Source organism: Macadamia integrifolia, chromosome 9, assembly GCF_013358625.1.
Source record: "Macadamia integrifolia cultivar HAES 741 chromosome 9, SCU_Mint_v3, whole genome shotgun sequence".
Classification (NCBI taxonomy): Eukaryota; Viridiplantae; Streptophyta; class Magnoliopsida; order Proteales; family Proteaceae; genus Macadamia; species Macadamia integrifolia.
Window position 1 is genome coordinate 12,036,848 of NC_056565.1, and position 61,409 is coordinate 12,098,256.

Consider the following 61,409-nt stretch of genomic DNA (forward strand, 5'->3'; position numbering starts at 1 on the left):
CGAGAATGCCTCTTGGGAAGCTGGCGAAGTCCTACTTCTGGCCTTTGCCCTGTTTGTAGGTATCTCCAATATCCACCTCTCTTGCCATCCCACTGCCTTTCATACTATTTTTCCCTTGTAATTCTTATCAAGTGTGGTGTGATATTGTTCATGTCTCCTTATATAATAGAGATTGACCCTTTCCTTTTGCCCTTTTTTTGGTCTTATAGGAAATAAGAAAGAAACAAATTGAGTTTATAATATCAGAACCTTTTTTCCTATGTTTACAGGAAAACCATCAACAGACAAGAACTTATTACTGCCCCTACTGATAGTCGATTCCAGATTAATGTTGAGGAAAATTGGGTGGAATCATCCAAAGTTACTGTTCTTCTGCAGGAGTTGGAAAATCTTCGCTCATCTGGATCCAAAAGCATTGTTTTTAGTCAGTGGACTGCATTTCTGGACCTTCTTCAGATTCCTCTATCTCGGTAACATTTTTTTTACATAAAAATTGAAGGAAGTTATACTCGCATGTGTATTAAACTACTATACTAGTTCTTCATTTTTGTATTATCTAGTGGAGATAGAATGGAAGGTAGATCATTATTTCTATGGAAGGCACTGCAGGGAATGTGGTGCACCTGCATGGTGTTTGATGCAACGTTTTTAGAGGCCCTATCTGGAATTTCCTTTTTACAAGCTTAATTTAATTTTTTAATCCTGTTTCTAACTGATGCAACCCGGGTTATGGAACCCCAAATTTGGTCCTTAACTCCTTATGGACCCTCAAAAATGATGATTAGATTAAATTAAATTGAATGATCAATGACAATTCCGTAAATATCAAGAACAGTTTATTTCCCATTTGATAGAGGTAAATATAATCTGGGTGGGATGTATTACTAGTTGAATTTAAAGAGAGGAAAAACTGGAAGCGAATTTCAGATTGGGGATAGAACATAAACAATTTTGAATAGGGGGATTTCGTGTAATAACAGAAAATATAGGGACTTATTTGTAAATTCAGAAGTTTTCCTTCTTCCTTCACGTTAGGAACAGAAGAACCAACGGTAATTAACCTTGAGTACAATTCAAGGGAAATTTTAGGATTAAACTCCTAACTCCTAATTCTATCAGATGCAAGTAAATATTGATATAAATGAATATTTTATTCTGCAACCAGTTCCTCGGAAGAGCAAAAACCAGAATTGAGTTTCAGTTCAAAACTTTTAACTCAAAACAGTATTTTGGAAGGGGACCTTGCATGAGGAGTCGCCCAGGGGTGAAGATTGGTCTCCCAAAATTTCAGATCAAACGGATTTACAACCAGTGAGTTCTATCAATTTCTATGGGGCTTCCAAAACCACCTCGAAGACAGGGCAGCAGTAAATAATGTGTAATTATCAAACAGGAAAAGAGGAATAAAAAGGAAGAAGAGGATAAAATAAACAAGAGCATGAAGGAACTTAACCATGAAAAGAAGAACCAAGGAGAGAGAGATTGAATGCAAGAGGAGAATAGCATCAATCAAACCAACCCTTGGTTGCAACAAAGAGGAAACAATGATAACCATAAAATGACAAAAAATAACCCCTAAACAATTAAACAAACCTCTATATATCCCTACTGGACCAAAAGCCAGGTTTGGATCTGGTTCTTCTCGGTCTGGGTTTCTAGACTGGATCAGGTTGGTCCAGCCTTGCAACTGCATCACTAACCATCTATGCACTGATTATTTTTCCCTGGATTGATATTTTCCCCTGACTTAAAATGAATGCAATGTATTGGTGCTTAGGAGCTGTGGCAATTTATATTTCATGTTGGAGTCTTTTATTTAGGACACATAAAAGGTGGTACTCAAGTACTCAACTCTGTTTTGCTTAAGCTCTTTCCCCAGTGACTCTGGGTTGGCTTCATTGCTGCAAAGTACTCTTCTGAATTTCCACTTTGTCTGGAGCCATATCTTGTGCTCTCAACGTCTTGCTTAAATGCTTCAAACTATCAGTCCTTCCCTCTGTCTTAAAACATTTTTAATTGCACCATATCTAACGCAGCTCTGTAGAACAAGAAAGCCAGCAGCGAACCATGTCATTGGACTGGACGAACATGTTTAAGTTTGAGTTTCCAATGGATTAAATGGGAATGGGCTTAGCCTACTTTCTATTTTGTTTGCACTTGCTGCTTTATGCTGTTTCTAACTTTAAGTTTCTAAATTTTAGCCACTTTCTATTTTCATTACTCCTTGAATATCACTCCCCACTGCTGCAAACATTGGTCTTTGTTTCACATTTTGGATCTGTTTTCCCTCATCTGGTGGAGTAATGGTGCTACCTGCATGTCATGTAAATCCATATATCTTCGGGTTCATATTTTCTGTTCTTGCCACTTTTCTATCTGAACACATTGAAGTGTTGATTTTTTATATTTGTCAACCCCACCCCCGTTTTTTGGTTCCATGTATATTGCCTGATTGCCTTGGCTGACAACTATCTTCTGTTTATTGTGGTTGGAATTACTCTGACACAATGTTAATGACTCTTAAATATCTTATGTTTTAGTAAACACAGCTTTCTTCTGAAAATTTCTGGTGGCCGCAACCCCCAGCCCTCCAAAAACAAAAACAAAAACAAAAACAAAAACTCATGCAACTTGGTCACATACAATTACAATGTTCTCACTGTTTGCTTCCACAATATCTTGCCAGAAATAAATTCCCTTTTCTTCGTTTGGATGGGACTCTAAATCAACAGCAACGGGATAACGTAATAAAGCAATTTTCAGAGGACAGGAGCATCCTGGTTTGTCATGGTTTGGTTTATTTTATTTGTAATATGCTAAACAGTATGGATTTAACCTTTTGAACATGGTTTCTGTTACCACAGGTGTTGTTGATGTCGTTAAAGGCTGGTGGAGTTGGAATAAACCTAACAGCAGCCTCCAGTGCTTTTGTTATGGTAATTAGAAGATTTTAGCCTTCTTTTTTGTGGTAATTTAGAGAACATGGCTGCTGTTATCACAGGTGTTATTTGAAATTTTTTTGCAGCAGAGAACTGGTACTCGTTAGAGATATGCTCGAGTCTGATGGACACAATCATAAAGGGTCTAGATAAATTAAAAATTAAATCAAGCCATGATGGATCGTACCTATACTTTTGAAATTTTTTATAACCTAGTATAATAGACCTTAAGATAATTAAAATTACAAAAAAAAACAAATCAGTTAAGGCTAAAAGATACATTGAAGTAGTCAGGCAGTTCAGTATCCTTGGTATATCTATTTCTCATTGGTATGGTTAATAACCTTATGGGAAAGGTTACATTGTCACCCTTACCCGGCAGGGCCCCTATTTTTCTTGTAGGTGGACTTATATTTGCACTCTGACCATTTGATAAATAGGGAATTTCATGATTAGGCCACAACTTTTGTTTCCTATTTTCACCATTATGGCCCTTCGTGTATGGGGGTGCCGGCCTTGGTTTTTCAAGTTCCCTGTTGCATAGTTGTCAAGGCGTTGCCTAGCCTTGGCGTCCATGCGGTTTTCCAGGGTCCTAGGCGACTGTCGCCTTATTGCATTGCATGTCGCCTCGTCACCTTATTGCACTGCGTCTCGCCTTATATTTTTTTAATTTATTTATGCTAAATATCATTTAAGTAATTATTTAATTTATTTAAGATATTATTCATGAATAAGCAAAAAACCCCTATTTGAATCCAATAAAAATAATTTAAAAATCAAATTCCAAAACGATAAAAAGTCAATCCCCAATCCAAGCAAAAAACTGGATTTTTGGTTTTAGGGGCAATTTTCAACTTTCAAATGCTGGGGTTTTTTTTCAATTCTGAAAATTTAATAAATCTTATCATGGTAAAACATTGCTAAACACCAAAAGTTGGGCAAAATATTTATTTATTTATTTATTATTATTTTTTAATGTCTTTAAAATTATTTTCATTCAGATGATTTTAACAGCATTTGTTCACTTTAAAATAAGTTTAACCGGAACATAACTTTGTCATTACAACTCAGATTTAAGTAATATTAGACATGTTGGAAAACTGGTTTTGTGTTATACCCAATACAGAAAGTCTCATGTAAAAATAAAATCATTTGTCTAGTAAAACTTATTATAGAACAATTACATTTCTCTAAATGTTGATTTTTTATGACTTAATGTGACTTAATTGTTGATCTTTGATGATTTGATGTGGCTTAATATTGATTTTTGATGACTTGATGTGGTTTAGTGTTGGTTTTTTATGATATAAGATATATGTAGCATACTAAATAATGTTAGAAAAGAGTGAAAATAAAAAATAACACTTGGTCACCTTATTTGCCTTAAGGCTTGTCTCCTAAGCTCTTAGACAACCCTCCAGCGCCTTGGCTCACCTTGGCGCCGTGACAACTATGACGTAGATGAAAATGTGAACAACATATCCATCAAGTGTGGGCAGTAACTGAATTGCTATGTGGCAGTTATGCTGGAATGGCATAAACCCACCAGAAACTTGTCCTGTAATTTTATGAGGTAAATATATTGAGGCAGAAAATAAGTTAAAAAATGAAAGAAAATGTTGATGTATACATTGATGCTGTCCTTTCTCGAGCTCTTTAGGTGCAATGGTAGCAAGCATAGTATTAGAGCAAGGACATCAAGTGTTCGATTCCTGGGAAGTGCATCGGAAGAGTTTTCCTGACATTTCTTCTCCCTCAGTGCCACGTGAAGGAAATGCCGTGTGAGGTCCACATGCAAGGATTAGGGATATTGGCTTGCACGTGTAGGGGAGTTTTGATATGTACATTGACGCTGTCCTTCCCTAATAGTTTGAGCTTTTAAGTGAAACGATAGCAAACACAAAATATCATAAATAAATGCTTTTTGTATCGGCTTATGGAACTAGCGGGTTCTTTGACTCTCTCTCTCTCTCTCTCTCCCTCCCTTTGAAATGACCCCTTGCCCCTCGTGTATGATGCCCCATCTTGCGCCCCCATTGGTGCCGCCTGCTGGCGTGCGCCATGCAGGAGGCGTGCCTATCCCTCTCCCGTACATATATATAGAAAGCTACCCGTTTGTGTATGTCTATGCATAGGCACAAGTGGGCTCGCAAAGTCTGCACTGCCCCCTCACCCCATGAACTGAAGATGTCTCGACTCTACGCATCCTCCCATTGGTCTGCGTGCTGGTGCAGTGGCCAAGCAATTGGGTAGTGTTCTCTTGCCTTATATATATATATCAAGATGCTTTTTTGTAGTTGTTATGTGTCTGCCTCATGCCATTGCATCTACTCTTCCTTCTGCTCCATGCTTGTCAGTTAGGTTTTGAAATATTGTTGTCATTCACGAAGTGTCAGTCTTAACTCTTCCAGTGATTAGAGGGAGGTGGTGGCCACTTGTGTATGAGATGAGTATATCCAATCATGGATTTCCATCTATCTTTGTATATGCCCCCACGCAAACCAACCCCTCCTAAGGGTTGGGGGGTAGGGAGGGAAATGCTGAGCTTAGTTTTTCTTTCTATCTTTTGATTAATTTCCTCTTAGCAGGAGATAAGCTCAGTCATGATATTATTTGTCTCTTGTAGGATCCATGGTGGAACCCAGCTGTTGAGGAACAAGCAGTCATGCGTATTCATCGTATTGGTCAAACTAAAAGGGTAATGATCAGACGATTCATTGTGAAGGTACAGTTTCTTCTAAATTTTAGTCAAATGCGGTGGTTCAAATATTTTTATTCCTTTCTAAGATGAGAGAATGGTGTTTGAGAGTTGAACTGTCCTGCTTGAGTAGGTTGAATGTCTGAAACATTAATACAGCATGAACCTGATTCTTCTCAGGTTTTTTTTTTGGTGGATGGGGAGGGATTACTGATTGTTCTCAGCTTGATATAGACAGTTGATTGTTGCCCACTTTCCTTCTGTACATGGATTGATAAATTATCTAAAGCTGCATTTATCACTGGTTATTGGAGCTGCTTGTTATCTGGTGCTTAAAACATGCACCCCCTCCCAACAGGATCTGTCTGTCTTGTTTTGTTTTTAGGGCCATATGGTAATGTAAGTGCTTGTTGCTTTATGGATTCTTTTTATGCTGAACTCATGGATAAGGAATTAGGTATGTTTTATTGCTTTTGTATAAAGCTAAAATTTTTAAGTGTGTAAATTTTCTCTCAAGTAAATCTTTCTAAATGTTGGAGCTTGGAACTGAAACTCAAATGGTTCATTAGATATTTTGACCAAATTACCCCTATTTAACGTTCCTGGGTTATTTTCTGTGCATGAATTGCCAATCCACTTGCTAATCCTTTTTCTTTTGTGTGTGTGTGTGTGTGTGTTGGGGGGTTGTTTAAGCTATCCAAATGATAATCCATGAGTACCATTTTGGACAAGTGGTTTAGTACTTGACCAAAATCTATAAGCTGGTGGGTTAGGCAATACCCAAGGCCTGACAAATTGGATCCTGGACTTTTGGTGCCCCGAACCTCCTTGACAGGGTGGACTTAGCAGGGTTTGGAGGTGTTCGATAGCTGATGAACATGTCCTGGTGGCAGGGAACAGTCGAAGAAAGAATGGAGGCAGTGCAGTCCCGGAAGCAACAGATGATCTCTGGTGCTCTTACTGATCAGGAAGTTCGTACTGCACGCATGGAGGAATTGAAAATGCTCTTCACATAGATCAGCATTGCTCATCATGTTCCTGGTGTGATCTGGTCTGGAGTCATGTGTGGTACTAACCTCTGCTTGCTAGCTTTGTCAAGAAGAAAGTCATGTTTGAATGCAGGAACAAACCCAAGATGTCTGACACCATGCGACTAGATTTTCACTAGTGGATTGATCTCATCGCTTTTATAAGCTGATCAATCCCATTCTGGTATTCTTACCTCAAGTGGTGAAATGAGTGGTGGGTGTACTGTCATGTCGTGCTGCTATTCTATTTAGCAAACTGGGAATGCAGTGTGAGTGCTAGCCTTCTATGCCGTGATGACAGGAAAAGAAAATTACTGCATCCGGTTTCTTTTCGACATTCTTTCAACATTGGGGGCAATTTCTGCTGCAGCAATTGTGTCTTATGTTGTCACTGAACGAGCGGCAAAAGGAACCTTGTGACATTGTTATAAAGCTATGTATTTTCTGAGATATTGTAAGAAACATTATATATCCTCATGTAAAATCCTAAGATGTCAGCATATGGGATTGCAATTAAATTTCAAGATAAATATTTTGTTTTCCATATTCTTTATATTGTTTTAGTGGATGTTACTGTCACTGGTATCCTCATTACTTGAGGAGCATGCCATGAGTGGACAAGCTCTTTCTCCATTCACATGGAGAGGCTGTTTCCAGAGGTTTGATGGATATTGAAATGATTAAATAAACCATATGCTACACTTTTATAGTTAATTTATTTTTTTCATAATCAAAATTGGATTCAGATCAGCTCCCTTAAAAATGATGGGACCTTCTAGTTGTCTCTTCATTGGTTACAAGTTAGACTGTAACCATAGCCCTTCATTCTGCTACATAGCAACTTAGATGGGGCCTGAAAATTTTCGAGTTAGTTCTAATGAACACCCAGGGTAATAAAATGATCAGGCTCGACTTGGTTCCAAGAGAATAAAGGGAAGGATTATTGATAAATCAATACAGAAGTGAAATTTGCTTAAATTTTCCTTCACTTCGCAGTAAAATTTTGTTTTGTTTTTTTTTTTTAGTTTTAGTTTTAGTTTTAGTTTTTTTTTATTTCTTTTGAAAATTAAAATAAATTATTTACTAAATATGATAAGAATTTTAGGTAGATTGTACAGTTATAAGTACAAAATTTTCCTTTTTTATCTATTCATGTAATGATTTCACTTCGCTTTGCTTGCCACCAAACAGAGCATCAGTACTTTGTACTACACCATATGAAATTAGTTGGTAGGTTATAGTTTTGGGGAAGCATTTGTTGGTGAATGGTTACACAATGGTGGTCCTTGTGAACTGATTGTTCTGCACTTCTTGCTTAGCTTTAGGGCAAAACCAAGAATCAAATTTAGTCCTGGTGGACAATGCTATTGATTTAATTTCCATTCAGATACATTTGATCAGTAATGGTATGGTTACATTTCCTTACTGCCCCTTCTGTTTGAGTTTTGGGTTTTCTCCACTGCTCTTCTGCCTCTTCTGTTTGAGCTTGGTTTTCTCCATTGCTACCCTTGCTCACACTGCTAGAACGACTCAATTACATGAGTGATTAAGAACATTCACGTTGAGTGATTAAAGAGTTTATAAAACCCCTTTGTGGATATAGACAGAAATCGTCCTCTGTATCCCAATCAAATGCATTCACAGAACTTTAAAATATTATTAATACAATTAATTAGGTGTTCATTAAGAGAGCAACCCGCACAAGGCTCCTGCTACTGCAGGGTCTGGGAGGGGCAAGTGTACGCAGCCTTACACCCTCTTTCGCAGAAGAGGTTGTTTTCAAGTTTTGAACATGTGACATTGTCCGGATCGAGTGTCTTGTTATACTAGTCACAGATGAGATGGGTCTGAAATCAGCAAAGGAATTTATGGTCTACCTTCTCTTCTCTGCAACCAGAATGATTTGAGTGGCATTTACCTCCCCAAGAAACCGGCAATTCTCGAAAGAAAATCTAAAATACCCATTGTTACATTTCCAACAATTCATACCAAGCTTTCTGGAATTGATAAACATTGAAACCATCTGAGCCTGGGGCTTGTTCACCATCCATATAAAAAACAACCCTCCTTCTCTCTTCACAAGTTACAGGCATGGTGAGGCATTCCATGTCCTATGGGTTTGAGCTCAAGGGGAACAGGAATCTTTAATGGGGCACTTGTGTTGTGGCCTTGAACCAAGGGTATCTGTGAAATACGAGATCGCCTTCCTCTTGGATCTCTCTCTCTCTCTCTCTCATCCCAGATAGACAATACCCTGGAGCAAGAGGGCTTGTGGACTTCAGACCCTCCCATTGGTTGTCTGAGCTCCTTCTGTATCTGAAGTTGAATTTTACAATGGATGAACTGCCCATTCCTTTGAAATACAATGGCATAGGCTGTGGAAGGACAACTCCACAAGACCCAAATCTTGCCTAAGGTAGAGGATGACTCCACTCGTACTCTGTTTCTACCAAAGCTTTTCTTGCCCTGCGTTGTGGAGCTCAAGCCCTCCACCTCGATATGGAGATCTGCCGCTAGTATGGTAACACCAGCTGCCACCATTGAAGGAAGCAGACGGGGAAAAAAGCAGCGTTGCAGAGCTAGGGCTTCTCACAGAAATAGGTTACCTCACTCCTAAGTCCATCCCCTCAACTTGAAGCTATTTCATATATGGGATACATGTTCATAGCCTATTCAACCCTGTAACATTTTTTTTTTTTTTTTTGCCTGTGTGAAGTGACCTCCGAGAATGTTGGATCACTGTTGGATTGTTTCTTACTTTTGACCCTTTTTTTTTTTTTTTTTTTTTTTTTTTTTTTTAAATCAAGATCTTTTCATGTTCATAGCCTATTCTCCTAAGCTGTTTGATGATTTATGCTCATATTTAAGGGATAATTGATCTGCTTTCTGGAACATAGGCTTTAGATATTACATTTAGTTCCTTTATCTCAGTGGAAGGGCCTAGACAAAAGGCAATGCAACTTGTGCAGGAGAACTGCTAGAAGTATTAAATTTGACTTCAATGTAAGAAGGGCACTTCAGTTTTGGAAATTCTGCCTTGTCTCATCCATATTAAGATATCAGGGACAAGCATGAAGTCTATTTTATCAGGTGACAATTTTTGGAGCTGGTGGGTTAGTTGAAAAAGATGCTTCAAAATCCAGGTTTTATGGAAATGAACACCCCCAATTAAGGAATTGTATCAACTTAATGAGTTGGCATGGCGTGTTATGAAAATGTTTGGTTTTGGCACTGTGTAAGCTCTTTACTATTTATTATCTTCTGTTTTAAGGGGGCTGAATAACCCAGTAGGCAAGTAGACAAATCTAATCTTTGACATCTCTTTGCATAAATTTCATAGTTTCAAATACCATTGTGCATTTGTCTTAACCATATATATCAGGAGCTAGTATGTTTAGTTGTGGTGGATTGGCTTTCAATGAGTCTCTAGTAATGGAGGATAGTAGCAATATCATTTTGATATAATTCAAAATGGGTTCATTGTATTACCGTCGCATCAATATTACTGTAGTGTTAAGTTGAAGGATTGCCATTTTTAATTTCTTTTTGAACTTAAAAAGTTACAAAGTATGGGTAAGATCACAGTATTTGAAAGGTTGAATTGCTGGCAAGGTAACTAAAAAGTATAATATGGCTTTTGCAGATACAGGTTCTATGTTTACTGTTCTAAAAATTTAATTATTTTTGGGGAGTAGAAGTAACTATTGCTGCTAGCTGCACTGCAGATTCATTATTAAGTACATCATGCTCCTGTCTTTACAGAAAATGACATTAGTAATTCTCTTATCTCTAGTTGATTGGAAGAGAAGAACAACTGGTGCTTATTATCTATCTTTTTCACTCCTTTCTTTAGTAAATCTCAACAGATGCTCTACATGTATGTACTTAATCCAAACTGTCAATGGACTTTTTGGAGAAAAATAGCCAACCAGAAGTAGTTGAATAAGGCATGGTGAGCTTATTTAAGATTCTTGATGATGATGACTTACACTATGTGGTTAAGGTAACTGTTAGCAAACTCTCACAATAGTTCCCTCAGAAAGCTCCCATTTTTATGTTCATTCTATTGTTAAATCACCCTAATCATAGGACCTGCATCAAGGTTTTGTGGCCGCAATAAACCATGTCTCGTTTTCAATGAAGGGGAACCTACCACTGGATAGATAGACACCACCTAATGGGTTTAACTATTAACTACTATTTGGGAAAATCTATGAACAGCTTTCAGTAGATATTTTGATGAGGGGACATTGCTATATTTCTGCTTCACACACTTCCTCTTTAACTCTAATTGTGTTTCTCTTATCCTTAATTAGTGTTTTTTTATACATGATTATTATGTCTTGACAGTACAACTTTGGGTTTAGAAAATCTGGAAGCTCGTGAGGCGACGAAATCTCACATTTGGATCATTGAAAAGAGCTGTTTTTGGCCATGTAAAATGACAGAGAATTGGAAAAACTCTGTTTCCTTTGGAGATGCAGATCATGGTAGTTTCAGTTTTGCCTAATGTACTTCAACTGAGACAGGGTACATTCCAATATGTTAAATATCAGAATAGGACCAGCAATTGCTGAAACCTATCCAGATTAACTTTATTTATTAATATCTTTTCATAAAGTTCCAAGTAAATGTGATTGGTGGATTAAATTAAAATTATTTAACACAGGAATAATTCTCAAATGCTTGAGGTTGAGGGAAAGTTTTAACAAGAAAAATCACCCACATGGAGGTGATCCAAAAAAGAGTTTTTGATTCTGATATCACTCACTTTAATTATCACTTTGCAGCTTTAGTTCTTGTTTCCTTTTGTGTTTTTCTTTTTTCTCCTTGTTCTTTAGTACTAACTTCAAAGAATTGATGTTAAAATCAGTAAGAGTGATGGAGGATAAACAAAACTAAAGTAGGCATGTGTGCAATTTTCTACTCAAAAATTACTTTTCCTTCAGAACTGATTACATTTATTTCTTGTGTTTATTGGAAATCACAATTTTCTATTTTTTTTACTTCTTATATTTAATGATGCCTATGAAAACAACTTAGATCTCACATGCTCATCACTTGGGAATCTCACTTTTCAAAACCCTTATTTATTTATTAATTTTAACCTTATTTTGGAAGAATGGAATGGAGACTATGGAGTAGCCTAATTACATTATTTTATGTACTACAATTATAACCAACCACTGGGAGAAAAAGAAAGGCAGTTGTATTTGAGCTGTTATAGGACCCATTTTGATTCTTAAATCCTTCAACTTGCTGGTTTGAAGTGGGCCCAACTTCTTATTTATGTGCTCTATTAGGGGCTGATATGGGTTATAGCCAAGTGTGTTATAGGTACCTTAATCTGCTCCCTTATGTGGCAAAGTCGGGCCCACATTGCCACGATGCTGTCGCATTCTGAACCGTCAGATCCTGATTCAAATTCTGCTAATGCCCCCCTTCCCCCCACCCCCTGATCCTGATCTGAAGAATGTAGTGGTTGATAAAGGTTGCCCCACATTCTAACACATTGTAGCGTGTGGGCTACAATGTGTCAAATTCCAGACCAAACCGGTTGGATAGATTGAAATCGATTAAAAAAAACCAATCGAACCATTATCGGCTTGGTTATGATTTCACGAAATTAATAGAAAATCGAATTGCCCTAAAAATTGAATTGGTTTGTAGCCGAGTAATGGATCAATAAGAAATTGTTTTTAAGTCAAAAGGTCGAACCAAAACTCGACTTTGTCTTAATGATTTGGTTTTGGTTAGGGCTAAATCAGATTGAAACCGGTCAACCCGACCGAAACCATAACACGCATAGCTATAATACGGGAATCACTTATAAGATTCTCCATATGGAATCTGCGTTCTGCTGACCAAGGGCAAAGTCAGCTTTAATGGTTACTGAGATGAGACTTATCAAGGCACTAGACCCGGGGATTTAAAACAAGGAATCAGAATCTGAATTGGATCCAATCAATTCTGATTCTATCCCAATGAAATGATTGGGAATCAACTTGATTCTGCTTGAACTCTATAAACCTTGTATGGATTGCCTCCAGAATAAATAACAACGATCAGGTTGGGGTTTAGATGATTAGATTCTATCTTCAATCATCCTTCAAGTGACCCTATCTTGGGGCATACAGTCTCATGCATGCTTGTATTTAGTTGGAGGTTTGGTTATTGGAGAAGATCTAGATCTTAGATGATTCCGATTTTATATTTGTGATTAGACCATACTGAATTTCCGTTGAATTGGAATCTACCAAAATGATACATTCCAATCAGACACTATTGGAACATGATATATAATATCCACCCACTATGACTGCGTTTGGTAGTCATTCTATTCCAGAAACGATGTTTCGAGTCAAAACCAGAATTTTCCGTTTGTGTAAAAATTCTACTTTGAAACAAAACTCAAATGTTGGAATATGGTTACCATGTCCCAAAATTTATCGTTTCTGATGTTTTCCTTACCTGATTCGTTTAAAAAAAAAAAAAATTGAAAAACAAACAGTGGATAACAAATGGAAGATTCCGTTTTCTTATTCTTGTAAAACGAAAAAACGTCAGAAACATTTTTTCGATGACTACCTAACATAGTCTTCGTGTGCGTGTGTATATATATATATAAGGCAGAGGTTGGGCACACAATTAGTTTATTTGGAGCTAATTTTTAACCAACGAAGACTCAAATAAGAAGGGCATGAAGGTCATTTCAAAAGAGAAAATGGAGAGAAGGTGACACATAAGCAATTATTGTCTGCAATGAGTGCGGTGATGTAATGAACATCAAATGACCGAGAGTATCTAAGCACATGGACCAAAGTTATCTCGACCATTCGATGCTTATCACATCACTGTACTCAATGCAGAAGATGTTTTAGCGTGACACATGCATCTAGGGCAGTGGTCACCCAAGCAGCATGCCCAACTTTTTTCTCATATATTATACTTGAGGCATCCCCATACACGAAATAGCCAAATAGCCAATCCGTAACTTTTAAACTCTGCGGTTTCTGATTGAGAAGAGACAGAAAAAGAGAGAGAGAGAGAGGTCCGGGCCGTCAACGGTCTTCCCGACAGCTTTTTAAACTACTGTTTGCTTTGGCAGATAGAAGCGTTTTTTCCCTTCCATTCCTTTATTATTATTTAAATTTTCTTTTCTTTTTCTTTTCTTACACTTAATATATTTCTTTTTTTGTTTTATAATAAAAAAAGGAAAAAGATAAAACCCACAAAAAAAAAAAAACCCGGATTTTACAAAATTTAGGCTTTGGGATTTGAACTTTTGGGTTAATATTCTAAGAAATATTTTAAGTGGGTTTTTAGCTTTTACAGCTGAGCAATAGTTGACTGTATTATATTTTCCAAACCTCCAAACTTTGATTTTCAAGGCTCTTCTTAAAAACTGCCTATCGCTTATGCTCACTTTTGTCTTGGTGTGTTATCGGGTCGGGTCAGAGTATCCAAAAAAAAAAAAACTATGTTAGGTTTCCAATTATGCCCTTGATATCAGTGTTCGTTTCCAATATAATCCCTAGAGAGGTTGAAAGGTTTCTTAATTTCAAGAAAACTAATTCACTTCTTTTGGGTAGGGGTTTCAACTTTGAAAATGGATTTAACATAGAAGTAAACATTTTCTCAATTGAGAATTTCATTTCCTAAATTAACTAGAATATCAACTTTATCATCCATTGAGTGGAAATGTATCAATGTTTATTTAGTAAAAATAATAAGAAAGAGGAAAATATACTCAAAAAGTAATAAAATAAAATTTTATATTCAACACATTTGAGAAGGAAAAAAATGTGAAAATAAACTATGAAGTCTTGGGTTGAGCCAATTAAAAAAAAGGAAAAAATGTTATAATGTTATTTTCAAAGAATTAATTTTAATTTTACAAATAAATGGTAATTTTTATTATTTTACTTTAATTAATTATTTAAAGAAAAATTTAACTACCATTACGAATAAGATTTTCCTTTATATTTATTTATAATTACTTATTTAATGACATACAAGATACATTGACATAGAGGAACCTAAAATTCTTCTCTCTGTATTCTATCATCAAGCCTCTCCAAATCACTTAAAAGGAGTCACTCCTCCTTTGGGCTACCCGTGCTATGCACAGTGACACTAGAGGTCCAATGAAAGAAACGAGAGAAGAGCCTAGGAACTCTCTCCCTCTCTTTTCTTCCATATGGCCTATCCAAATCACTAAATAGGAGCTATTTTCTTTGGGTTACCCATGCTATGCATTATGTTGTCACGAGTATTATGTGGCAAAAATTATTATAACAATTGGGATCCACTATCTAGCGAGTCCACCAATGAATTAATGTGGGGCCTACCATTTACTCGATATCCTAGCCGTTTCGAGAAAGAAATGAGAGTTAGACTCTCTCATCTAGCCTCTCCAAACCCCAAAAGAGGAACCGCTCCCTTCAGGCTACCCACACTATGCATTATACTGTCACGAGTCTTATGTAGCAGAAGTTATTATAACAGCTGGGATCCATTATCAAGCGAGTCTACTGATGAGTTAATGTGGGGCCTACCCTTTAGTCGGTATTTTAGCCATTTCGAGAAAGAAATGAGAGTCAGACTCTCTCTCATCTAGCCACTCCAAATCCCAAAAAAGGAACCGCTCCCTTCAGGCTACTCACACTATGCATTATGCTATCACGAGTCTTATGTGACAGAAGTTATGGTAACATTTGGGATTCACTATTTACCGAGTCCACCATTGAATTAATGTGAGGCCTACCGTTTGGTAGATATCGTAGCCGTTTCGAGAAAAAAATGAAAGTCAGACTCTCTCTCTCTCCTAGCCTCTCCAAATCCCAAAAGAGGAACTGCTCTCTTTAGGTTATCCACACTATGTATTATGTTGTCACGACGAGTCTTATGTGGCAGAAGTTATTGTAACAGCTGGGATTCACTATCTAGCAAGTCCACCGATGAATTACTGTGAGACCTATCGTTTAATCGATATCCTAGCCATTTCGAGGAAGAAATGAGAGTCAGACTCTCTCATCTAGCCTCTCCAAATCCAAAAAGAGGAACCGCTCCCTTCAGGCTACTCACACTATGCATTATGCTAGCATGAGTCTTATGTGACAGAAGTTATTATAACAATTGGGACCCACTATCTAGCGAGTCCACCGTTGAATTAATGTGGGGCCTACTGTTTGATCGATATTTTGGTCATTTCGAGAAAGAAATGAGAGTTAGACTCTCTCATTTGGCTTCCCCAAATCACGAAAGAGGAAACACTCCCATCAGGCTACCACACTATCATTATGCTGTGACGAGTCTTATGTGGCATAAGTTATTTTAACAACTGGGAATCATTATCTAGTGAGTACACCGATGAATTAATATGGGGCCAACCATTTAGTTGATATCCTTGCCGTTCCGAGAAAGACATGAGAGTCAGACTCTCTCTTATCTGGCCTCTCCAAGCCACAAAAGAGGAACCACTCCCTTCAGGCTATCCACACTATGCATTATGTTGTCACGAGTCTTATGTGGCAGAAGTTATGGTAACAGTTGGGATCCACTATCCAACGAGTCCACCATTGAATTAATGTGGGGCCTACCATTTAGTTGATATCCTAGCTGTTTCAAGAAAGAAACGAGAGTCAGACTCTCTCATCTGGCCTCTCCAAATCATAAAAGAGGAACCACTCCCTTCAAGCTACCTACACTAAGCATTATATTGTCACAAGTCTTATGTGGAAGAAGTTATTATAACAGCTGGGATCCACTATCTAGCGAGTCCACCGATGAATTAATGTGGGGCCTACTGTTTAGTTGATATCCTATCTGTTTCGAGAAAGAAACGAGAGTCAGACTCTCTCTCATCTAGCCTCTCCAAATCACAAAAAGAGGAGTCACTCCCTTTAGGCTACCCACAACTATGCATTATATTGCCACGAGTCTTATGTGGCAGAAGTTATCGTAACAGAAGGGATCCACTATGTGTTAAAAGTTTGAAATACCTTTAATTATTTCCACCCTTAATTATTACCACCCATATGTGTTAAAAGTTTGAAATACCCTTAATTATTCCAGATACTTATCCAAGCGCAATGGTGATCATTAGTGAAGGAATTCTCCCTTCACCATGGCTTCATGAAAACTCAGTCCAATAATTCTTTTTGATAGAAAAAGGAAGCGAGTATTATTAGTGGACCAATAAGGAAATCAACACAAAATAAGGAAAAGTGAAAAAATGGAATGGTATTATTCGTATTAAAAGGGGCATTTTAGACATAGAAAAATTGTATATTTACCATATATTTTCCTTTCTCACTCATTATAAACGAATCGCAGTTTTTTTTTTTCTTGTCACAACTGAAAACATTTTACTTTGTGGCGCGAGTTGCAGAGAAACGTCCGGATTTCAAAAAAAGAAAAAAATGCTGTTCCCTTTCATCTCCTCTGAGTTCTGATTTCTTCACAGAAACTGAAACTTCATCGCTCAATTTTTTTTTTTCTTTCTTTTTCTGCTCTGTTCTCTATTTCTTCCTTTGAAGCTTTTGTTACAAGAAAGTGTATGCATGGAGGGGAGGGGAAGCACTATCTCTGGTTCTACCGCTAACACGGAGAGTGATTCTCCAGTTAGCGGACCATTACCGAGCGGGGGAATGGATCCTCAGGTGATGAACATGGCTATCAACATGGGCATGCAGAGGAGCCTCAGAGCAGCGGAAGTAGGTGGGGTAGATATGATGTCGGGTAAGAAGAAAAGAGGGCGACCCAGAAAATATGGTTCAGATGGGAGTATAGCATTAGTTATCTCACAGGGCTTTTCTTCAACTCAACCTGACTTCACTCAAAAGCGGGGTAGAGGGCGGCCACCTGGTTCTGGTAATCGGCAGATACTTGCTTCTTTAGGTGAGTTCAAACATCGGAAATGGTAAAATGGAACATGCAAACTTGAATTAAGTTAGAGATATATCTGATCTAGTTGGGTTCCATATGAGAATTCTCCTCATAACTTTAGAGATGGTGTCTAATTTCTGTGGTTGATTAAAGTTTAAACTTTTAAGAAATTAAAATTGATGTGTATTGATAAATGCTCTGTTTGGTGGGTTTGAGATTTTCGTTTTGAATTTTAATTCATGACAGTAAATGAGATATGCTGGATTTGGGTTTTCCTTTTTTTTTCTTTGCCATGACAAAGATTGATTGATGTCTAATTTTTCTATATTTTTTCCCTGACAAATTGAAGTCGTTTGTGGTTTTAGTTTGTAAGGGGAAAGGTTAGTAATGATGGAATGCGCTAAAGTGGAAATTGTAAACTGGAAAGTGACTCTCACCTTATTATTGTGCTTCCGAACAAATCTGCTCCTCTATATACTCTCAGAATTTCACAACTAGATTGTTCTAGGCTTGTATGTTGGAATATGGTTCACTAGCTTTAATGTACAGAGGGAAAGAGTTCAGTGGATTTCTTGCCACAATTGCAGCCTTGAGTGGACAGAGTATCTTTTGGTTGTGTCAACCTTCTCCTTGTTAATGTAGTGTTGTAGTGTTTTCTTTTGAAGATATAACAGGGAGAAGAGTCCTTGATCTAAAGCAATTCTTGTACTTAATTTTAGTTTGTTAATTATATTATTCTCGTAAGTCAACCGAAAAATAAAAAATGGAAACGAGTTTAATAATTATTTATTGCCTGGTTGAAAATGTTTAAAACCTTATGTGAATGAGCATCTAGTTGATTTACAGTGATGCTTCCAATTTAAAAAAGAGGGGCTGTATTTAAATCGAATTGAGATGTCTTGAACAGGGTGACTTAGTTCAATTTTACTGCTAATACTTTTTTTTTTGGTTTTGTTTCAAGGTGACTTTGTTTCAAACTCAGCTGGAGGAAACTTCATGCCCCATGTAGTTACTATACACACTGGGGAGGTAATACATTGACTATGCAAGTTGGCTTAATTGACCTCTTGAATTTGAAATTTATCATTCTTTACTTGTGAGTTTAGGAACTGCAATAGATCCATGGACTTTTGATTTCTGGTTGGCTCCACAATGACAGTGGTATATTTGTTATTTTTAGGATGTTGCAGCAAAAATATATTCATTTGCTCGGAAGGGTCCTCGAGCTATTTGTATTCTTTCGGCCAACGGATCTGTTTCCAATGTGACCATTCATCAGCCTGGCTCTTCTGGTGGTCTTTTGACTTATGAGGCATGAACTTGAACTTTACGTTTTCCCATTTTCTTTTTTCCTTGGTCTAAGATTGTTGACAATATCATCTAATTGTTTGTGTTTCAATTGTTTCTCTTCTCTTTCCCTTATGAACTTTGGAATTGACATTCAATCTCTATGCTCAAATATTGCATGTTCTATTCTCCACTTAAGAAGTGCTGAAATGTCTCATTATGCAACCAATCATGTCTGTATAAGCTCATATTACCTTAGAACCTAAGGGTGTAATGGAATGATGTGAACCAAAATAGGGAGAAGAATGTTAGTGGAGAAAGCCATTGAGACTGTTTTGCAGGTGCACAAACTATAAACCATTGAGGATGCGGCCATAGTTTAATAGTGTCTTGTGCCTCGAGATTCATCTACACTTCTCTTGATGTTATTATTTACATTGTAGATGCTAAAATGCCTGAATTCCTCCCCACTTTCCAAACCTTTTCTGAGCCAACTTCATGTGAACCTCATAAGTATCTCTTATACATTATGAAGTTCTATTCTATATTCATTGTAGTGAATTAAATGAAGTGTCGTTCTATTCTATATTCAAAAACACTGGAGATAAAACAAATTATTTTATTCACAGCTAACACGTGGCTAAGATGAATTGGTTGATGTAGATAACATTATCAATAAGGATAAAATTTGATTTTCTATTTTCTTTCTTTATTCTCCCTCAAAGCCATAAGTATTAGAAGCTGCAGTACTGGGTACAAAGGTGTCACATGTTTTGTATTTTCTAGTCAATTTCACCATATAAAATGTTTTGATAGAGTACAGACATGGTGAAATTAGCATTTTTTACCATGTTAAGCCAATGAACAAGTGAATACAGCAATTACAAGACACTTTGTGAAGGATGGCTACCTTGATTTACTGAACAAATAGAAAATCCAAAAGTTAACTAGATCATTCTCATCACCATATCCCAACCGAGGCTTGCCATTCTAATCTTTTTTCCTATTTGTTCTTATTTAAGTTCATATCTTTGTTAGGGTATTCAAACCCCTTATCTCTCTGTCAAGCCATGTTCTTTTAAAGCCTTCAACCATCACTAATTTACCCATTTCCACTAGCCTTCTCATTGATCTATGCAGCACATAGCCAAACCATTTGAGTTGACTTTCCAAATGTTTAGGCTATTGATTGCCTAACATTCTGTTCGTTAGGCCAGGTTTTATGGATATAAATTTTTTTCTTCGTTTGATTGTCATGCATCATTTTCATGTCACTCAAATTCCATGGGGAATATGCTCTTCAATCTCTCCTCCTGTATAATTGAGTTCAGACAACTAAAATGGTTGCCTTGGGATATCTCTCGGCAATCAATCTTTACCACTATATTGGTTTTCCCTATGTTTTTGCTGAAGTTTCATTCGACATTCCAAATTATTTTAAGCCATCATATTCTTTGTATCTCTCTACAACTTTATTTTGCATTCATCCTCCTTAGTCTTGTCGATCAGAGAGAGGTTATAAAAAGAAAAGACCCCTGAAGCTTCATCTTGTTTATGAAAATTCAATTCATAATTAATTTAAAACCATAAGGGCTCCAGTGCTCCACATTTGCCCTCTTCTAGAAATTCACTTTTTCTCTGCTGTTGCTCTCATTCTAGTGAACACTGTGTTGTATATTCCTTAATAATGTTAATGTATCTTTGAAACTTCTGTTTTGATAACTCCTCATGAAACTTTTTTTGTGCTTCTTCCATTTCAGATTCTCCAAAAGTACCTATGATCTAATGGATCCTTACTCATGCCTCCTAAGCCTGTGCTTATAGTGTTGCTTTGTTTAGTTAATTCAAGTTCCTCTGATGTCTCTTGATCTCTTTGTCCTGTCTGAACTCCTCCTTTGTCACCGACCTTCATTGCCTCAGCTTATGCTTTGACATGGCTTTCACCAATTCAACCCAGGTCATATTTTGCCTCTTTCTTGTCCCTCTACCACCTCTAATTTTCACCGAATCCCACCATCTCACTCAGTTGTCAAGGTGTCGCCTAGGTGTCACTTAGGTGCCTTTTTGGGCTCGCCTTGATTTTTTGCCCTCCTCCAATGCCTAGGATCACCTAGACATCGTGACAACTATGATCTCACTGGTGCATTTAATGGTTTATAATGCACATGCTTGGACAATCTCAAATCACCTTTTATTAATTTGTTGAGTATTGATAGTACTCCTAGTTTTTTTTTTTAGTTGTATTCATTTTTTATAATATCTTTGTCCTAGTCATGCCACTTATCCATCTCAATGCCATCATGTTTGTTAAACTCAAGTTTTGTATTTGTTGGTTCTTTATTACTAGCATTCAGCTCCATACAACATTTCTGGTCCATTGGTATATCATAGTATTTTCCTTTCTAATGTGTTACATCAACCACACAACACTTCAAATGCTCTTCTTGATCATTAACCTTACTTCAATCACCTTTCATTGAGGTACATCTTTATAATATAATATAATAAAAAAGAAGAAGAAGAAGAAGAAGAAGAAAAAGTGAAGCAAGTTTCAAACCTTAGACACTATATTTCTAAAATGTAAAATCCCTTATGGATGCATAACACATGTTACCATCTATGGGCCTTGCATTTGGTCCTCTTCTCATAGGCCTTGATTTCTTGGTGTTGGGATACTTTCTGGCAAATTTTTTTTTTTTTTGGGGGGGGGGTGTGTTTGTGTAAAGCACTAGTAAACCCGTGACATACCCATCTTGAGACCCAACTAGCTGCCCCATTTTGGGTCCAGCATTGGACTAAAAGGGGCTGAGTAATATATGCTGTTTCGGAGCTATCTTCAGGCTTAGCTCTTTTGTTAGATAGCCGAGTTGAGGATGTGATAAATACCATATAAGATTAAACCTATGTTTGGTCTCTGCTAACTTGATAGATACAGTCCCTAACACTATGGAAGCAACATAATGAAATCTTCCTAGAACTTTATGCTCCCCCTAAATCTCATTTTAGATGTTTAGATGGATGTTGGCTACAGGTTGCATAGAATTAGAACAGGAAGGGTGAAGCGGACAGAGGTGCTTCTGAATTGTTATGAGATAGACATCCCATTAAAACTTCGAGGAAAATTCTATGAAACAGTCAGAAGACTGAGCTGACTGTTGGGAGAAAAAGAAACAATAAACATACAAAATAAGTGTAGCTGAGATGAGAATGTTGAGATGGGTGAGTGGTAAAACTAGTAAAGATAACAAAAGGAATCAAAATTCGGGGTCATCTAGGGCCAAGAAGTGGTCCAGTTAGAAGATAAAGTTGAAGGAGCATTGTTTACTGTGCTATGGACATTTGAAGGGACTTTTGAGTGCATCTGTAAGAAAGAGTGAATGACACAAATTAGAGGTATTAAAAGATCAAGAGATAGACTAAAAGTGACTTGGGAAGAAGATGTGAGGACAGACACGAATAGCCTAGGCTTGATAATTAATATGACCTTAAAAAGAGTTGAATGACCAAGCAAAAATTCATGAATCTGACCTTATTTAGTTGGGAAAAGTTTGTGTTGAGTTGTTTAGTTGCTGGTTACAGGTTGCATATGAGCCCACAATGTGAATTTAATGTTTAGTTGCTACCACAAATGTAGGAGCCAGGTTCCTTTATTAATAGACCTTTTCACATAAAAAATGCTTTTGAGAAATAGAAGTAGCAAATTATTCCACTGGACCTTTTTGGATCCTTGAGGTTCCATGAAGTCTTCTTCTAAAATTGTGTTATGAGTATAGTAGCTCACTGTGGAGCTCACTGTGGTTCCATTATATGCTTACCGTGATAGACTGTTGTTGTTTGCTGTATAACATGTCATGCATTTTTCTGATTAGCTTCATCATTCTACTTGCCACTACTATCTTGCTGGTCAATTGCGTTATCATGCATTTTTCAATGCCTGTCTCCATGTTGTCAGAGAGAACTGTCATTCAGTATCTTAAAAATGTAAGATCAAGGCAAGCTTTTGCTTCTCACCTGATTATAACTTGTGAACTCTGAATCAAGAAATATATATGTTTACTCCCTTTTTAAAGATCTGTCCAGTCATAATTCATGGATTTCTGTTCAATATTTATTTCATTTTTTAATGGATTTAGTTCATTTCAAAGTGAATCTATTCTTCTGAGTTGATGGATAGCCCATCAAAGGGAATGTGGTGTTTATTATATTTGGTCTGTACAGGGCCGTTTTGAGATATTGTCTTTATCTGGGTCCTTTGCAATTACTGAAACTGCCGGTGTACGTGATAGAACTGGTGGGCTAAGTGTTTCATTGGCTGGCCCTGACGGTCGCGTGATTGGCGGTGGGGTAGCAGGTTTATTAATGGCAGCTAGTCCAATCCAAGTAAGGTCTTAGCTTTTCTATTTCTATGTGACTGAAGCTACTAAAATAACTGTTTTCTCGAAAGTGTTTAAAATTGTCTGCATATCATGTGGGACACATTATTTTTCTTGCTCCATCTGACCTCCTATATGCATGCTGGACCACTAAACCTTTATCGATGTCACCTAGCAAATGTTACTCTCAAATAACTATGACACTACCTTTTTATTTGGTATTTTTATAAGCTTAAAAGTGTGTTTTCCATTCGTTGTCTCAATATAGGAAAGTGGCTTTGACAGAGTCACAACCCATCACCAGCCTCAATCAAAGAGTATAAATTACTCTGATCAAATTGCCTAATCACGTAGATCAAAGTGCAAACATTGTTTAGCTGAACTTATGGCATACTGAGCACAAAACACAATTAGCAATACATGTGACAATGTCATAGTGATTTTGATGTATTGGAGGTAGAAGCTACCAACTGAAGCATATAACATAATTACTATCGAAAGGTTAGAAAAGAACATTGAGTAGATAAGTGCTGATCCATCAATTTACTTTCAAATTTTTATGGTCTGTCATGAATGGTTTGAGTCCCTCGCAAACCCCAATAGGAATTTCTGCCTCTAAAAATGAGACTTAATTCTGGCTTGGCCATGTTTCTAAATTTCTAGTCTCAGATTATAATGAGTGGCTCAACAGAGAGTAGTAGCACTCAAAGAATAAAATATTGTCAGTACTATAGTATGTTTGTTGTATAATTCATCTGGGCTTCTGCTTGGTTTGTCAGGTTGTGGTCGGAAGTTTCATGTCAAATTACAAGCCTCACAAAAAGAAGTACCAATATGGATTTCCAATGGCTTCAGTAATCCCTGTTGTCCAAGGTGCCCCAAATGTAGTGACAGCAGCAAGGCCGATATCTCAAGCTAAACCTGATGATGACAACTGCGTCACCCCAACATCTGCGTTACCAGGACAGAGCCATGGTGAAGAAGATAACTGTGCAAGCAGTAATCCGAACCCAAACTCTGGTTTCAAAAGTGCTGATTGGAATGCTTCAGAGTCTGAACAGGAACAGAAGCCATCTCCTGACATTAATGAGTGCGTTCCTGTTGAATAATATAGAAGCCTAGAAGGTGCATTTCTAGTTTTCTTTCTTCACCTTATTGCTTTCTTTTCCTTCTGTTTGTCTTTCACTTCTAGTATTAACACTAATTATAATTTTTCTGTAGGTGTTAGAATAGCTGCTTATAAAGGCTGGAACGATGGAGGGATGTGGCTTACTTAAATGCTTTATTATTGTTAGAATATTTCTAGCTTAGACTTTTGAGAAATTTCATGGGTTTTGTTGTTGTTATTACTGTTCTGTTGTTTTTAATTGTGGGATTATAGGTGGGTTGCCCACAGAGCTTCTCATGACTTTTAAGGGTTATATGTAGTTGGAAAATTTATACTTAGCAGTAATCAAAACCTGAAAATTACAAACATTTGACGAGAATTTTTGTGATTTATATTCCAATTTGTCTCTGTATGCTCTAAAATTCTACCCTTTAAAAAGGCAAGGATCAAGCTAACATGAAATAGATCTTCTTCTGTGAATCGGCCATGATTGATCCTGAGTCTTTCTAAGGTTTTGGTAAACGGATCAGCAGGCTAATTGATTGAGAATCAGCTGGATTCTGGATGAACCTACATACCCAGTGTAGACCAACCTCTCCGGAATGGCAGAGTTGAGATCAGGTTTGTTGATTCTGATTCAAATCGACTGTTGATCCTGTTTGGATATTTAAAACAGTGGAGGACAAGGAGAGTGATGCCCATTAATTCATTAAAGTTTAACAAATGGAAGCAATTCCATTTTATGTTTGAAATTCTTCCCACCAAGTGGGTTTAAACATTTTACACCATTGAGGTTTTGGGTATAGCCTTCAATTTCAAAGGAATAGCTTTTCTCAGTGTTATCCCCATCCTTTCACTCACGTCCAAATCCTCTGGTGTAGTACCCTTCTCCAAAACCCAATCATAGGAATGGATCAGTGTAGCCACCACAAAGTTAACGCGGTATGGTTCACCCGATCGACCGCGACCCGATGGGTCGAACCGCTATTTGGAGTATATATATATAATGTACTGTTGCTTGTTGAGAGTCATTGTATTGTGGCATATCCGTCGCCCTGCTCCGAATGGAATATACTGAAAATTTCTTGGTGTTTGTTCTAACAGCCGGGCATATCCGTCGCCCTGCTCCGAATGAAATATACTGAAAATGTATGAAAGCCCAAGAACCTCTCTGGCTTAAACAATGAAGGTTCATCCCAAGCTTCAGGGTCTCTGCCCAATGCCCAAACATTCACCCACACCTGGGTGTTCTTCGGTATCCAAAACCACATGAACTCAGTGTCCACTGCCCTGCGTGGTAGTAACAATGGAACATATGGGTGTATCCTTAAGAGTTTCCTTCACCACTGCTTGTAGATAGTGTAGATAGTGTAGATGCTCAATGTCACTCTCTTCAATCTTTCTGTCCCAACCCACAGCTCGATCAAGCTCGGCCTTTACTTCCTGCATCAATCCTGGGTTTCGCAGGAGCTCTGTCATCATCCATTCCATGGTAGTGTTACTTGTATCTATGGCCGCCATAAATAATTCCTGCTTACAGAGGAGGTTATCTTGATTAAGAAAACAAATTGTGAAGAACCAATGAAAAATATCTGAATTAAAGATCAAAAAGTGATCTCACGAATATCAATTTGTTGATATCTGGGTCCAAGCTCTGTTCCCGAATTCTGTCCTTCACAAAGCCAGTAGAGATCTCCAAAGCCCGACTCTGTTTCTGCTCCATCGCCCTTCTTAAACCTTGTGGGTCAAGCCTAGGGAAAGAAATCGGCGATGTTGTGTTTCCCTGCAAGTTCCACAAGTGCCTCATTCAAGTGAAAGAACTCATCGCCTTGGACTAATTTGGAACCCAACAAGTCCTTAGATAGGGTTAAATTGCCGATCATGTTGAAGCTTATACGGAATAGAAATGGGGCAAGCTCAATTGCACCACCAGTTTTCTTTTCTTCCTCTGATATCCACCAGATCAGGTAGTCGACGCATTTCCCGCGGATAGATGCATTATCGTTGATGTGTTTATGGGAGAAGAGTTCTGTAGAATAGAGGCTCTTTAGGAAGCGCCAGTAAGGGCCATATTGACCAAGGGAGACGGAGGATTGGTAAAAGTTGCAGGCTTTCATGGCCTCAGTGATCATTCAGTCACAGAAGGAGATATCGTGGTTCTTGAACATTTCCATGGCCGCATCAGGAGAGGAGACAACAAGAGTACTGATGGAACCAAGACGTAGCCAGATGAGAGGTCCGTATTTGGGTTTGAGGGCGGTCAGGGTGTGGTGTGGCAATGGACCCAGATAAAAAATGTTGCCAAACACAGGCCAACCTGGAGGCCCTGGAGGTCGACGGCGGTTGGGTTTCGCCGGCGACGTCCAAGGAAGAGAAGTAATGCTGCAAAACAGATGGCCGACCAGACTAGCAGAGGCCAAGAAGCCGATTCCATTGCTGATTTTTTTCACAACTCACACAAGTGAACTCACAAATCACAGTATCACATTCGAGAGAGAGAGAGAGAGAGAGAGAGAGAGAGAGAGATGAAGTCAATGCCTTTGGGTTTAGTAGTGGGGAGATTCAAAATTCCAAATCCATAGGCTCATGGAGAAGTAAAGTCCACCATGGCTCCAGGACTGTCACCTTTGGTTGACTCGCTGTACATCGTGGGGCTTCAAGGATCGGCCGATCCGGATCAGTATCGGCACCCCATATCCGATACCTCAAACTATGGTTGCAATTTCGAATATTAAAGTCAATAGTCAACATAACTGATTTGAGAAATCGAAAAAGGCATGTGCTTATCCCTTCCTTTGTTTTAATTTCTATTTTAGTTGTTATATTTAGTTTAATTTTTGACCAAGTAAATAGGAAAATTAGTTTAATCAAGTGGATCAATGTGCCTAGGGGTGTCAATCGGTCGGGCCGGGCTGATCTTGGAAGGGCCTAGCCGAGCTTGGCGGGCTATGTCCTCGGACCATGATCTACCTATTTAAGGAATGAGCTAGCCTTGGTCGATGTCGTGTCAGGCTCAGTCAGGTTTCGGGCAATAATCAGACTTCTCCTAATCGGATTATAATCAGGTCTTAAATGAGATAATATACCAATAAAGCTTTAAACGGGTCTTAGACGGTCTTTACTTTTCTTAGATTTAATATATTTTAATTTATTTTGTTAAATTATCAACAATATTGAAAAGATGTTATTCATAATTACGGTCAATAATTGATAAAAATTTCAATATATTCCCTATTCTATCCTAAAAAAAAATCAAAATACCAATATAAACGATCGGGCTAAATGTGTCGATATGAGTTAGTCTGTGTTGGTCTGAGTCAGACTTGTTATACGGAATATTTCTAGGAAGAAATTGAAGCTCATGAATGTAATCTGCATTAGCCACACTTCAGATTTCAAAACAATACACTAGATGGGAGTGAATGCCAAGGGAGCAATAAAGAAAAGGTTATTTACTATTGATTCACCAAATTTATTAGCACACGAGCTCCAGAGTCAAGTGGAATTTCATAACAAAATTGAATCATTACACTCTTATGCGATTGTCTGTTATTCTAAATTTCTTTTTCCAAAATAAATGAGAGAAAGACCATTTATTTTGCAACGTAACAAAATACATATTTCTTCATTGGTGATGTGATCACAAGAGTAAACTCTTGGGACAACATGGGTCAATATATATTTGATTGGAATGATATCGGCTATAATGATCCTTGATCTTAATCTTTTGATCCTGTTTCATAATATAGTCTGAGGGTAAAATAGTAAAAAAAATCTGATTTAAAAAAAAAAGAAGAAGAAGAAGAATAGATCAGATAGATATGGTATAATCCACGGAATGATTTGGGACTTGCTACAATGATAAAAACCATAAAAAGAAAATGAAAAAGAAAAGAAAAGGATATGTGTAGGAATCTGAATGAAGGGAAAAAATTCACTGTTAAAAAACATTTTGTGTGTGAGATTATGATAATATAGTTTTATCATTGCAAAAATTTAGAAAATTTTATTTTTATTTATGGATACATCTTGTTATTATCAAAATGGTGAAGTGAGAAGTTGCAATATTTTTTTCACGTTATTCTATTTTTAAAAATTATTTAATATATACCTCTTGTTGTAGGAGAGAGAGAGGGAGACTATGGGAGTGCTAGCTAGGGGTGTCAATCGGTCGGTCTGGCTCGGTTTCGGTGTGGAAAATTTGAAATCGAAACCGAACCAATAAGGAAATTCCGATTTCGGTTTGGTTTCGGTTTCGGTGCGGTTTGGTTTCGGTTTGTCTTCGGTTTCTTAAATCGATTTGTAACCGGGTTGGTTTTGGTTTTTGGTCCAGTTTGGATTCGAATTTCCATACAAATGTTTACAAAACAACCCAAATATAGAGGAGTTCATATTTATAAATACAAGAAGGACTAGCTAGCAGCTTATATATCTCTACATATAACTTAATATGATTGCAACATAACTTATCTATGGGAGAGACTTCCCATAGTGAACCATGCACCACTCAGAGATTGCTCAATAAGCTCAAACCCTTGAGACACTATGTGGCACCACCGTCTCCACTGTAAGACCTGGTGCAAACCCTAACAACACACCCCAATCAAACCCTTCGCCAGTTGAAGCTTTACCATCCTCCATAGACATCCTCCTCATCTCATCCATAATAAACAACACAGTAGGACTTGACATATTACCATATTCACTCAAAACTTTCCTTGATGCCTTCAATTTCACCTTCTTCAATCCCAATGTTGCTTCAATCCGGTCTAGACTAGCCGGTCCACCAGGATGAGCCACCCAAAAGATGGAGTTCCAGTCACTTACACCAATCTTGGAGAAAACTTCCACCAAACATTTCTCAATGTTCCCAGAAATAGTTTTGGCTACATCTTTGGATAATCTAATTAAAAGACCTGTTTGATGCAAGTGACCTGCAATCATTTCATCTGAGTCAGGTAGAATCCAAGATCCAGCTAAGAAGATCTGGAATAATGGCCGTTCAATTGAGATATCAGGATCTGCACCAACTATCAAAGCTGCTGCGCCATCAACAAAGATTGCCTGTCCTAATAAAGAGTGGAAATTAGTCTTGGAAGGTCCTTTGAATCCACTCAAAGAGTTTTTCTCTGAACAAACAAGAAGGATACGTGAACCTTTGTTGTTCTCAGCTAGGTCCTTGGCAACATGAAGAACAGAGCCACCACCATAGCAACCTAGATGATACATCATAACACGTTGGACTGTAGGAGAAAGATTGAGAAGCTTGATGAGCTGAAAGTCATAGCCAGGTGCATCAACACCTGAAATGTTAGTGAATACAAGATGGGTTATCTTTGATTTTCTCATGGATTGCTTTTGATGCAGCTTCCATGGCTAACTTGGGTACCTCAACTATCATTATATCTTGACGTGTGTCAAGTGTTGGAGCTATTGGGTTGTAGAGGTCAGGGTTGTCATTGATAATTTCCTCTGTCAGAGCATGGCGTTTCTTGATTGTTGATCTATCACCTGTTTTAAGAACTCCAAAATAAAATCTTATCAATTTCATGCGAAAAAAGTATAGGGGTTCACGCGAAAGGAGCAAGTTAAAATCCTACATCAGATTTTATTAGTTGACGTAGATTTAAAGGTACTTAGACACCCTCTTCTTAATCGCTAATTTTTAAGAATACCAAGTCTTAAAAGCTGGTAGTACTTTCAAATTCGCTTGAACTTCTCCTTCAACTCGATCATGTCCTCACTCTTTGTGGATCTGAAGTAGAAATCCAGGAAGTCAGTTTGGTATGTAAAGTTTGATGGGTTTGCAGTGCCAATGGCTAGTACTGTGGCTGGACCTTGGGCATGGTTTGAATCAAAGATTTCTCCTACAGCTCCCATTACTGGTTAGTGTTAGAACAGAAGTAGAAGAAACAAAGAAGGAAAGCTAATTATAGCAAGTGATGATTGATGAAATAGAAGAGTTGATTGCAGAGGTATTTATAGTAGAGGAAGGTTGAATAGGTCCATTACTAGGTGATGCAATACTAGGTGATGCAATCTTGACTTGATAGCTAGAGATGATGTAATAGCAAGCAAAGCTGATTGTGATCCAGTGGGTGAAGCAATCATGTGTAGAAATCTTGATTTAAAGACTTGTAAGTCTACCAAAGCTGGTCTTGTCTTCTCTTTGTGTATAGGATGTGGTGGCTTAGAGTGTTCATCGTGACTTGTTCTCATGTGAAACCATGAATTAAGGTGGGTGTAGTTTCCACAATCCTGCAAAAGCTTAATAAAAAAGTAATCCATGAAAATGGTTGATGAGGCTTGAGGATCTTTTGATAGTTCTAAATGCAACTGTGATAATTCAACAGAGATTAATCCAATAAGTCAAGTTTGATAGGTGAAGAGGAAAATGATCATATCATCAATCCCAAGACCTAGGGAAAAGATTAATTAGAAGATATGAAGTAATTTTTAAGGAGCCATTGTTGTAAGTAATCCATATAAAGGCAATTGTGAAAATTTCATGTACATAGACTAAACGGAATCAAATTTGATTGGTGAAGACTCGTACAGGTCATCAACCCAAACCTTGAAAAAGAAGAGTTGATGCTCATGAGTGTAATCTATATTGGCCCTTTTAAGTTTCTAAACAAAACTGAAACATTAACTCCCATGTAGGGGTGCAAGTTTGACTCTCTTGGCCTGAGTCCACTTTAGGTCTGAATAAGACTTGGCTGAATAAGATTGGGGTTGAGATACCTTAGCCTTGAGGCTGGGTTAGGATTGAGAAATTTTTGTCCAGAGTAAGGGCTGGGCCGAGATGAGCCAAGGTCGAGGCCTTGGGTTGGATACAGCCTAGACTGACCTTGTATTTTCCTTCTTCTTGTTACAGGCTAGGGGTGCACATGGGTCAGGTTGGGCTAGGTTTTTGAAAATCTAACCCAACCCTACATCCCCTTAATTGGACCTGGACTCAGACCTGGCCCAGCCCTATCAGATGCAAAAAAAAGAATATGGCAATGGGTATAAGACTTTGACAAATTTAGAATAAAATAATATTAAATAGTGAAGGAGATTACCACTTATTGGATAAAATAGAGATGCAGAAATGTAAAAAGAAGACCTCCAATATGTGTAGAGTTGAGTCGTATTGGTATACTCTTATTAAAGTATTTGAACGCCTTGAATTTGCGTCCAATTGGGTTGACTATACGTCCTCACCTCCAAGATAAACAACTCACCAACCACTTAATGTGCAACTCCAATAAGTGATTATAATACGAAAATGTGAAGATAATACTCAGTATTGTACTATATAAGAACGGAGAGTATTTTAGGCAAAACATAACTGTTTAGTCTGCAGAACACTAAGGCACCATTTGACAACGTTCCGTTTCTGCTGTTTCTGCGTTTTCTTGTTCATAGAAACGGAGAAATAATAGATAAAGTTGTTCCGTTTCACCCATTTCTAGAAACATAAATAAAAATTTATACCTATTTACAATTTTAGAAACGACTTTGACGAAACAAGTCGGACTTGTTTCTTCGTTTTTAGAAACGAATTTGAGAAAAAAAAAAGGGTTGTTTTGCCCAATAAATCTCTCAACTATTTAAACCTAAAAAGAGGCAATCGAACCCTCTCTCTCTTTTGGGCATCCGATGATATTATTGGGTTTTTTAGTGGTATTATGTCTGTAAAAAACATTTCAAGAAACATGTTTATCAAACACCAAAAAATCCGTTTTCGTTTTTAGAAACGTGAAAATCCGTTTCTGTAATTTCTAGACACTTAAACAGTAGAAACGTTATTATATTGTGCCTTCTTCTTTTTGGTCAGGAACAATTAGCCTGATCATGAGGACGGGTCAGGATTAAAATTTTCAAAGTCAGGGCTCGATTAGACCTGGACCCAATTAAAGGGACCTAGGATTCAATTAGGATTTTCGAAATCCCAACCCAAGCCGATCCTGTTGCATGACATTTAGTTATTAAACAAAGACTCTAAAGTCAAGTGGTATATTTTCATGAAGAAATTGATGCTCATGAGTGTGGTATGTATTTTCCACTTCTAAATTTTCCACTTTCGTTCTCAATTCTTTGATTTCAGGTAGAATTGATGTTTTTTCTTTTAAATTGGGGTTATGTCATTAGATGGACTGCAAGCAAGTCCATGAGTGATCGGACCAGGACTCTGGACTCTGGAGTCAATAAGTGGAATATATTCACGAATAATTGAAATTATCCTCACTATTGTGTGAATAACCTCTCAACGTCATTCAGAGGCCTCGTTCTCCATTAACCGTGCATGGTTGAAAGAAAAATTCGGTCTTTTATTTTAGGAGATTTTTTTTTTTTTCATTTTGCGTGAAGGTTCACCACACTATCTTAGGATTCATAAACCTTTATAGAGTTTTAGTATGTTCTTCAAAATATTCTCTAGGTATCCTTCTGGATGCATCTAAAGCCTTGCAGGTCAAGTAAAATTTCACCTTCACCATGGCTTAAGGAAATTTTAGTCCATTATTTATTGCGTTAAAATGTGACTTGACCTACCAATCCCTTGAATTACCTAAGAATGTAAGGGCATTTTGTTAAGCTGATTTTGTGTATTTTTCTTTGGCTCACTTTTTCTTCTCACTTTGAAAAGGATACTATTGATAACATCTTTTCCATATTTTGACTTGACAAGATGAAATGGTCAAGTAAGTGACCTTTCTTTTTTCAAAGTAAATGAGAGGATGACTGAGTTTTCCTCTACCTTTTATTTTTTCGATAGGTAGACCCCAAGGAGAGTGAAGCTCATCATCTCTTAATTTTAAGGTTTTGGTATTTGCCAACTGAACATCCCCAGGGCAAGTTTTCCTCCACTTTGTTAAGGAGATAAATATTTTTCTTCATTGCTGATGTGATCACATGACAATACCCTTGGGTCATCCTACTTTACACTCTCATTTTCAATTTATAAAGTAAAAAATACCCCTCAAAGATACAATGCAATGTTACCTATGTACACATCCATGGTCTAGATAAACTTGTTCCAATAGAAAAACTATAGAAAGAAAATGAAAAGAAAAGAAAAGGGTATGTATGTCAGTAGACGTCTCTAGCTTGAGTCTCCCTTTGACTGATCTGCTACATGGTTAGGTGTAGCTGCGTGTAACTGGGGTTTACTCTTAGGCATAAACCGTAAAACGAGGTAGGTTCAAGGGGTTATTAGCAAAAAAAAAAAAAAAAAAAAAAATGATATGTATAGGAATTTGAACGGATGACTAATCTGTGATAAAAAAACATTTTGTGTGTATGAAAATATAGTCTTAACATTATAAAAATTTATAATATTTTATTTTATTTATGAATGCATATTGTTTTCACCAAAATGATGAAGTGAGAACTTATAATTTCTTTTGATTACTCCTTATCTTCTTCAAAAGTTATTAAATATAAAGGTAAAAGAGGTTTTCAAATTAATTTGAAAGTACCTTTTTATGATATTATTATTAAAAAAAAAAAACTTCACATTTTCGCAAGAACAAGATTTATCTTTATTAAAAAAAAAAAATTTGTTAAAAAGACAAAAAACTATGTTACATATTTTTTAACCAACCAAGGCTACAACAAGTTTTCATTTATTTATTCTTCAAATTTAAAGTTTTCATGATGTTACTATAAAAAAAAAATTACATATTTTTCTAAGAACAAGATTTATCTTTATTGAAAAAAAAAAGTGTTAAAAACGCAAAAATTTATATCACATATTTTTTAACCAACCAAAGCTACAACAAGATCTTCCTTTATTTATTCTTGAAATTTAAAGTAGAACCTTTGGTCCTTTATACATAAGCAGGTGGGTCCCTACAAAAACTGACACAAAATTCTATAACTAATTTTTTTTTTTTTTTTTTGGTAGAACTTCTAGAACTAACTTACTAACCCCATAGTGAAAGCCATGCTTATAAATACAGCAAGGACTAGCAGCTTATGTATTACATCTTCATATATGATGGCACCATTAACACTATGGGAGAGACTTCCTATTGTGTGCCATACACCACTCAAAGATTGTTCAATGAGCTCAAACTGTAGAGACACTACGCAACACTACAGTCTCCATGGTAAGACCTGGTCCAAACCCAAACAACACACCCCAATCAAACCCTTCACCAGTTGAAGTTTTACCATCCTCCATAGACATTCTCCTCATCTCATCCATAATGAACAACACAGTAGGACTTGACATATTACCATATTCACTCAAAACTTTCCTTGATGCTTTCAGTTTCTCCTTCTTCAATCCCAATGTTGCTTCAATCAGGTCCAAAATAGCCGGTCCACCTGGGTGAGCCACCCAAAAGATGGAGTTCCAATCACTTCTACCCATCTTGGAGAAAGCTTCCACCAAGCATTTCTCAATGTTCCTAGAAATAGTTTTGGCTACATCTTTGGATAATCTGATTGAAAGACCTGTTTGACGCAAGTGACCTGCAACCATCTCATTTGAGTCAGGTAGAATCTGAGAACCAGTTGAGAAGAGCTGGAACAATGGCCGTTCAATTGAGAAATCAGGATCTACACCAACTATCAAAGTTGCTGCACCATCTGCAAATATTACTCATCCTAATAAGGAGTGGAGATCAGTCTTGGAAGGTACTTTGAATCCACTCACAGAGTTCATCTCTGAGCAAACAACAAGGATATGCGAACCTTTATTGTTCTCAGCAAGGTCTTTAGCAACACGAAGAACAGAACCACCACCATAACAGCCTAGGTGATACATTATAACACGTTGAACAGTAGGGGAAAGGTTAAGGAGTTTAAAAGGCTGGAAGTCATAACCAGGTGCGTCAACACCTGAAATAGTAGTGAATACAAGGTGGGTTATCTTTGATTTGGGTTGGCCCCACTCATGGATTGCTTTTGATGCAGCTTCCATGGCTAACTTAGGTGCCTCAACTATCATTATATCTTGACGTGTGTCAAGTGTTGGGGCTATTGGGTTGTAGAGGTCAGGGTTGTCATTGAGAATTTCCTGTGTCAAGTAAGTGTGGCGTTTCCTGATGTTTGATCCATCACCTGTTTTTTAAGAACATCAAAATATAAAATCTTATCAATTCCAAATAAAAAAAAAATGGTGTAAATAATCGACCCTTGCATGTTGGACTATTTTTCCAACACTCCGCTTCACGTGTAGGCAGATTAAAACTACGTATACATGCATGGATGAACAAAGGTAGGTCTAAAGACACCTACAACAAGACTAGAGAAAACCTTCGATATCATATAAATGGAGAAACCCTGATTTGATACTATATAAATATCCAACGCAAAAGCTTAAATTATGTATCGGGTAGAGGAAATCACATGTATATGAGAGAATAAAGGTCTTAGGGTAACCGATGTAGGACTATTCTTGCAACAATCGAAGCTAGTAGTACTTACACATTCGCTTGAACTTCTCCTTCAACTCTATCATGTCCTGGCTCTTTGTGGATTTGAAGTAGTAATCCGGGAAGTCAGTTTGGTATATATAGTTGGATGGATTTGCCGTGCCAATGGCCAGTACTGTGGCTGGACCTTGAGCACGCTGTGAATCAAAGATTTCTCCAACAGCTCCCATTGCTGGTTAGTGTGAGAACAGAGAAGTAGAAGAGACCAACAAAGACAGAAGGAAAGCTATAGCAAGGGATGATCGATAAAATAACAGAGTTGACTGCTGAGGTATTTATAGCAGAGGAAGGTCGAATAGGTCCAGTACTAGGTGATGGAATCTTGACTTGATAGTAAGAGATGATGTAATAGCAAGCAAAGGAGATTGTGATCCAGTGAGTGATGCAATCTTGTGTAGAAATCTTGACTTAAAGACTTGTAGGTCTACCCAAGGTGGCCGTGTCTTTTCTTTGTGTATAGGGTGTGGTAGCTTGAGCATCCAGTTTTGACTGGTGTTCATCGTTACTTGTTCTCATGTGAAGCCAAGAATATGAGTGTCTATGCTTCAGAAATTCAATAAAAGAGTAATCTTTTAAGGTTCTATTTTTGTAAGTAATGTTAGAGATTAAAAAAAAAATAATAATAATAATGAAGGTTATTCAAGCCTTCACCTTGTTAGTCTGGTGGATTCATACAGATACTCTACAATCGCATGAATTGGGTCATATTATGAGAATATTTAACTTTCACTGAAAGTAGTAAAAAATACTAAACTCCTCCATATGAGTGGCTCCAAGAAAATAAAACCAAATGAACTCAAAACCACATGTTTCCTAAAGCGAAGATCCCTTATCAACTCGACTACCCCTTGAAATTTAGAGATCATTGTTGAGGCTTGAGGATCTTTTGATAATCTAAACGCAACTGTGATAATTCAACACAGACTAATCCAAGTTGAGTTTAATTGATGAAAACGAAAATGATCTCCTCAATCCTTAGACCTTGAAAAAAAAATCAATAAAAGATAAGGAGTAATTTTTAAGGTGCCATTTTTGAAAAATTCCATTTACACAGACTAGCCTATTCAAAAGAATCGTCATACGGGTCATCAACCCAAATGAAAGAAGAGTATTATTTTACTATTTGAATTCAATCTATCCGCCAGGATTCAGATGAAAACAGAAGGAGCAAATGGATGTGAATCACCACCTCTTTTTGTTTCCATTTTTAAAGGAGGAAGAAAATATATTTTCTTGTAAATTGTTTTTTTCATCATTTTAAATATCATATAATTATTTTTTGGATGCATATGCTGGCTTATAGCTTTGGTCTGACCTTTGAAATAGTATATTATGTTCCTTTTCTTTCATTGGTTTTCCTATAAATTTTTTTTAATCTGTTAGCCAAGAATTTTTATCATTATAAGATATATAGTTTTATATAATTTTATTAGATTTATCTTGTTGTTATGCTTTAAATGCATTTGTTCATATTTTATGAAATGATGGGATCGAGTTGCTACATTGGGTAAGAGTGAGGTGGTAACCACCCCACCCCATCTTACACCACCCCATCTCATACCACCCATGGGGTGTGGAGATAGGGTGACATGGGTGACGTAATCACTGCTGAGGAGGGGATCTGGACTCTGTTTTGATATGCTTGTCTTTTAATTTTATCATTTTTATGTTTAGAATAAATAATTTTATTATATTTTTTTGTAATTTCTTGTTGACAATCTTTATCTTTACACACTCTACTCTAGAGAGGATTCTCTTCACGAGACCCCTAATTCTGGCATGTGGCAATTTAGAAAGTAGCTGGTTAGAAAGGGTGCGGTCGGTATAGGTGTGGCATTCAACCATTTATCCCTTATACTATAGCATGCTTCCCCATATATGTCCACTAGTGTGTATTCTCCTTTGGCCAGTATTGTGCACTCTTCAAATCCCTAAAATTTTTGAAAGCATTAATTTTTCAGTTGACAAATCTCATTTTGGTTTGAAACTTAACATACAAACACATAACTCAGGATTTACCTATCCACAAAATTTAGGTCTTATTTAGTTTATCATGTGGCAAGGGGCAAAGGGCCTTTTCGCTCACATAATTGAGTTTCTATGTTACAAAAGTAAAGTATCAAGTGACATCATTGGGCCTTTGGGCCGGGCTCAAGATGGCTAAATCCAGAAAGGGTCAAGATCTTTATCCCTTCCTTAAACAGCTATGAAAGGCAACGTGGAGTTAGAGAAGAAGGATGAGAAGCTTAACTAGGACAAGGGCACGTACACGTGTTGTTCAGATTGGTGGAGAGAAACATACTAGGACAATTAAACACACACGTGTCGTTCAGTTACATAGAAAGTATGAGACTTGGTGACACCATAGCGAACCCTCTAGCACCGACGACTTCATTCCAAAAACCCTCATAAACCCCCAACCACCACCCTAACTGTCCCTAGAGAGTAAACATGGCGGCGATGTGGATGGAGAAGGAGAAGATCAAGATCGGATAGACATGATTACTCGAAGGAGGAGCTGGCCGGTGACGCTACGGGTGATGCACAAGAACGAGGAGGCTGGGTGTGAACACAAGTGTGTGGAAGAAGGCAGAGGTAAAGACCTCATTTAAGTAGAGAGAGAGAGAGAGAGAAGAATGGAGCGTCACCCAGTGGATGATGGGCTTCCTGTGGTCCATGGTGAACCAAATTCGGGTTACGGAGGGAAGTGTCCTTATTGGAATGGATCCGCAGAGGTGGGGGAGAAAGAGGTGGAGGGTGCACTAGCAGCGATCCATGAGATAGACCCGAACTACGTGGACGAAGATGAAGCGGAGGTGGTGGGCGTGGGAATTGTGGTGAAAGAGGTATTGGAGGTGGCGGTTAAGGATGCCGAGGATGAGGATATAGCTCTAGAGATTTGTCTTTTTTGTCTTCCTTTCTAACCCGCCGGTGACCGGCTCAAGACTGTTTTAGCAAAAATTAGAAGTAGAAGAAAAAAGAGGAAGGAATAAATAATGTGAGTGTAGGAAATTTGGGTTTAATTTATGTACATTGGGAAAATCTTGTTGTAATTAAGTTGGTGAAATATATATATATATATATATATATTTATATATATATATATAGAGAGAGAGAGAGAGAGAGAGAGAGAGAGAGAGAGAGAGAGAGAGTCATGGTAGTCCTCCCCAATGTGTTTAATAACGCTGTCAGGGTTTAGCTTGACAGATAGATGTTCATGAACTCTTCCATTCATGATCAATCAAAATGTGAACAGAATATGGAAGCAGGAGAGTCACCATGTTGTCTCTACATAGTTATTGCCAAAAAAACTGAAGTGATAGATCCTTACGTCTACAATTCTCTGTCTCAAAATAGTTATTGCGAAAACAAAAACAATAACTCTGCGTTTGGTAACCTTTCTATGTTACATTTTAAAATTAAAATTTTTTATATTTACTAAATATATTTCAAAAACGGTAAAAATTGAACGGAATTTTTAATCTTTACGAAAAGTGTAAAATTTCTCAATCTGATTTCATCGAGACAGTAATGAGGGAGATCAATGATTAACATTGTTGTGAGAGAGCAGGGATCAAGCGAGAGTTTTTTATGGATTTTATCACTACTCTAATTTTTCTAATTTTCCAGGAAGTAGAGAAGGTTTTGATTTTTCAAAGTTTCAAGGAGATATAGAAGGTTTTGGCTGAAAATTATCGAGATATGATTTTTTTCCAAATGAAATGTCATTGTTTAAATTTTAACATTTTTTTTTTTCAAAATAGAAGATTTCGTTTTTTATTCCCTAAAACGAAAAAAATATTAGAAACATTTTTTTGGATGAACTATCAAACACAGCCTAAGTGATGGACCCTTTTGTCTACGATCAACATGTCAAATTTTGAGCACACGAAGCTCTGTGACAAGTGCTCAATCTGTGATTTTATGGTACAAATAATTATAAATTTTTTTCATAAATAAATATATTAAATTCATAAAAAAAAAAAATTACAAAGTTAAGATTCCACCTACTGGCATTATGCCTTTGAACAACAAATAAGAAAGGGTACAACAAACTCACTACGATCTTCAAGGGACAACAACAACAACAAAAAATTGTCCTATAACAAAAGATCCTTTGGGATCTACTATTTGGAAAGGCATAGATTAGGAGGGATCGATCATACATCAGCAAACAATTTATAATTTTTGGCATCAAGAGCTATTTGTCGGACTGCTGCAATTGCCCCCAATACTCCTAAAGCAGAAAATACCATAGCAATAGCAGTGTTTAGCCAGAAAACCAGTCTTTGTTTCGATGGCTTAAATGTTAAGTTGAAGAAAACCATAGGCAAAACGAAGTCGAGAGGCATGAACCCAAAAGCTCCAATCAAAGCACCCATATCTCCAAAGAATGGAAGCATTGCTGCAAGTATGGTTCCTGTCGCAACTATTAAGGATCGAGTAATTAACCTTGGCACAACATTGCGAATAGAGAACTCGGGGCTTTTCGGATCTCCAAATATACGTTCAAGTATTTCATTTGTGGGTTGCAAGTAGACCTGCAACATATAAATATACATCAAAAGCTTAAGCTATTAAACGAAGATATATCCAAGATCTCAGATAACTGATGTGAGATTATGTAAGTAATATTATATGTCGGAAATTCAATTCTCACCACACCAACAGCTCCCAGTTGGAGAAGAGTGAAGATATTGGTCATCATAAGAAACCATTTTGGCACCAAAGTGTTGCCATTACTGTGGATGAAGTTGTTGAGGATTATTCCACTAGCTTGGTTTCCGAAAGCCCAATAGCCGGCTATGGAGACACTAAAGAAAGTAACCATCACTACAGCGTAGCAAATTAGTAGTCCCTTGAACATTTTCCCTTTCACCGGAGGAGCTAACGTTGCCTGTCAATATGGATCCGTTGGACTAGTTAGGTTGAAAGCCTAGATACACATCGTTTAAAAAAAAGAAAAAAAGGGTTAAACCTGGATCTCTGGAATGATCCCATTCCCATATGTGGTGGCGATAATGGCTATTGCACTGAAGACACCGAAGACCTGGCTTGTTCTATCACCATGAATGGAATAGTCTTTGAGAGGACCTTTGGATGTACTTCCTGAATCATAAAATGATAATTACTTCTCCCAAAACCATAATTTTTTGTAATCTTGATTGACTTAAAGGGTATTTTGGTGCTAATAATTGTGGTTTAGATTTATACCTACGTAGATGGCACCTGCTGTGGTGCAAGCACTGTAAGCAAGACAAAGAAGCAAGGAAACAAGATTGATGTGCCTTAGAGAGTGGAAAGATGGGATTTGAGCTAAGATCAACATAAAACATCCAAATATGGTTATGAATTCGTAAAGCTTCATGGTTCCCTCTGGTGTTGATAACAAGTAAATTGTCTGCAAAAAAAATAATTTTCAGTTCTTACTTGTACATCATCAATCTTTGTTATATGAATCTTGGTTCATAAAGATATTAGTTAATGGTGTCTGTAGTTGGTCCTCAAAGTTTTGATTCCTGTGAAAGAGTTTGAATCCTCTCCTCATGTGGTGAAATTCCCACATGGGATTGCTTTAACTCGTGGTTTGGATATTTCTTGAATGGTGGAATCTCATGCGGGGACGATTACCTCTCCCCATAAAAAGATATAATAAGGTTGTGTTTGGTAACGTTGCAGAAAAACGTTTTTGAAGTTTTTTCGTTCTACAAAATAAAACATTTTGTGCATTTATAATGTGTTTCGCTTTTATTAGAACAAAAGGTAAAATGAAAAAACAGTAGAAACAATAATTAACAGTTTCGTCGTTTCATTTTGGTTAAAAAAAAAAAAAGCATTTTTGACACAAAAACTAAAATTCTCGTTTTTTACACGAAAAGTCATTTTTGAAACAAAAGCGTTACCAAACGCAACCTAAGTTGATCAAGGTAAGCCGCTTGCAGGAGTCCAGATTCTCTACGCATGGAGGGTACTACCCACATATATGCTAAGGGCCAATCAAATGGAATCTCCAACCCAAGTGACTTATGCTAAGGGTTAGATGAATCTTCCATTTTATTGACCTCCCCCATGTGGGTAGAGGATCCAGACTTTGATTCATGAATGTGCCCCATTAATAAATCTTAGAGAGAGAAAATACTTATACATGATCACATGCAGAGATTTTTCTACTCATTTTTCTCTCTTTTCTCAAAAGAATTAATATAAGCATAAACTGCACCTACTCCCATATGCTCCTAATAAATAGTAGGGATCCATTAAAAGAGAAAATATATTATAAAAAAATAAAAAAATAAAAAAAAAAGCCTTCGTTGCCTAAAAGATAACTACCGTTTCATTATTTAAAAGAAAAAAAGTGAATTATTTTTATTATATTTAATATATACTTTTCTAATAAGTGAATATGTAACTGATAAACCGAATTTACCAACTATATATGATAGCATGAAAGTTTTCATAATGGACTAAGGGCGATGGACGAGGAAGAGGAAGCAACTAACCTTCATGCACTGACCCCCAAGAAGAGCAAAACCAATAACTCCACCATAGCAGACCACAAATTGAATAGGCCCCACAAAATATCTACCCCATCCTGGCCCTATCACCCGCACAAAAATAGATAAAAAAACAAATAAATAAATAATAATAAACATGTTAGAAATTTATTCAAGAAAATAGAGGACACCATACTGTCTATTGCACATATCAAATGATTTTTTTTGCCCTTACGAATGAAATTGTTTTATCATTCCTCAGCGTCTTCGTATACTAATTTTCAAGATGTACAGTTTTTATTGAGAAAAGTATATTTCTTGGTCATGCGGCCATTGCGCTTACACATAGAGGACGACGTAATGGCAGCCCCACTTTTGTGAAACCTACCCTTATTGATGTCCATGTGTGTCTTCTCTTGACTCCATGTTGACTTAGGGCCTGTGCGCCCTGAGAGAGTTCGTTAATCTCTCATTTTTCATTTATGAAAGTTTGATAGTTGATTCACACGAAACAGAAAGAGAGAAAGACACAATGGTTTACCATTTATAAATCATTTCTACCAATTTTTAATCAGAGACCATGGTTGACCCTTTATTAATAACTTTTATCAATTTTTAATCGAAAGTGGTAATTTGATGCCCCTAATTTACAGGAAATTTTGAGGACTTTTTAATTCATGTAAAAGCCCATTTTATTGGTATTATCCTACAGCTCCACGTTAAAGATAAAATTTAGGCATGCCTTGTTTATAATCTAATAGTTCAAAAAAAATTTAGCTGCTGCCCGACTTGCTGCAATCTCAAGGGGATCGAATCTTAGGGGCATGTTTGAAAATACCCACTGAAATTGAACTTTTTCATTCCTACCTTTGAGATTCTATTCCCCTGGCTGGTACAACCTCAACTTATACAGCAACCAATTAAGTTTATTTTAACAGTCTTGTAGTATGTTTAAGGCGCATTAAGTTCAAACCCGATGAATCAATTATAAATCATATCATATCTGCGCAATGTAAATTTGATTATTTAATCCTAGCAAGATGTGAAATTGGTCAAGCCCGATTAAACCTGAGTGATTGACACCATGCAATCAAACTAGTGTTGGCCCCTATGATGTTGGTTGAGGTGTAAGTAGTACCTAAGATGTCATCGGCCATATCTTTGAAACGTAGTTGTCGACGACCCAAGTGGGCATGATGTTCAAGAACCAATGAGATTAGGTTGTATGAGTAAAAAGTCACCGCCGCTCCCACACACAGACACACCACTCCTCCTATCCATCCCAACGCTGCGAAAGCATATGGTAGGCTCAGCAGTGCCGGAGCCACTATCGACGTCGTCAAATGGTATCCACAGTGCATCCATGATCCTACACAGATATTTAAATCACACAATTATTAATCCCACTACTTCAATAAAGGTATGGGAGTTAAGTGGGTGGGTGGGCCTGCCGGCGGCGGGCGGTACCTTTAGACTTGAGAACGAACAGAGCTCCGGCATCCAACGCTGCCTTCTTTTGTCCCTGCTGATCAGTTGTTAGTGATGAAGAAAGAACCACTTCTTCTTCTTCCTCTGCTCCTTGGGCTGCTGCTATTGAATTCAGATGCAGGGTACCCATCTCTCTCTCTCTCTCTCTCTCTCTGAAATAAAAGGATGAAAGATTAGGTGCAGAAGTGATGTGAGAGGAGGAGAAAGATGGATGGAAAGGGAGAGATGTTAGAGAGATATTGCATGTCCTCTTGGATACCCTCAAACCTTCACCTACGTACTTATAGTGGGTGTATCCAAAATTTTCAAACCCTTTCCTGGTTTCAACGACTTTGTGGGACCTGGATCCTCTCCACCGCGTCGACCACGTCAAGCACACATCCCCGGTTGGCAGTGCTTTCTCGTTCCGACTTAGAGAGAGAGAGAGAGAGAGAGAGAGAGAGAGAGAGAGAGATATGGATTTACAATCGCTTAATTTTGTTGAATTAACAAAAGGGTTTGCCCAGCTGACACGTACCGGGTTGAATTCAGAGGCTTTACTCTCAACACATTTCTCACTATTTTTTTTTTCTTGGTAAAACACATGTCTCACTAACGATTCTATGGCAATACTATATGCATTTATGTAGGGTAATTAAGGAAAAAAAAAAAGGTAATGATATCGGATTATTCATATCGATTTTGTATGTTGTCGATCCTAATGCATGGTTGATATCGTATCGGTTGAACAGTGCAAATCAAAGGTAAAAATGTTAAAAATTCTACTTTTTTAGAAAAATTAAGTGTATTTTTTTGTCCCATATAGGTGATTTGATACCGATTCAAGGTCTATGCCAATGTTGTATTGATTTTCAAGATGGTTGATGCTTGCTCTGGCACCATGCACTAAAACAATGCCTAAATGACGCATACTTTTGATTTCCCCCTCATTTATTTCTAACGCTCAATCCAATTGAAATCCATTGGCTCAATTGTTGATCGGAATTAAGGCAAAGAAAGAATGAGAGAGAAGGATATTGGGATAGTCACTTGGAGATTTGATAAATCTTTTCATTATCATAACTTACGATTGCATTTCATGTCTTTATCTGTTTTTGTATGCAAGCCTTGTGTGTTTCATGTTTTTATCATAACTTTTTTTTTTTAAGAAAAAAAGTTTTACAACATCGTTGGCTGAAGAATCAGTGACCATCATAGGATTATTAAACATTGATCCTCCACTAATTGTAGCTAAAGGAAAATCTGTCAAGTCGTGTGTGATACCCTCTCTCGCTCATCTAAAGGATTTTTTTCTTGCTAACGACGAGTATCCAAGCCTTCGGCCTGACTAGTCCGGTGGCTCATACTGATCCCACAACTGCATGGACCGGGTCATATCGGGGTTGAATGAGAACCATTCAACTTTCACTGAAAGCAGTGAAGAGCACTAAACACCCTCGTGTGAGTGGCCCAAGGTGTGCCTAGTGGGAGTCGAACTCAGGACGTCCAAGTTTACAGCTTGTACCAAATTTGTTGCTCACCAATTGTGCTACCCCTTGATTTTTCCATCTAAAGGGTAAGATCAAGGGGCCGTGCCTAAAACAAACACATCCGGTCCCCTTTAGTTATTATCAATTTGGAAGTGAGAGGGAACTGACTATAGAATCTCTTTAAACCATCAAAATGGCCAATGATTGTTAAGTACTTAGTGTGAAACAAACGTGGCTGGGTATGTTGGAAATTGGTCACCTATCACTTACTAATACAAATGGAAACACATGAACTAGATTAGAGCTAGCTAGACTTCTCAATCAATCACGGCTAGTCATGTTTCATGCCCAAGGTGTGCTGTGTGATTCCTTAGACCAAATCAATCAATACTGATCTAGTATATATATTTTGTTTAAAAAAAAAAAAGTGTTTTTATCTAATCTTTTGGAGGGTAGGAGTTGATTGAATAAGTCTTATATTGAGTCAATTAACCATGATATATTTTCCCTTGACCGTCGATCAAGGGAAACTCAGACTTTGAATTTATTGCACTAAAATGTGGTTTGCCCTACCATTGAGTCAAGTGACTTATGCCATTGTTGCTTTTCATAAAGTTACTTTTCTAAAGTAAAGGAAAAAAGGACTGAGTTTTCAATATCATATCGTCTGATATGGGTGATTCATATTGGTTTTGCATATTTTCAATTTTGATGCGTGACTGATCATCAGTTGAATGGTTCAGATCATGAGTAAAAATGTCAAAAACCGTTATTTTTAAGGAAAATCAAAAGTATTTCTATTTAATATGAACGATTCGTTAATAATCTATGCCAATATCATATCAAGTTTCAGAATGACCGATAACCATAATAAGGGTTGTCATTTGTCAATTTCAGGCCGTAGTGATAAGGCCCAATCAAAACGACACGTTTATGACCCAACCTAGACCAGTTCAATTAATAAATATGTCAAGTCCAATATATTTCTAAATATATAGCACATGGTGTAGCCACCTAGCCCAACGGGTGCCCGATCGGCTTGACATATTTATAAGCCTGACTTGAACCAACTCCTTTTAGCCCGACCCCTTTAATACTACTTGTATATATATTTTTTTTAATACTACTTTTATTTAGTGCTAAGGCTATGATGATAAGTACACTTGAGATGGTGGTGGTTGTTATCTAAATATTCATCTTTTTCAAGAATAGTTTAATTGATTTGAACTTGCTAAACTTGGGTTGTGCAGGCCTATAGTTTAATTGATTTGAGTTTCGTGGGTTAAAGACTGAGTACCTTAGTAAATTAGCTGTTATGCCCTTTTTTTTTTTATGCCCCCTTTTTTTTTTTAATCCATTTAAATAATGGGAAATTTTTTTGCTATGTCCATCTATGCTTCATTTTATTAGTATTCTCATTCAAGACATTTAAGAGACTAATTTTAAAAATGGCCCATTTAAAGCCCGTTTAAAGTTTAGATAGGTATGTAGCTCGGTTAAGGCCTATTTATGGCACCCCGATCAGAGCTTGAGATGGACCGACCCGATTATCAATTGTACCATATCCGCCCTAGCTAAACATGTTTAACTAACGAGCGTTCACATGCAGCCCAAAATTTGGCCAAACCCAACTAAACCCGACCAAGACCAGCCTGGCGTGGCCACTTGACACCCCTACCTATAATGAAACAACATAATACGACTTGACATATTATCTTCTAAGCCTTCATACGGTAAGTAGTGCTTCCGCAGGATCAATGGGCAATAGTGGATATGCCAAGACTCAAACTTACAACCACTCGACTCGAATGATGATAAATTAAGGGAATTTTTACCACTAGGCTACCAACCCCATTGGTGACATATATTACCACTCACTCAAAACTTTACTTGATGCCTTCAGTTTCTTCTTCAATCTCATTGGTGCTTCAACGATATCCAAAATAGCTGGTCCACCCGGGTGAGCCACTGAAAACCATTTGAAACTCTATTGGCAGTTGGGTGGAGTCAGAGAATATCTATTGGGAGTTGGAGCAACAAGTTGAGTGGAGTAGGGCCATGGAGAAAAAGAATGAAATTGACTTTGAAAAGGTTATATTTGCCATAATTATTTTTTTGTATTACTTTACTAAAAAAAATATTTTTTTGTATTTGGATATAACTCATAGTGTAAATAAGGGTAAATTAAATTTCTAATTATAAGTGAGAATTTGATATTTTTTTTAAGGTAAATAACAAAGAAACTAATGAGACTGATCCCAAGAAGAACAGTTTGCTTATTATTAGTCAGACTGGCTTGGACTGCATAGGTTGAATGAATCCTCTGCACATACCTCTTTATCATTTTGAATGGCAAAAATTAGGATAAGTGTTGGTGTTTAAGACATATTTTTTGTTAATGAGCCTGCCCCATGTGCCGAAGATACCTTCACATAGTCTTTCATTGGTCTAAGTAGTGGCTTTGTTAGGGATTTGGGTAGAATTCATCCTAAAAAACTAACTGTTAAAGAAAGGGTGCTTAGAAGGTGCACAAGTATTTATAAGTCTTCACATTGGGCTATCCACTTCCGATGTAAAATTATTACTTACGCCCATCCACGTGAAATTCCGACAAACACAATGATCACGGAAATGGATAACATTCTCTTACCCTTTAAACAGCACCAAACCAATAGTGGCAAGTGTCAATAATGAGACATACTGTTAATCATAGGGTTAGATCACCTTGCATGTTATTTGCCATTCCTTTGTGCCAGTGTTCAAACTCTAAGCTTTTCATGGCCTGCGAATCCTTCTTTTAATAAAAAACTGGAAATATAGATAGAGATTTAAAATAAGATTATATCATATTAGAAGTTTTTTCAATGGGACAAAACTCTTATCGATGGTCTTAATTGTTGTAATTAACTCATACAAACTGCTACAAGATGGATATAATCCACGTCATAATCCTAAATTCCTCCAAAATCCCATGAAACCAAAATGATAGGATGATGGAGAAGGAAATTTAAATAACATTTAATTGAATGGCTTTAAACATTACAAACAACATATCTGGCATAGATTACTATAAGGAGGGATCATACATTAGCAAACAATTTATAACTGTTGGCATCAATAACTATTTGTCTCACTGATGCAATTGACCCCAGCACAACTAAAATACCAAATACCACAGCAATAGTAGTGTTTAGCCAGAAAACCGGGCTTCGTATCGATGGCCTAAACGTAAAATTGTAGAATACCACCGGCATGACGAAGTCGAGGGGCAAGAACCCAAAAGCTCCAATCAAAGCATTTATATCTCCGAAGAAAGGAAGCATTGCTGCAAGTATGGTTCCAGTCACAACAGCTAAAGATCGAGAAATTAACCTTGGCACAACATTACGCATAGAGAACTCAGGGCTTTTTGGGTCTCCAAATGTACTCTCAAGTACTTCATTTGTGGGTTGCAAGTAGACCTGCAACATAAAATAACGAGGTTAATTCAACTAAAAAACTTAAGCTATTAGATGAAGATACATCCAAGGACCTAGATAATAAATTTGAGACTATCGATTATTCAATTCTTACCACACCAACAGCTCCCAATTGGAGAAGAGTAAAGATATTGGTCATCATAAGAAACCACTTGGGCACCAAAGTTTTGCCAGTATCACTATCAATGAAGTTGCTTAAGATTATTGAAGCAGATTGGTTTCCAAAAGCCCAATAGCCAGCTATGGCGACACTAAAGAAAGTAACCATCACTACAATGTAGCAAATTAGTAGCCCCTTGAACATCTTCCCTTTCACTGGTGGAGCTAAAGTTGCCTGTGGAGAGAGAGAGAGAAAGAGAGAGATAGATTAATTAAAGATGATCCAAAACTTTAACTATGTATAGTTAGGTTTAAATAAAGATGATCCAAAACCTGAATCTCCGGAATAATTCCATTCCCATATGTGGTGGCAATGATGGCTATTGCACTGAAGACACCGAAGACCTTGGTGGTTGTATCACCAGTAATGGAATAGTCTTTGACAGGTCCCTTGGATGTACTACCTGATATCATAAAATGATAATTATTTCTCCCAAAACCATAATTATCCTCTGTAATCTTAATTAGCTTGAAGTACACGCCGGTTAGCCCACACGGCCAATGGAAGGGTATGTGCAAGTATTTCAGCTGCGGGGCATGAGTGTGGTCTTTTTGTACTCATTGTGTCTAGGCGTAGACACATGTACATTAACGGGTAGTATTCTTTCTTTCAATAATTAATTGAAGTGCTGGATTTTATACCTACGTAGATGGCACCAGCTGTGGCACAGACACTGTAAGCAAGACAAAGAAGCAAGGAAATAAAATTGATGTGCCTTAGAGAGTGGAACGATGGCATTTGAGCTAAAATCAGCATAAAACATCCAAATATGGTTATGAATTCGTACAGCTTCATGGTCCCATCTGGTTTTGATAGCACATAAATTGTCTGCAAAACAAATAATAATTTTCAGTTCTTACTTGTTATATGTTAAATTAAATCAAATCGGATCAAAACCGACCCAATAACACACCAATAAAAGAAATCGAACTCATCAAATTAAATCAAAATCGATCGAACTGAACCTTTCCTTTGTGGTTTGGTTTTTAATTCATCAATTTTCATACCGAAACTAATTTGAATCGAACCGATTGATTCGCACCCCTATTTCTTAAGGACATTCCGTTACATAAATTTTTCTATTCATTTTTTTCTCTCTCCTCAAAAGAATCTATAAAAATAAAAACTATATAAAGAGGCGTAGTCTACACCGTTCAAATTTATCTTCACATGTGCTCATAATAAGTAAAAGGACTCCATTAAAAGAGGAAAATATATTTTAAAAAAGGGTTGGAATCTTATAAAAATAAAATAAAATGCTAAATGACTCTTGAATGAAGACAATCTAGATTATTTTTAATAAATGTAAAGTCAAACTAGGCAATTTAATCATTCTCAACTTTAGTGTAACCAATATGGAAATTTCCATATATAAAATTAATCAGGTCCATAGTTGGTACATTAAGCGACAGAGTAGGATGATCAAGGCAAAAAGGAAATGATCTAATTGGAGTTAGAATCTAAATTTTTAGGTTTTATTTCAATTGTACAGTTCATCATGTATTGCATAATTTTCATTATTTTTTTAATATTAAATTCTATAGTTTTTCTTGAGTTGTTTTTTCATTAATGTCTTCCATTTGATTTTGGCACGTAACAATGTACTTCATTTGGGTCTAAAAGTGACACATATAAAAGAAGATGTGCCTACCTCTCTATGATATTTGAGTCTCAATCAATGTACCTGCTGGCCGTGGTGTCGGCCATGGTCGAAATTCATACCAAAAATGCCCTTGAAGATTCTAACTAGGTATGCAAGTTCAAAAAAGCTCTCTTTGGGATAGCTACTTTTCCATTAGTATAGAAAAAGTTTATGTATTTATTTTTTTTGAAAAATATTTTACCCATTTATTCATATAAAATATAAAATAGAGTAGACATATATAACTTTATTTATTTATTTATTTTTATTGAAGGCATGTAACTCTTAATTTACCAAACACCATAGCATGAAAGTCTCTATATATAAATGGATTAAAGAGAGAGAGAGGATATATGAGAAGGAAGAGGGAGCAACTAACCTTCATGCACTCACCCCCAAGAAGAGAAGACCCAATAACAGCACCATAGCAGACTGCAAATTGAATTGGCCCCACAAAATATCTACCCCATCCTGGCCCTATCATCCACACAAAATAATAATAAATAAATAAATAAAATTAAAATTAAAATAAATAAATAAACTGTAACAAAATTTTTGGCAATTAATTCAAGAAAATAAGGGACACCATACTCTCAGTTTAATCAAGGAAAATGGTTTCTGAACCAACCTCAAAGGGTATACTAGGATAGGGATGTCAATTCTGAGCTCGCACCGGTAAGTCCGATCGAGCCTAACTCGTTTATGGCCTGACTTGGATTGGTCCGATTAATAAACGTGTTGGACTTGGACCCAACATGTCTATTAAACGGGCGTTCATGGTGCAAGTAGCTAGCCCGTCGGGCGCCCGACCGAACCAACACATTTATAAGCCCGACTTGAACAGACTCGTTGTAGCCCGACCTAGCCCGATCCCTTTAATACTACATTAAATTCTTATTTTACCACTACTAGTAGGAAACTAATTAAACTTTCTTACCCTTTGCTTTGTAATAGGATTTGATTAATTAACCTTTGTTTTGTAAGTTGTAATGGTCATATTTTCTTCTTCTCTTTTTTTAAAAAACAACTATAATCTCATATCATTTCTCATCTTGATTAAAGAGTTGTATCACATATTTTTGGGTCTTCAACTCACTTAACAAAATAATTTTATAGTAGGCATGTTTAAAGCCCGTTTAGAGCCCGTTTATATTTAAATAGGTCCATAGCCCGGTTAAGGCCTGATTAAAACTCAATAAGGAAGTCTGATTAAAGCCCGACATTAACCGGCCCAATTATAAACCGTACCATGCCCCCCAAAGCTAGACTCGTTTACTTAAACTAGCATTCATGGTGCAAAACTTCTAAATGGTCAAACCCGATTAGGCCTGACCAAGACCGACCCAACCCGGCCTGATCGACCGATTGACACCCCTATACTAGTACCATCTCTCTCTCTCTCTTTCTTGTTCATATAAAAATGACTTCTTCTCTGCCCTCATTTATGAAATGGTTTTATCATCATCCATTAATGCGATTTCGTGTATCATTTGCTTAGAAAAACCCTCTCTGTTTAATCAATTTCAATTCGTATAATTTTTCATGTCTAGAAAGTTGAGAGAGAGGGAGAGGGAGAGAGTTGTCATTTGCCCAATTCGGTCAGTCAAACGTGCAGCGTCAAAGCTCTTCTATCATCTCACGTGCCAAAGTCATAAAATATACATATCCTTGGCCGCCCACTTGCTTGCCTTGAATGGTGGATTCATTTTTTTTCTTTTTTCTATCTTTTTTCTTCTCGGAACGTTTTAATATTTTGACTTTTCTCCATTTTAAGAGAAAATGATTGATATGTTACTTTGTACAGATTCCTTTCTATCATTTTCATATAATTTATTCTCTCCTATTCTTAAAGACTATACGAGATCATATAGATGATACCATTTTTTTAACCCATGGTTGACCCTATAAATGGACACCTAGTCACCCACCCAGTGAGGCCGGCCAAGAACATCAGCCCCACCCTATACGTAGTTCCTCTTTTCCCACTTGGTCAGATGTGATATTCTCCTACCCCTAGAGAAAAGAAAAAATGAAAAAATGAAAAAATGAAAAAATAGTGATGTGATATTGCGAATTGTGATGGCCATCCATCAAGGGGAGTGTTGTGTACCATACAAGGTTTTAAAACTTGGTGCAAGTATCGGTCACAGCTGAAATTGGGACGATATAGATTGGTATCGATAAAGATCGATCAAAGATTGAAAATCGTATCAGTTAGGATCAGTAAATTTTATTTTTTTTTTAATCTAGAAAATTTTTAATCACAGTACCGATGCTTGATTCCATGGTCTCAAATCCCCATCGCAAGTGGGGTTTTTGATCCCATTTGATCACAGTTTAAGGGAAGGCCTGAACCCAAAATGACCACTTGAGGGCCTTGGGAGAAGGCCAAAAATAGAAGAGTAGTCCTTTGTCCTTACCTAAGATGTGGTCGGCCATGTCTTTGAAGCGTAGTTGTCGGTGACCCAAGTGGGCATGATGTTCAAGAACCAATGAGATTAGGTTGTATGAGTAAAACGTCACCGCCGCTCCCATACACAGACACACCATTCCTCCTATCCATCCCAACGATACGAAGGCATACGGTAGACTCAGCAGCGCCGGAGCTACTATCGACGTCGTCAAATGGTATCCACAGTGCATCCATGATCCTACACAATTATTTAAATCAAATCACACAATTATTAATCCAAAATAACAACCAACTTCACTGTTCCACCACCACAACCCTCCGGCCGAGAGAGAGAGAGAGAAGCAAATTAAGGGTAAGGGGCGGCGGTGGCGGCGGGGGTGGGGAAGTACCTTCAGACTTGAGAACGAATAGAGCTCCGGCATCTAACTGGGCGTTCTTTTGTCCATCTTGACCACATGCTGTTTGTGAGGAAGAATAAATCACTTCTCCCTCTCCTGCTTGGGCCGCTACTGAATTCCGATGCAGGGTACCCATCTCCATCTCTCTCTCTCTCTCTCTCTAAAATAAAGGAGAAAGATCGATCAAAGGGAAATGTTTGAGATATAGATATTGTCCTCCTGCATACCCTCACACCTCAACCTACTTATAATATCAAATTTTCGAACTATTACCTAGACATTTTTAATTACTCCACGTCTCAACGACTTTGAGATTGTGAGAGAGAGAACTCGCACTAGAACTTCCTTAATGACAGGAATAAATGGGAGTCATGGGTTTAATCCCTGTTAGTAAAAATGGGAACAGTAAAAAAACAGAAACGGGTGATATGGATTTTAAATAGTAAAATTTTTTCAACGATACGGTCAAATAAATGATAAAAAAATAGAAAATGGTAAAAAACAGAAAACAGACGATATGGGTTTTAAACGTGTAGATTTTAAATAAACAGGACCAAAAAAATGATACTATACTCCTACAAATTAAGGAATTATTACATGAATACTTGCATCTAATGTTCAAAATAACTGCAGTATCCAACACTAATGCATATATACCTCATGTCTCATTATAAATTTTATGATATATAATTGAATATCATCTACTATCAATTCTAAATTCATACAACACACATGTCCAAGTTTTATTGAGCAATGTGATTTGGCTATGATGTTGTTTATTGTTGTCAACACAGTCAACATACTCTTGGAGTAATGTATGTTTAGTTTGAATTAGGAGTCATCACTTTAGAAACATTTTTCAGCAAATGCATTAATTTATATCTCAATTTCGGGATCCATACATTAATATTGATTTGAAGATGATTTCATGAGAAATATATACCATTGAGTTAGCTTCAAGTCAACGAAAGAATCAAGTGGTCAGAGTTTGGGAGAGAAAGATATGATCAATTAAGTAGGCATTATGTTCAACAAGTTAAGTCTTAAAAAACGAAAAAAAAAAAAAAAGTGTTTAAACGCGTTTTAAACGTGTTTAGAACGGAAATGCTTGCTAATTGCTGTTTTTTTAAGTATCTTTGAGAAGCATACCGGAAAAAGTGTTTTATACCGTAAAAAATGAGAATATGTTTAAAACGCGTTTTTGCTAATAGTGGTTTAACCTCGGATTAATTTGTTCAAGTAAGGTTTTGGTAGCTGATACATACTGGATTATTTATTTATTTATTTATTTTTCTTCTTCCTAGTCTAGATGGCTCACAGTTTTGTTAATGTTGACTAATCTATCATTAGATGGTTAGGAGAAATATCAAATTTGGACTTTTCAGCAAAACTTTATGAGAAACACTGATTTGATGATCTACCCAACTTTGGATTAGATTGGTAAAGATTTATCTTTTCTTTTCTTTTCTTTTCTTTCTTTCTTTTTATTTATTTATTTATTTATTTATTTATTTTGAGATGTATCTTTGTTGTGTCATATGAAATGATATTGGTGCAATTTTAACCATTGGATAGATGGTACATGATTTTACTTAATTATGTGTTAAATATTTGAGTTTAGTTCGATCAAATATATTTTATGTATTACATGCATCTCCGTGTATGTTTATACACAGTAAGATACTTTGACTATTATTTCTGAATCTCAAAATTTTCACTTGACAAATCTGTTTTGAATTGAAATTACATATGAATGGAGGACCTTGGGACCTATCTGTAAAATATGAGCCCTAGTTAATTGGCACGTATCAAATATTTGAGCTCAAGGTAGGTCGTTTGAATGTTTTACCCCAATTGTATCTCAGTATTTGAGCTCAGTATTTACTTAAAGGAAAAATCTTTTTGTGTGAATAATTTTTTTAGTGTTGGTTAATAATCGGCATGTTGCATATTGGATAATAAAAAACCTCTCAAATAGTACTTAATGTAAAATTCAATGGCTTCATGTCAATCATGTGGCTCACCTTGTGTCTTTTCTCCTTAATTTTTAATAACCCATGTTTTTTAAATAATCTCAAGAAAATTTGACTTTTTGGAATAAACTATTGTTAAGACGATATATTTATGTGTATAAAAATTAGATTAATCTAAAAATTAATTCATGATAAGACAATATTCTTAAAATTTAAGCTAAAAGAACGAATATGTAAAATACCCAATACTTTTGCATTTTTAGTGAAAACATGTGCTTCTGTTAAAATTTATTGAAAAATTATACGAAGTAATGAAACACAAATTCATAAAATTTGGATACCAATTAAACTATTACACTACAAACTATAGAAGAAGAAAGAAGAGATTGTAGCTATGTGTGAAAACAAAGGCCCTTAGAGAAAAAGAAAAAAAAAAAAAAAAAAAAAAATGGACAGCTGGTTTGGTCAATGGTTGCAAGGTGTTTCAAAGATTCAACTTTGGCTGTAGGTTGTAGGCGTGGAAAAGTCTATTCCATACCTAAGAAGAGCATTCACGTTGAAGTGATTTTTCTAACAGAGATCATACACGAAAACATCCAAAAATTGAATTGAAAGAACTTAAAGCTGGAAGAGATTTTTATTTTTTATTTTTTTATATATATAACACAGTTTTGCTATTTGTATTATTAAACATGTGAACATAAATGTATTCTTCAAAACTTTTTAAGATGTTCTTATGATTATCATCAGTCAAAGAAGTCACTTCTCTTACCTTTAGCTTCACAAATATATTTTAAAATCTAGATATTTTTGTTAAGATTTTTATGTGCGCTCAATTGATTCATTGAACTTAAGTAACTATAGATTTACTTTGCTTATAAAACTTTTAGCCCAATTTATTGTGGAAAGAAATTAAGGTTTTAGAGATTTTATTATAAATAGAAGTTAAAGGTATTTCAATGATGAAAGGCTACAGAAGATCTTAGTGGCTGGGACTCCATTATGTAGTTCTTTGTTACAATCTTCATGGGACTAATCTTCAAGTACATGGGAGAGAGTTACGTGATCAATACTTATGGGACTTCTAAACTTACAGGTTTTCTTCTACTCCAATCAATTATCATGTATGGGGTAAATCTATATGTTTATTTGTTCTTGGTTTAGGGACTACACCCATGATTAATCTTTTATGATTGATTTATGATTCTTGTATTCTAACATCAATGGGGTTATTCATATGATTTTATGGTAAAGAATCCCCAACAATTTTAAGTTGAGATTCTATTTCTTTAACCCAAATAGTAAAATAGTTATTACGAATAAGATACTAAACTAATATAGAACACTGTTTTGTTATTTGTATTGTTAAATATGTGAACATGAATGTGTTCTTCAAAGCTCCTAAGGTGTCCTTACGTTTCTAAGTCAAAGAAGTCACTTCTCTTCCCTTTTAGTTCACAAATATATTTTAAAATCTAAGTATTTTAAGTCGAGATTCTATTTCTTTGAATGTAAACCCCAAATAATAGAAAAATTCTTGCAAACTAGATACCAACTAATTTTTTCCACCTCAATCTCCAACCCCTGTTTTTGGGTACTATTTTCCTTACTATACCTATCAATGTAAAATTATAAGTTACCATGGTAACATTATAAATTGTATTGTTACTCTTGGTCCCATGGGGAGATAAATTTGACTTCTTCCTTAGTTTCAATCTTGGTAAATGAGATATTTTCCACGATTAAAGTGTCTGCCTTATAAAGAAGCTTTTTGCTGGCCAATGGGGTTAAAAGTACGAAACCCTGACTTATATGTTCCTATCCAATTATTAATTTTTGTCGATCATTGGCACTGGCCCATACACGGTCTGATCCAAAGTGGGACCAATTTTTTTATTGTGGTTGTCATGACTCATGACTTGTGCAGCAGGCCAGGCCAGGGCCTAAGACTTGTACGTTCCTATGTATCCAATTCTTTCACAAATTAAACGAAGGGGAAATGTTAGTTTTATAGAAGCTGTGACACAAAAAGAGAGAGATTTTATTTATTTAATTTTTTTTTTATAAATTGAAGAAAGAGGACAAATAAATTTGCTTCATAGTCATGGATTACCAGTGAGGTGACCTAACAACAAGTATTATGTGGACCCCTAACTTTCTTTGAATTTCAAACTATTCCTATTTCATAATTGACCAAATGTATACGAAACTTATTCATTCTTTTTATTTGTACTCCTCCCCATGTTCTCTTAATATACATAATCAACAATCAAGGTTATAAAACATGGTATCATATATTCATATATTATATCTATCAAATTGATTTATACAAATATTATATATATATATATATATATATATTTGCCTTTTTGAGCTGGCATTGACTGTGAAACTGATACATCAATCCTCGTCCTTCATCTAGGTTTAGGACCAGCAGCATAAAACACTGGATGAGTTATGAAACCCATCAAATGATGAACACATTTATTATACAATAGCATTAGTGAAGCTTGGCTAATGATCCAAATAACATTCTTATCCCTAAGTTTAAAATCCAAATAATGTAGAATTGTGGGTGAAAATTAAGAGAAAATAAGAGGACGCACACATCATCTTCTTTGGCTTTTAATTAGCACGACCCCTGGACGTGTAATAACTTCGATCCTTTTAGAAGTTTTTTTTTTCCTTGGATTAATTCTTTTTAGAAGTTATCTTCTATGTATTCTTAGGCCTAGGGTTTAAAGTTATACCCTTAAAGAAAAGAATGAATAAATTCTAAAAATAATTTAAGTAAAAAGCGAATAAAAAGAATGATGAAGTCATGAACAAAGACATGTGGGCATCACAAGCGGAACATCTAACCCCCACCCCGCACCCACCGCTCAGTCTTGACTTGTTTATTATTAAAAAAAATAAAATTGTATTTCTCATCTGAGAAAGATTTGGCTTTTGTCATTCATCACAATTGTTTTATGTGACCTTAATGATATTGACGTTTAATAACTTAAATTTATGCGAAATGCATGCTATCCATACATCTTATGATATGCAACTTCAAAAAATTACGGGGAAATGAATATAGAAAGAGAATGCTACTATTTAGGTGTGTCAATGGGTCAGTTTGGTCCAGTTTCATTAATTTCGATGTGAGAATGACTAAATCAACAAAGGAAGATTTGATTTCAGTTTGCTTCGTTATCAATTTGATATTGGGTTCAGTTGAGAGGGAGACAAGAACACTGTTTTAAGGGAATGATTAATTGAAAAGTCATGGTCTAATCTCATGTGCATCCATCTGTATTGGGAAGGGGTGGGTGACTAATCCCCACATACCTAATCATGTTTCTAAGTGCTTAACAATTATAGAACATTTTGACTCTAAGATCCAAAATATCAAAATATTCCTCATTGTAAAAGTTGAGGGTTTTATGAGCGAGCATTTCTGTGTATAAGGAGATTGAGAGCAATCATTTCATGTGAGAAAGAGAGAGTTAGAGAAAGAGGGTGCTAGTATAAATATACTCTTTACTATGAAAACTTTTTCCCTTTGTAAAAACTTGCCAAAAGCTTAAATTCCTCTCTCTCTCTTTCTCTCAAAATTTGGTTAGAACATAAAAAAGTAGACCACAGGATCTCCACCTTCAAACTTAACAGAAAATAAGATATGTCCAAGGAATACAACAATCTTGAAAACCTGCAATCTACAAAAGATTAAAGATGTATAACTATTTCTTCATCATATATATTCAAAAGAAGAAAAATACTAAAAGATGTAGTCATTTCATTTTCATACTCAAAATAAGTTAAGATGAATCATGAGAACTCTTCTATTCTCCCCCTGACTTTTTTCCTTTAAAAAAAAAGGGGGTTGTTTATGTTCAACAATTTTGTCTGATTGCTAAGAAATTTTAAGTTAATGAAAGTGAAATTAAGTTAAAACTAAAATAACAATTTTACAATCATTACCTACTAATATTGTGGTTAAATTTTACTATACTTATTCTTCAATTTTAAAAGTATATAAAGATTCCATCTAAAAATTATAATAAATATATTAAATAAAAGTTTAATATAATTACACAATTATGATTACATTTCAATCTTGAAAAATAAAAAACAAAATAATGATTTCACGTTTTTACCCTTTACTTGCAACCACTAACCAGACTGAGCCGACATAAATTTAAATTGACTGAATAGTAGATATTTTTATTGGTTCCTTCTATTATGAACTCATTTTGGTCAACAAGTTCTTGCCGCCTACTAAACAAATTAAGTAGTATTTAAGATATGATCATATGACCAGACCAAAACAACTCCCACCTTGTCAACCATTTTTTTTTTTTTAACGGAAAAGTCCTATACGGCGGTGGTAGAGGGCAGTGAGGGTTCCGGCCGTCAAATGGATCCCAGCATGTGATGGGATGCATGTCAGGATCCATCTGACGACTGAGACCCTCACCTACTATACTAGGGGTGTCAATTCGTGGCCTAACTCGATTAAATCGATTGGGATTGACCATTTATAAATCGGTCCGATCTGAACCATTTATTAAATGTGTCAGGCTTGAGCCCAGCTCGTTTATAAATGGTCGGTCTCGATTTAGCTACTTGGACCGTCGGGCGCTCGATCGAGACCGATCGAATAACGCCCGATCGAGATTGGCCTATTATGCACCGACTTGGCCCGACCCTTTAATGATTGTAGAATACCTATTTTACCCCCCCCAAATTAAAGAATAAAAACTAAAAAGTAAAGACATGTTCACATTTTAAATAATGGTTATATTTGGTATCATTTATTGATTTATTGTCATTTTTTTGGGCTTGCATGAGTGGGCCGGAATATAAGTGTACTTTTTAAAGAGGGCCCGTTTAAAAACCGGTTAAAACCCGTTTAACATTAAACATGTCCGTAGCCCGATTAAGGCCTGACTAAAGCCCGATTAAAGTAGTCCGATTATAGTTTGAGACCGACCGACCGAATATAAAGTGTACCATGCCCTCAATAACTAAGCCCGATTAGTTAAATGGGCGGATACGGTGTAGCCTTTGAAAGTCTTCAAGCCCGATTAAGCCTGATCGAAACCAAACCAACCCGACCGGTTGACACCCCTATCCTCTACAGTTCACCGTAGAGGATACCGATTTTTTTTTGTTGGCTAGGCAAAGACATAAGCTAAGATTATGCACATTTAATAACTCAACAACTTGGTGGTCAATGGATCTTATATATACTCATTTTTTTAAGAGGATACTTAGACTATGTTTGGTAGATCCACAAATAGTTTTATAAGAATTCTAGAGTAAGATTCTATTCTTAAAATAATACACATCACTATAATATGACATTGAATCTTTGGGACTGTAATACAGTGGACGAAATAACAATTTGAGAGAAGAGACTAAGGGCCCGTTTGATAACGTTTCAAGAAACGCGTTTCTATCGTTTCTGTGTCCAGAAACGGTAGAAACGGAACAAAAAATGTTTGATAAAACTGTTTCGTTTAACTTGTTTTCAGAAATTGAAATTGAAATTTCTACCTATTTATGGTTAAAGAAACAACCCAGGCTGTACTTGTTTCACCGTTTCTGGAAACAACTCGTAGCCATTCTTTCACTGGTTACTATTGACTTCTAGAAACATAACTTATCAAACACCTTCAATTCCGTCTCCGTTTCTGTTTCTAGAAATGAAAATTTATGTTTTTGTCGTTTCTTAAAGCAGAAACAATAGAAATGTTATCAATCGGACCCTATCGACTTCTAGAAATATGACTTATCAAACACCTTCAATTCCGTTTCTGTTTCTAGAAATGAAAATTTATGTTTTTACCGTTTCTTAAAACAGAAACAGCAGAAATATTATCAATCGAACCCTAAGTCTCTCAATTATTTTATAACTGAAGAAAGAGAGAGAGTACGATTTATTTCAATCATGCATGGACTTTTGGGCGATATGTATATATCATTTGCCTTCAATGGGTTTACATTTCCACTAGAACGTATTTTATATATAGTTTAGCCTTATTCTTATTATTTTGTCTTATAAGAGGAATTGATTCTGTGATTCCATGATCTAATAGGGTTGCGTTGCAGTCCGGCTTTCTTCTATATTTTTCTCTGTTTTTTTTTTTTTTT

At 36.4% G+C, this 61,409-nt stretch overlaps 4 protein-coding genes and 3 pseudogenes across 6 annotated transcripts in view; 2 read left to right on the forward strand and 5 right to left on the reverse strand.

Annotated features, from left to right (window-relative positions):
• LOC122088988 (DNA repair protein RAD5A) overlaps window positions 1–7,211 on the forward strand; it is an 18,153-nt gene extending 10,942 nt beyond the window's left edge. For both annotated transcript variants that reach the window (XM_042658394.1, XM_042658395.1), the window contains exons 16-21: window positions 1–59; window positions 270–470; window positions 2,687–2,780; window positions 2,865–2,936; window positions 5,566–5,664; window positions 6,531–7,211. The exon at window positions 1–59 is cut by the window's left edge and continues 217 nt beyond it. In XM_042658394.1, the coding sequence (XP_042514328.1) occupies window positions 1–59; window positions 270–470; window positions 2,687–2,780; window positions 2,865–2,936; window positions 5,566–5,664; window positions 6,531–6,653 (648 nt within the window). In that variant the 3' untranslated portion in view covers window positions 6,654–7,211. The remainder of the gene's footprint in view (window positions 60–269; window positions 471–2,686; window positions 2,781–2,864; window positions 2,937–5,565; window positions 5,665–6,530) is intronic.
• Window positions 7,212–16,890: 9,679 nt separating this feature from the next.
• Window positions 16,891–24,691, forward strand: LOC122088237 (AT-hook motif nuclear-localized protein 7-like). The gene is made up of 6 exons (XM_042657427.1): window positions 16,891–17,567; window positions 18,517–18,584; window positions 18,736–18,867; window positions 23,061–23,222; window positions 23,995–24,340; window positions 24,437–24,691. Exons 1-5 carry the CDS (start codon window positions 17,231–17,233, stop codon window positions 24,322–24,324), a joined length of 1,029 nt encoding a protein of 342 aa, XP_042513361.1. The 5' UTR covers window positions 16,891–17,230; the 3' UTR covers window positions 24,325–24,340; window positions 24,437–24,691.
• A 412-nt stretch (window positions 24,692–25,103) lies between these two features.
• LOC122089510 lies at window positions 25,104–27,018 on the reverse strand (annotated as a pseudogene).
• A 1,832-nt stretch (window positions 27,019–28,850) lies between these two features.
• LOC122088133 lies at window positions 28,851–30,203 on the reverse strand (annotated as a pseudogene).
• A 4,177-nt stretch (window positions 30,204–34,380) lies between these two features.
• On the reverse strand, window positions 34,381–35,922 carry LOC122090161 (annotated as a pseudogene).
• A 3,839-nt stretch (window positions 35,923–39,761) lies between these two features.
• LOC122087982 (GABA transporter 1-like) lies at window positions 39,762–43,970 on the reverse strand. Its single transcript, XM_042657125.1, has 7 exons — window positions 43,714–43,970; window positions 43,385–43,615; window positions 42,253–42,350; window positions 40,967–41,153; window positions 40,731–40,861; window positions 40,413–40,649; window positions 39,762–40,293 (listed from the first exon to the last, which is right to left on the reverse strand). The coding sequence occupies exons 1-7, from the start codon at window positions 43,862–43,864 to the stop codon at window positions 39,913–39,915; spliced, it is 1,416 nt and encodes a 471-aa protein (XP_042513059.1). The 5' UTR covers window positions 43,865–43,970; the 3' UTR covers window positions 39,762–39,912.
• A 4,163-nt stretch (window positions 43,971–48,133) lies between these two features.
• On the reverse strand, window positions 48,134–53,611 carry LOC122088684 (GABA transporter 1-like). Of its 2 annotated transcripts, XM_042658002.1 has the most exons (8): window positions 53,287–53,611; window positions 52,905–53,135; window positions 50,864–50,961; window positions 49,630–49,670; window positions 49,484–49,515; window positions 49,115–49,245; window positions 48,777–49,016; window positions 48,134–48,664 (listed from the first exon to the last, which is right to left on the reverse strand). In XM_042658002.1, exons 1-8 carry the CDS (start codon window positions 53,435–53,437, stop codon window positions 48,284–48,286), a joined length of 1,305 nt encoding a protein of 434 aa, XP_042513936.1. In that variant the 5' UTR covers window positions 53,438–53,611; the 3' UTR covers window positions 48,134–48,283. The 2 variants fall into 2 exon arrangements, with proteins under 2 accessions (XP_042513936.1, XP_042513935.1); XM_042658001.1 differs by having other exon boundaries at window positions 49,484–49,670; window positions 53,287–53,610.
• Between the last annotated feature and the right edge of the window lie 7,798 nt (window positions 53,612–61,409).

Coding starts and splice junctions, on each gene's coding strand:
- LOC122088684 (XM_042658001.1), bottom strand. CDS start 53,437: ATGGAGATGGGTACCCTGCATCGGAATTCAGTAGCGGCCCAAGCAGGA. Junction 49,246..49,483: donor AGCTGGTGCCATCTACGTAG/GTATAAAATCCA, acceptor TTATGATATCAG/GTAGTACATCCAAGGGACCT. Junction 48,665..48,776: donor AATTGGGAGCTGTTGGTGTG/GTAAGAATTGAA, acceptor TTTATGTTGCAG/GTCTACTTGCAACCCACAAA.
- LOC122088237 (XM_042657427.1), top strand. CDS start 17,231: ATGGAGGGGAGGGGAAGCACTATCTCTGGTTCTACCGCTAACACGGAG. Junction 18,585..18,735: donor TTACTATACACACTGGGGAG/GTAATACATTGA, acceptor TGTTATTTTTAG/GATGTTGCAGCAAAAATATA. Junction 23,223..23,994: donor TGGCAGCTAGTCCAATCCAA/GTAAGGTCTTAG, acceptor TTGGTTTGTCAG/GTTGTGGTCGGAAGTTTCAT.
- LOC122087982 (XM_042657125.1), bottom strand. CDS start 43,864: ATGGGTACCCTGCATCTGAATTCAATAGCAGCAGCCCAAGGAGCAGAG. Junction 41,154..42,252: donor TTGGGGGTCAGTGCATGAAG/GTTAGTTGCTTC, acceptor TTTTTTTTGCAG/ACAATTTACTTGTTATCAAC. Junction 40,862..40,966: donor AGCAGGTGCCATCTACGTAG/GTATAAATCTAA, acceptor TTTATGATTCAG/GAAGTACATCCAAAGGTCCT.